The following is a 72,089-nucleotide window of genomic DNA, read 5'->3' on the forward strand; positions in this document are numbered from 1 at the left end:
AGTTAAATGAAGTGAAAAAGAGTTTGTGTGTGAAAAAAGTGTAATGTATCAGTCAGTATCTGAGTTCATTGAAAGAGCATGTAAAGATGAGCTTGAACATGTTAAAGGTAGGTTAAAGGTAGGAAAGGCAATTTTCGATGATTTTCATTTTTGGGTGAACTAACCCTTTAATGCTGATGCAGGTACAGTATATGAAATCATCCGCACCGCTGCCCTCTCCAGACTCAGATAAACTCTGCCTTTGTTTGGAACCAATCCTCAAGCCCAAGCTGGCCTTGCCTGTTGAACCTGAAGACCCGACGAGGCCCAATCAAGCCCCGGAAGTGACAGTGGAAACGTGACTGGCCCTGGCAGGCACTCGCTTTTGGTCTGACAGTGGAAACGCAGCTAATGACTGGTGCCATTTTTCACCTTTTCTTCACTGACATTGATCTTGCTTCCCTTTTAATGGCACATATTTGCTGTAATGCAGAGAGCTTTGAGAAATGTTTTTATTTCCATAGAGATAAAGGTCAGGGACAAAAGACACACAGATTCCAGTTAAAATTGGTTCTAATTCACACTTTTAACACTGCTTTAATGAAACATCGGAACTTTGAGCAAATGGGTTGCTAGAATACAATTTCTTTTCTGAGGCAAAGGTTCTGTTGAAATTAGGATTTTGTAACCCAAAGTTTTGCATTACAGTCATCAAAGGTTTTTCTAAGAAATTGAAAGGCTTTTTGAAATCAGGATATTTGAGCTTATCATTGGCATTAGTTTGAAATTTAGTAGACATTTGGACAGACAGACAGATAGATAGATAGATAGATAGATAGATAGATAGATAGATAGATAGATAGATAGATAGATAGATAGATAGATAGATGGATAGATGGATGGATGGATGGATGGATGGATGGATGGATGGATGGATGGATGGATGGATAGATAGATAGATAGATAGATAGATAGATAGATAGATAGATAGATAGATAGATAGATAGATAGATAGAGTTTCTGAGAGCAGCTGTTGATGTTGGCCATATTTCCAGGTGATAACAGGATCAGCTGACTTCCAGGATCTCTGTGAGCCAGAATAAGTTTGTAAGAGACACCTGTACAGACCCAGCGCTGTCTATTCCTGTAACCTCCTGTTGTATCTGTGAGGAGAGTGAGACTATTGCCATGTCAACAGCTTTGGAGGTCAGTGTGGCCTTGTCTGTTGCTTCTACTTATCTGTCACTGTTCTGGGGTTCATCCACTGACCTTTGCTGCCCACATTCATGGACAGTGACACTGCCAGGTCAGTTTTTACTTTTGAGCTTATCTATGTAGTTACAATAAAACCCCAAAAAAGAACATTTATTCACCATGATGTCAGTCCAAACCTGTATGACTTTCTTTCTTTTGACAGTTAAGTAAAAAAAAAACTGTTTGGTTACCAACTTCTTCAAAATATATATATATTTTTTATTATTTTTTATTTTTTTATTTTATTATTATTTATTTGATCAATGTAAATTTCATTAATCATGTATGTATGATGTATCATGTATTTTAGTATAACATCAGCCTGCCCAGGGACTACGGGTGGAAATTAGCTCTTGAGCTAAAACCTGGTACAATGCATCTCTCCCTTTGAGGTTAATGTTTATTGTGCGCTGTCCCTGTTTTTTTCTAAATAAATAAATACAAATACAAATTATGTTCCATAGAATAAAGTCAAAAGGGTTAGAACATCACGAGGGTGAATAAATGATAACAGAGATTTCATTTTTGTGAACTATCCCTTTAATTGGCTGTTTTATTAAGTAGATGCCATAGGAGTGCTTTAGAGATATTAAATCAGAAATTGTAGTATTGTATCAAAATTAGTTGTAGTATGAAATACGATCTCTTACTATACGCTTAGCCTCATATTACTGTAAGCAGTATTGATTCTCTAGCAATATTCTGATTACAATGAATGTGTACACTTACATATCTCTTGAAATCTCTTGTCTCAGTTGTTTCTCCTACATTGCAGTGATATTAAATTGAGATTTTTGCTTAATGAAAGTCTCCTGCTTCTCAGATTTTTCTCAGAAAATGACTTTAGTAAACTCGCATGTCTTTTCTCCATTATTGAGAATAGACCTCTAACGTTTCTCATTCAATTCAAGTATGAAATTTAAATGTACAGCGCCATAGACTTACTGCTTGTTATCAACTGTCTTATTTGTGTCTCTTTTTACATTTTTCTAATGAATTTTATGAGACAGATCTGAGAGAAAGTAGATACTTGAAGAAAATATTAATGAGAATGAAAGAGAAATAATATGAGTGATAAAGCTATCAAGATAAAGTGATTCTATTATTGTAAAACCACACTAGGCCTACTCAGATTCCTGTTATTCATGTAGTATTTCAAATGTGTCCTTTTTTTCGTTATACACCCCAATTTCCATAAGGCAGCCAATCACAGTCTTGCACACATTATGTGTTCTTTGTGTATAAACAACAGCCTCAAACTCAATCTCCTAGCATTCAACTGAAAACATACCTTGCCACTGATAGACACAGAGGGTGGGGCAAATGAAGAATGTAAGGCTGACCTGAGAGAGAGCAGGCGTCTGGTGCAGAGACGCTGAGGAGGAGGAGGTGGTGGAGGACGACCCCTCCCATCTTGGCATGAGTGGGTGGATTTCTCTGTTTATCTTTAAGATCTGGCAGTGACAAAAAAGGCTGAAAACCGTCTTTTTCCCTCTTCTATTTTATAAGATGATCTCTTATGGCACTCTTATGAAATCGTTCCCCTGTGTAGATATCCAGAGTTTAATGTGTGAATTGCTAGATGGCTTGATATAGCCCAGTGGAGCATTTCTCCCATGGTGCTTTGCTGTTGCTTGTACATGTCTGACTTTGAGGACAGTCAGCTATAAAGATTATGGAACACTAAAAACTAAATATTCCACATTTGATGAAACAAAGCCTACTGTCTATTAAAACCTTGTTCAACTGTGGTTATTGGTTACGTTGTCTGTCTGTATGTCCGTCCGTCCGTCCGTCTGTCTGTCTGTCTATCTGATCTACTGTATCTATCACTCGCAGCATCTTACACAAGATGAGTCTCCAGTCTTAAGTGCAGTCTTTGAGATCATCATAGTAATAAATGGGCATGTTTAGATATTACTTAAATATACAGTAGATAATTGTAAATAGTATATTGTATTATATTACATGTGGAAGGTGATATGACAATGTGATTATTATTATAGATTACAAATGGCACTTTGTGTTAAAAAGGTTGCTGACTTCTGCTCTACAGTAACATTGCCGGTTTACTTACCGCATAGTAAACATTAGTGCATTGTTGGCATTAATATAGAGCTTAATCAAATGGCATACTTTATTACCGCTGGAGATGATTTAGTTACTGATATCATTACCAGCTCTAAATGGCCTGGTCCTAAAGGCTTAATTTGATCTCTGCTTTTACAACACACCATTAAAGATTAAAAGGCAGAAAGAGCATTGAGCACTGGCTGTTAGAAAATGTGTGTGGCTGGATCAGATTTCCCTAAGGTTGCGATACCCTTCCTCAAGAACACAGAAAGGCTCGCTTGTACATCTGCTGCATGTACACACTTTCTCACACTCTAATTAAAAACATTGTCTGACATCACCGGCGCACCGCCAATGCGCAAGCTGTTTGCACACAGAACGTTATTGTGCTTTTGCTACATAAGGGATAATATTATGTGTATTATGTGCTGGAAAACTCTCATGGACAGTGGAATGCACTACTGAATGTTTTTTTTACGTGATGTCAGAGGTCAAATGTGAAGTGACTTAGAGGTCATTTAGAGAGGCCACATTACTGTTTCTGTTGATGTTTGTGGATAATCATTTTAGAGTCAAGATACAATTTATTTACAGCTGCAGATTCCACCTGCCATGGTGCTAATACATCATCATATTCCAGAATTGTCTGATTTGATTGGTCAGGAATCGATTGTTCTTGCTCTTATGAATGGGCGAGGCTTCATTGCCACTCATCCAAACTTTGTGCTGCTCACTTGCTTTTGGACTTTATGTGCACAAGTGGGTTTTGGGTTACACTTTATTTTAAGGTGTCCTTGTTACAGTGTGATTATACATCTAAGTACTGAGTAATATCAATTAACTACATGTACTTACTATAGGGTTAATATTAGGTTACATTTAGGGCTAGTTGGATCCAATTATACATATAGTTATTACTATAGTAACTACATGTGGCATGTGTAACAAGGACACAGACATAATTGTGACAAGTTTTGCCACTGTCTTATTACAAAAGTTGCTTTGAAATTGAACTAGATTTAAGATGTTTATTTAAGATCAATATTTATTGTACATGTGCTCAGATTAAAATCTCCAAGCTCTCAAGTTTTGTAACACTTTTACCTCCATACAAAACTAAATGGCAAATGTTTGTGCTTGGAAGTGTATTCATATTTGTGTGCATTTCTATGTGCATGTGTCAGCGGGCACGTCTAGATGTACCAAACTCTCGTTCTGTCTCAGTGCTTTTGCAGTTTGGCGGCCCGGCGACCCATAAATCTGTCACTCATAGAGATGAGCATGTGATGCTTTGAGTTGAAGTGAAACGAGCTACTGTGAGTTCAGTACTTTAGGTTCATAAGATGACACTGTGATTCTGGAGCAACGTTCTGTGAACATGTACATCTGTGACTAAAACACACTCACAGCTCACAAACTCAGTCAAACTTTCCCTAGCATCGCCAAACAGAACCACGACTGTACTGTACATGATATCAATCTTTTCAAATGTCCTACCAAGAGCACCCTTTCCCTCTCTCCTTCTTGTGTTTCTTCCATCTTTCTCTTCCTTATAGGTTCTCTTGACATTTTCAAAGGTTGAAAGACAAAGTAGCTTTGTGTCCTGATAAGGGCGAGGACTCCTCAGCCTGAATGTAAATGTTCTCTCATGAGATCAGAACGGAGCTGTGTGTATTTGACAGACAGGGTGATGGGTCAAGTTTTGGAGGATCACGGAATGAAACTGAATAGCAGAAAAAGACAGATGTCATAGATGGAGGTTAGTCATCACCTGTAGGGTAATGCGGTGGTGGGGGTGGGGGGGTTGAATACCCCTTAAGGAAAGCCTTTTCTCTTTCTGTTTCCAAAGAAACAGATTTTTTCCATAATGATATTTTTTATTGATTATTGCATTGTTCCATTTATGTTCTTAGCAGAAGCTTTCATACTGAAACAATGGGGCTTTTATGGTGCTCAGCAACATATGGGGAATCCTTGATCCTTGACTATGATCCTTCAGAAATCATTCCAATATGCTGATTTTGTGCTCAAGAAACATTTCTTATTATTATCAATGTTGAAAACAACTGTGATGCTTAATATTTTTGTGGAAACCATGTTAAATTTTTTCATGATTAATAGAAAGTCAAATGAACAGCATTAATTTAGAAGGCATTTATAATAAAATAATTAATCAAAAAATTACTGACCACAAACCTTTGAAGAATGATGTGTGGACTCGGTGTAAGTAGGTTTGTTAAAAAAAAAAAAAATGTTTTGCAAATATTTAATACTTTTTAATTCGCTTCTCAATTAGTATTAACAGGTCCTAAGATTGATAATGTGGGGATCTGTTCTTCTTCTCACTTCTGCGGAACAAGGCACTGCTGCAACATGGTGGCTTTTTCTCCCCCACCTTCAGTTCATCACAGCTTTGAGCAGACTATGCTATAACATCAGCCTGGTGCAGATACTTCTACAAAATAGATACTGTTAATTAAACTATAATTTTAATACAATAAAAAAAAATTGGATCACTTCAGAATTTTTTTTTTAATTTTCATATTCTTTGCATATTAAAAGACATGAGCCAAGAGCATGTTAATTGCTTTTGTTGTACTGTAGAAGCTTTCTTCTAATTTTGGGTGAAAATCTGCTGACACAGGCTGTGATATAATGAACACCTTCTGGTGAGAGGAAGTTTACAACCCTACAAAATCCTTCATAATAAACACCAAAGAAAAAAGAAAGAAAGAAAAGAAAACACTCAAACACCTCTCCATTTGGTTTATTGGGAATTTTCTGTGCTTGTCTTCTTGCCTCTGTTGCCCTGTAATAATATGTTACTGACTCTCAGCATTAAGATGATGAATATTGTTCTTACTCTCGGATTATCATCCAATAAGAAAGTGACTGGTGAGCTAATATTAGTCTGCACCGAGCGTTGGTTTACCCATGAGCAGGTTGCCTAGGAAACATTACATAATTGGAGCATAGAAGATGCCCCCAGCTGATTGGGTGATGGAGACAAGGTGATAGATCTTCCTCAATGTGTTCTCTCCTCCATGTTCCATCTCTCCGCCTGGCGAGGAAATGACCTCATGACACCACATGGCTAGTGGTTTGATAGCTTTCTTATGGCACAAAACAGCTTTTCCTTTCATGTCTTCAACAATGTCACTTAAAAGGAAAAGAAAGTCTGTGCATTGCTGTAATGATGTATCAGTTTACACTTAAAAACTGTTCAATTTCTGATTTATTTTTTATTTTTATATATATATAGGTGCTGATCTGGGCGGACTGTTGGATCTTGAGACTCTGTATCAGGGCGTGGAACGCAGTATTAACCAGAGCCGACGAGCCCGCAGACAGTCCCCCGAACGAGTCTACAACATTGAGGTTTTGCTGGGGGTGGACGACTCCGTAGTGCAGTTTCATGAACAGCAACATGTGGAGAAGTACCTCCTCACTCTTATGAACATTGTAAGTGTGCTCGAGCCACCCACGATGCCTGTTGTGTTTGGGTTACCCTTGAGAAAAATCAAAGAACGATAGAAACTATTCTGTCAACATGCAGCAATTCTAGAGGCGTAAGACAGCATTATAATAAACAGCTGAGATGAAGCCGACTGGTGGTGAAGCATTAGAGACACGGTGTTGACACCTGAGGTACTACTGTTTAAAGCATTTATATTCAATCCTGCAGTGTTTTCAAAACATTTGAAGTTGGGCTTTCAAAGTCTTAGTGCTGTCAATCGATTAAAAAATAATACTTAATTAATTAATCACGATTAATCACACCTAACTAACAGGTAGTATACACTCACCTAAAGGATTATTAGGAACACCATACTAATACTGTGTTTGACTCCCTTTCGCCTTCAGAACTGCCTTAATTCTACGTGGCATTGATTCAACAAGGTGCTGAAAGCATTCTTTAGAAATGTTGGCCCATATTGATAGGATAGCATCTTGCAGTTGATGGATATTTGTGGGATGCACATCCAGGGCACGAAGCTCCCGTTCCACCACATCCCAAAGAGATCTGGTGACTGTGGGGGCCATTTTAGTACAGTGAACTAATTGTCATGTTCAAGAAACCAATTTGAAATGATTTGAGCTTTGTGACATGGTGCATTATCCTGCTGGAAGTAGCCATCAGAGGATGGGTACATGGTGGCCATAAAGGGATGGACATGGTCAGAAACAATGCTCAGGTAGGCCGTGGCATTTAAACGATGCCCAATTGGCACTAAGGGGCCTAAAGTGTGCCAAGAAAACATCCCCCACACCATTACACCACCACCACCAGCCTGCACAGTGGTAACAAGGCATGATGGATCCATGTTCTCATTCTGTTTATGCCAAATTCTGACTCTACCATCTGAATGTCTCAAAAGAAATCGAGACTCATTAGATCAGGCAACATTTTTCCAGTCTTCAACTGTCCAATTTTGGTGAGCTCTTGCAAATTGTAGCCTCTTTTTTTCTATTTGTAGTGGAGATGAGTGGTACCCGGTGGGGTCTTCTGCTGTTGTAGCCCATCTGCCTCAAGGTTGTGCGTGTTGTGGCTTCACAAATGCTTTGCTGCATACCTCGGTTGTAACGAGTGGTTATTTCAGTCAAAGTTGCTCTTCTATCAGCTTGAATCAGTCGGCCCATTCTCCTCTGACCTCTAGCATCAACAAGGCATTTTCGCCCACAGGACTGCCGCATACTGGATGTTTTTCCCTTTTCACACCATTCTTTGTAAACCCTAGAAATGGTTGTGCGTGAAAATCCCAGCAACTGAGCAGATTGTGAAATACTCAGACCGGCCCGTCTGGCACCAACAACCATGCCACGCTCAAAATTGCTTAAATCACCTTTCTTTCCCATTCTGAAATTCAGTTTGGAGTTCAGGAGATTGTCTTGACCAGGACCACACCCATAAATGTATTGAAGCAACTGCCATGTGATTGGTTGAATAGATAATTGCATTAATGAGAAACTGAACTGGTGTTCCTAATAATCCTTTAGGTTAGTGTATATATACAGAATCTGAATAAAGTTATCAGACACTTCACAGTCTTCACTGCGTCACTTATTAATTAAATATTGATAAATCCTTATTAAACCTACAAAAGTTATTTATCTTTTTCCTTTGTTCTTTGGTTATCCTTAAAGTCACCATGAAATCAAAAATGTTGGCTTTTAGTATGTGTATGTTAGCCTACTGTTATCTATACTCTATACTAGTGCTCAAAAACAATGACAAAATTTGCATTTAGAAGATATAAGTGTTCAAAACTTACAGTCTCTCACTTCCGCCAGTTTGGATCAATGGTTTGATTGACATCACTCTGCACTTCAGCTTTTCATCAGATTTTCGGGTTTATTGGGCTACTGTCACTTTAAGACCTGCCGCACATAATGCGGATCTGACGCGCATCCCATTTTCTCACAACTCTCTACATTCATTTAAGACTGTGCTTGCGAGGATACTCAACAAAACTGACATTTTGGCATAATTTTGTGTTTTGTCCGTTCAAGCGCTGTCTGAAGTTGCTTTATGTGCTCACGAGTTGTGTGTGTGCCAGACACACACACAGGAGATTCCCACACAATGCGAGCCAGTACCGCACTGTGTTCTCTTTTGTGTCTTATTGCGCATGATAATATTATCTATCTATCTATCTATCTATCTATCTATCTATCTATCTATCTATCTATCTATCTATCTATCTATCTATCTATCTATCTATCTATCTATCTATCTATCTATCTATCTATCTATCTATCTATCTATCTAGGTTTTCTAGTTAAAAATTAGTTATATGAATTTCAGTTGATTCTAATTGTACTTTCATGCTGATTCGAGAATCAAATTGTAATTTAAAAGGTATTCTCAATTAAACTCAATTTAAATCACATAATATATGGGGCTTTTTAACTTATTTCAGATTTACACTTTTGCATTTGGATGCAGTTTAAAAACTATTGCATCAGTTTTTTTATGTATTTGTGATGAGAAGGATGCCAAGCTCAGGTAATGTTGGATGCAGTAAATCAGTGGTTTTATGTCATGTGTTCTGGGGTGGCGGTAAGCCAGGGGAGAAAATATGCTTCAGGACAAAACAGATCTCATCTGCTCCTTGCTATGTGTCCTTTAATCTCCACAAATTAAACCTACGCAGAGCAAGAGAGGAAGAGAAAGAGAGAGAGAGAGATCAGCTAGCCAACAGTCAAAAAAAAAATCTCAAGCCGGCCAGATATTATATCATCAGTAATAGTCAATGATGTGAGGTAAAATCAGACACATATTATATGAGTTCTGGAATCATTTTTCTACATCATGGATCACTCCATCTAAGATAAAATGTGATGGGATGAAAAAGGCTACAGAAAAATGTATTATAACCTCACCATTTGTCTCTATATTGCATATTTTCTCCAGTTATCATGAGTCCCCAAACAATTTCTGCAGCTGTGCCGCTGCCATCTCCTTTCCTCTCCTCTCCTCTCGTTCTCATCCTAGGGGGTGTTTCAAACGCTGCATTCTGAATAAATGACAGGAAAACAGATAAACAGAAATATATAAATAACATTGAGTCTCCTTTCTCTCCCACGCGTTGAGTTCTTGCTGCTTTCTTCTTGAAAGTTTACTTTGCTCACTTTTGGAAGGCATGTCTCCCTCGCTCTCCGAGAGTCAAGGAGAGAAAAGAGAGAGACATAAAGCAGGTTTTTGCCCTTTTTTCCTCCAACTATTTTCCCTGACTTCCCCACTTTGCTGCTTCTCTTTTAATGTTTGTTGCGCATAAGGGCTGTGTGTGATGATGTTTTATGCGTAGCACCGGAGTTTGTTGTTATGTTGCGTTGGATTTGTGTGTGTGTGTGTGTGTTGAGCGTGTGTGCGTAAATGTCACTTGCTGTGTTTGCTCAGAGAGAAAAAATCCTCTGCAGTCTTTCATTCATGATCCCCTGGTCAGTGGCTGGTCTTTCTGAATGATCCAGCAGGAGGAGAGAGTGGGAGCCGTCTGTCTGTCTGCCTGAAAAGGGATCTGTCTATGGGACTTTATGTAGGCGGCAGGCTTGAGCGCCATTCACAACTGAATTTAGAATGCCTTTATAATTTCAAAGCTTTTTAAATTCCTGAATTTGAATTTGATTTGGATTTGAACTGAAATAACAAAAAATATATTATTTTAATGTAAAATGTTAAATTAATATTAAAATGGAATGAAATTCAAAGACATTCATGTAACTGCTGCAAGTGTAGTTTGGAAGATTTTTAGGTTTCAGTATGAATGAATAATAATCCATGTTTGACAAGCCACCTATAGAAATGCATATTAAATGTAGGTTATATTTACATTTAATAGTTATGTTTCATTATATTTAAGAAATGAGGCCCTATCAGTTCAAATTCCAGCTCATGAATGTAAAAGGAGCCGATGGATGGATAAATGGATGGATGGATGGATACTTGTATAGTTGACACCTTTTAAATATTAGCTTTCTATTTGTTTACTATGTTGCATTTTGTCCTGCTTCATTTCTGATTCTGGCCTAAAGTGTTTGTGAATGTTTGCGTTTTCCTGAATTAATTCGATGGGCCCTATCTTGCACCCAGCGCAATTGACTTTGTACACCGACGCACAGCGGACTTTTCTCTCCACAGACGCATGTCGGTAAATTAGGGAATGAACTTGCGCTCCCGGGGGCGGTTCAGCAAAAAGAGGAGGCGTGTTCCGGCGCAAACGTTCCCTGGTGCTATTTTGCAGTTCCAGAAAACAATTCCGCCACTGACCAGGAAAAACCTAGTCTAAAGTCAGTGGCGCGTTATTCAGATGTTATTTTAAGGGCGCATGCTTGGCCATAATGTAGCGTGTGCACAACGCGCATACACTTGCTTCTCTCATCTACACAGACGCAGCAGTTCCCATTTTTGCAAATCATACATTATTACAAGGAAAAATATTAACACACGAGGGAAATCATTGTGATGTCCATGAAGATGTGAAAAAATAGGCATAAATCTAGCTTATACATTTACCCAAATTATTAAAAGCCCGTTTAACCGAAGCTAATTTCGGTGGGTTTCTCCCATCCCCATACAATGTCACTTCTCTGTCTTTTACAGTCCTGGCGCGAACGTCTCTCTCCTCGGCTTTGAACCGCTCCTGGCGTGCGCTTGGCAAATCCGCCATAATAATAGCAATACGCCATGGAACAAGCGCGCCTGCTCTTAAAGGGAATGTGAGAAGACGCTCTGATTGGTTTATTGCACGTTACGCCCATACCACACCTATGAGTAATGTAGCTACGTACTTCAGACCAACCCATTTTAGATTTGCGTCGGGCGCAAGAGTCGTTTTTGACCGAGATCCGCCCTCAAAGTTACTTGCGTTTCGCGTTTGATACTTGCGTTTCAGATCGTTAAAATAGGGTCCGATACGTTAATCTCTGTGTGGGAGTTGATGTATTTGTTAATGGGATTTTTGTTTGTTCCGAAGAAATGGTCTGCCCTCAATTTATAGAACTGAGTGAAACAATTCTTTAAAATGCACTAAGATTGATTGGCTTCACTTCATAGGTCCATGGGAAATGATGAGGAATCGATGCGTCAGACAGGGATCAAAAGATCCGGAGGCCTTTTGACTTACGCCCACCCTTCCAATCCACCAATCAGCAATTCTTCACCTTTATTCCACCCCTTTAAGTCTGGGACTTTCAGATTTAGTGTTGCAGTCAAGATAATGGACCAGTATTTGATGCAGAAGCTCTTTATGGGAGAGTTTGTTGTTATTGATACTTCTTTCTAGTTTTCGATCTTGGAAAATCTCAGAACATGCTGATCTAAGATTGCCTTTAGCACAGAACTGAAAGTACCACATCAGATCCAGGAACACACCATCACAACCCCTCGACGGTGCCCACTGCGAGGCCAGTCTGTGAAATGGAGCTGAGACCTTTGGGTGGAGCATTAATTGTGTGAATTGAAATTCGACAATATTAATTGCTTCCCTCTATATTAGTCACTCCTCAGGAGTAAACAAGACATGTGGGCAGACGGACCATTATGTAATCAGCTCTTCATGGACATGTTGTTCTGGCCCTCAAATGTCAGACAGGTAATAATGGTCCAAAATGTCAAGTGAAAATGGCAGAGATTCAGTAATGAGTCTGAGCAAATACTGTCCACCTCATATCTCTGAGCATTCCTGTACATCACAGAAGAATGAAAGGGAGATTGGGAGGACCGCCAGCCAAGAGCCTGATGGGATTTCTGTGCTCATTCACTTTCCTCTCCTGGACTAAAACAGGACGATGATGATTCAGCATAATATATATGTGGGATGCAAGGTGAAATCAGTGTTGTATGGGGATTGAAAGATTTTGTATTGGAGTGATTTGTCAAAATTAGTTTGCACTGGCAAGAAGTCTTTTATGTAGTGAATTTTTTTTAGATGCAGCATCTGTATTTACAATAAAACCGTAAGACGCATGTACATTATACAATAGTATTGTACAATTACGATAGAATAAACAATAGACCAATTCAATTTACCACCCGTGCAATTTCTGAGTGAAAAAAGTAAATCCTACACCTATTGTTTATGTAGTTAATTTTGGGGCATTTAAAATATGAGTACAGCTTGACAATTAGACAAAAAGTATATATATTATTATTATTTATTTCTGTACATTATTTTAATTATATTAATTAATTATGTATTATATTTACTTTACTTCTTGTATTTGGCATGAAATGGAAGTTTAAAAAAAAAATGTATTCCCCATTGTGACGTTTTCTGAGTAAAACGGCTTCTCGATCAAGAAAAAATTTAGGACAATCCATCGGGAATTGATTGGATCATTGGATTGTTGTGGTTTGTTATTGTTATGATCTAATGTGAGTGACAGGTTGTCCCGCCTTCACACACAGTAAACACGTCATCAGGGAAGAGATGTTGTTGCAAGTTGTTATTTTGATTAAAGATTAGATTTGGAGGGCAAATGATTTAAATAATAACAATAATGTGCACGAATAAATCATTTATAATTAGTACTGCAATATTCCATAAAAAATTTCATTTTGATTTCATGGTAACTTTAATGAAGTAGTTTAACTAAAAATAAAAACTCATTATATTAATGAAAAATATAAATAAAAGTTATAAGCAAAAAAAATCTTATTAATGAAGGATTTCCTGGTCACTCTTTTTAATGTAATCAAAATGAATGAGGATACTGTGCTGTACTGCTCCCAAAAAGACAAACATTTATCATGAAAGCACAATATAAAAATACTCCATACTGTATGTCTTATTCGATATATTCCATATCTAAGGGAAGCTTTATGATAACTCCATGTGCGAAATACAGAAATTTAGTTGTTCACTGAAAAAGAGATTTCATAAGATAGACATCAGTCATGTTTGGTTCTTGAGATACCAGAAACATTGGTGTTTATTATGATTGATGGTTTTTGAGTGAACTATTCCTTTGACAGTGTATTGTTAAAACCCCACTATACCTGTGATTAAGGAAACACTTTGGCACTTAAATCCCTTCTATCAATGTTCTTTTTTACAATTTGGCAGGGCCAGATGATAAACAGGTCTGATAAGATTCGACTCTTTTAAATGGCTCCTTTTCATGGCTCTTTAACACTTGCTAATCTATTTGATGAGGGAATGTTGGTCATTATGCCCCCCCCCCCCCCCCCCCCCCCCAACACACACACACACACACTATGCACTGACTACTCACTCAGTCACATACTCACACATAGATTTTTTTGCCCCCTCTCTCCTCTAATTCTATCTTCCTATCTGCACCCTCTGCTATTTTCTTCACTATCCCCTCCTTCCTCTAAAGCGGTGAAGCCACAATGCTAGCCCCTGCTGCATTATTAATGGGATATTAATGATTTTCTGACTTGCCGACCTCTAGGTCTCCATTAGTTACCTGTAGGCTGATGAAACCCAGTGCTCCTGAACAAGGCCAGCAACCAGGGCAGTACTAATGAGACCTAGACTCTCACGTTCATTAACATAGAGAGAGATGGGTGGGAGGGGGGAATCTATAGGGTTTTTATTCTGTAGGAGGTTGAGGAAGAACACTATTGGTGTTGATAAAGATTTGTGACTAATTAATATTAAGCTTTACAACAATGTGAGCATTTGTGTAGTAGGGCTGGGCAGTATACAACAGCATTTTAGTAGCATGTTAAAATTGTTGGTAACACTTTACAATAAGGTTAATTATTTAACATTAGTTAATGTATTAACTAACATGAACTAACCACGAGCAATACGTTTGTTACTGTATTTGTTCATCTTTGTTAACGTTAGTTAATAAAAAATGCAGCTGTTCATTGTTTGTTCATGTTAGTTCACAGTGCATTAACTAATGTTAACAAGATTTTAATAAAGTATTAGTAAATGTTGTAATTAACATTAACAAAGATTAATAAATGGGTAACGCTTCCTTTTACAGTCCTGTTACCCATGTACTTACTGTGTACTTATTATAGTAATTATAATTACTGGGTAATAACTAGGTACTAACCCTGAACCTACCCCTAACACATGTACTTACCTTATATTAGTCAGTACTTTCTAGGTAAGTACACTGTAAGTACACGTAAGTACTGTACTGTAAAAGAAAGCGTTACCAACAAATGCTGTATAAGTGCAGTTTATTATTAGTTCATGCTAACTACAGTAATTAAGTTAAGTAATGTTAAATAAAGAACCTTATTGAAAAGTGATACCAAATTTTTTAACATCTAAAATTTTGATAATACAGCTTTTGCTAGAATAGTGTCCTTTATTCTCATAATTTTAAATATGATATCAGTATTTTTTTTTAAATGTTATTACTTGAATCAACACTTTATTCCAGTAGTCCACTTTAGACATTATACTAACTAACTTTCCAACATGTCAACTATCAGTCATTACAGTATTAGTAGACTCTCTGCTTAATATCTACTAACACTTTATTTTGATGCTCCACAACAGACATTCTACTGACTATAAGTAATTTTGCAAGTAAGTACATGTCAATTTACACTAACCCTAACTCAAACCTAACAGTCTAATGATACTATATTGAGAGTTAGTTGACCTGTAGTTGCAAATTAATGAGAGTTAGTTGTTATTAGTCGCAAAGTTACTTATAGTTAGTACAATGTATATATATACAGGGTTTGAAATTAACACTCACCAAATGCGGGTAAAAACCAACAGTGGCGGGTAACGCTGTCAAATAACTAGCCAATTTGGCGTGTTACTATGTTTACTCACTTTGCTGGGGAAGTTCGTGTAAGCCAAATCTGCACGGATTTAGCGCAAATACTCAACTCGTGAGTCATCATGATTATTAAATATAGCATATTGCGCAAAATCTGCACATATCTGGCTTACTTGAACATGCGTCACTACGCAACAAATAACGGCATGCTTGTTCATTTGCATTGAAGCAATAGCGAAGATTAAAAAGCATTTGGTTAACAGAAAAGGCATTGTTATTTTCCAACATCCTACATGTTCTTTGTACCGTATTGATCTGTACACATTTTTGGTGAAAAGGATGAGAATGAATGAGAAAGGGAGGAGACTGCTGGATGACAGGATTTTGTTTGAATAAGAAATGAATGTATGAAATCCAAATTTTATATATATATATATATATATATATATATATATATATATATATATAATCAATTAGAAAACGCCATCGCACACCTGCAGGTGATAGGTGCATGGGAAAAAAGACCAACTAAGTAGGTCAAAAAATCAACAATAAAACAAGGAACTCCCGCACGCTATCAGTACTTGCAAATGAGTATCAAAATTTTATTAGCAACATTTCGGTCTCACGACCTTCATCAGGCATATGCCTGATATATATAGGCCTATATATATTTATATATATATGCAGTATATGACATCAAGCTGTGACGTAGTAAATCTGGTTAATCTTTTTTCTTTTTCTTTTTTTGGCTAGAAGTTCTGAATGGCCGGTAACTTAAAATTTAGTAGCCAAATTGGCCGGCTATATATATATATATATACTGTATGTCCATACACAGTTTGAAAGACAAGCTTTTGGCAGCTACAGACAGATATACTGATTTGAAACTGAAGGGGAAGAGATGAAGAATTCAGAAAAGTTGTGAATACATATGCTCCACACAGAGATATCAAGTCCACTTGAAGAAATCGCTTGAAGTCCACTTCCTACCTGCAAAGCTACAGTACTGTGAAAAGTTTTAGGCACTAAAAATGAATGTTTGGAAATGTAAACTGATATTTCCTACTGACACAAATATATTCAAAAATATATATAAATAACTGGCTTAAAACCATTTGATTGCATCGTAAGTTACTTTTTTTGGATTGCCAAAATGCACAAATGCAAATGACAGCAGAATGCCAATTTATACACTGCTACTCTCACATAATTATACAATACATATAGTATATATCATACTTTTCAGCCCTAGCTTATACTGTAATAATATGAGAGAAATAAACTTTCACTGCCAGCCATGTATTTATTTTTCTTTGAAGTGAAGTCTGGAAACAAGGCAGTAGCCATATCCCATTATGCACTGCTTCTCCTAATGCAGAGTCCTGAGGTGTTGCACAGTTTGTGCCGTATGAAAGTCGTGTTTAACGATCATTAAAGTTCGGAACACTGGAGTCATGGTCACCTGGCATCTGTATTAACATGGTTACTAAGGCAACCAAGCCTAAGAGCTGCGCTCTTTAGAATTTCTGAAGAAATCTTGGCAAACCCTACGGTAAAGGCCTATCCACTAGTTTGAAAGATAAGCTTTTGGCAGCTGTAGACACATATACTATTTGAAACTAAAGGGGATGAGATGATGAATTCAGAAAAGTTGTGAATCGTAAAAACAAAGTCTGCAGAAACATAACGAAACACTGACAAACAGACAGCACAACCAAAACATATTCTGACAGTCAAACGAAGAGGGAATGCCAGGAATACATATAGAGAGAGAGAGAGTTAGAGAGACAGGGCTCCACCCCATTCTGAAGTTTGCAGGTTGCTTGGCAATGTAAAAGAGCAGGTGAGTCGGTGCAGCGACACATCGGGTTCGGAAAGCATGTTGTATAATCCTTTTCCACATTTTCCTTCTTCCTTGCCGCCCTCTTTTAAGCCCCTTTCTTCTTGTCTGTCTTCGTCTCTTATTCTCGCTCCCCCTCCCGCAGTCTGTCCATCAGAAATCTCATTATTGTTGGCTGTGTATACATCTCAGTGTCTCATTAGCAGGCTTCCAGAGCGGCAGAGGACACAATGTCTGAACTTCTGTACCAATTTGTCTGCCTCTGTCTCCCTCTCTGTCTGGGAACCGCGTTTCCCACAGTGCATTAGGCCTATCCTTCAGCAAACTGAATAAGTAAAGATGGCCGAGGCGCGGGGTGAGAAGTCAAACTGCAGACTCATGGGAAATGAAAAAGGCTCTCTTGACCATCATTGGGTCCAGCTCTGCAGTTTGCCTGTGTGTTTCTACATGTGTCTATGGGGACCAAATGACCCCCAAAATTTGGTAAAACCTGAAAAACCATGCTGAAAATTACCTGGCCTCAGATGTTTTTCTGGTCTTAGCTGGCGTGAGATGTTCTAGCTGTTTTTTTTCTTCTCGAAACCCCTCTAAAACCAGCTTATCAGACTAGTCTAGAGTTATGTTTTAAGCTGAAACATTAGCTTCATAGGGACTAAATGTATTTTATGTACACTAGCATTCAAAAGTTTGTGTTTGTACTGCTCTGGAAGCCTGCAATGTTTTTGACAGTCTCTAATGGTCAGCAAGGCGGCACTCATTTGATAAAAAAAAAACTGTAAAATCAGTAATTTTGTGAAAAATTGTAAAATATAATTTATTCATGTGATGATGGCACAGCTGAATTTTCAGCAGCCATTACTCCAGTCTTCAGTGTAACATGATCCTTCAGAAATCTGATTTGATGATAATCACAACTTTTTCTAGAGCAGCAATGTTGATACAGTTGTGCTGCTTAATATTTCTTAAAGATACTGCTAAAAGATTTTTTTCCAGAATTATTTGATTAATAGGAAGTTCAAAAGCAGCACTTATTTAAAATAGAAATCTTTTGTAACACTATTAATGTTTACATTTAATGCATCCTTGCTAGTAAAAACAAATTACTGACCCCAAACCTTTGAACTTTAGTGTACAAATTGAAAAAAGTTTGGGGTTAGGGTTAGTATTTATAATCAGTTTAATTTTAAAACGCTTTAAGTGATGCTAGTCATTTTCCACCACACTTATTTTCTAACATAATGCTGAAATGTGTCTAAAAGGTATGAATCTAAACATGAATCTAAAGGGTATTCAGTATGAAGTTGAACATAATTTGCTTTAATAGGTAAAACACCTATTAAAGCAAATAGTGAGACTTTTTACGCTCACAATATCAATCGGTCTCAATATGAAGCTCTTAATGTTGGACCTAACACTGCTTTTCTCTCTTCACAGGTTAACGAGATCTATCATGACCAATCTCTCGGGGCACGAATAAACGTGGTGCTAGTTCGGATTGTTTTGGTGGATGCCAAAAAAGTAAGAACCATTGTGTGTGAATCATGACTCTAATGACATCATACATCAAATATCAGATGAAAAGTTAAAGTCAGCATGAAATTAAAATGTGCCCTATTTGCTATTTTATTGGTTTTATTATACATTATAATAGTTTTTTTTATCAGTACATCTTTTATCTACATAAAAAAAACTTCAATTGACATATTTTGGTGTAATCTTTCATTTAGTTAATGCTTCAGAGACAAATATTAGCAAACAATTTGTAGGCTAACTTCCCAAAACGTGTAAACTGGTTTTGTGACAGTTTCAACATTGTTTGAGGAGCCCCACACATTAAGCTGTGGATCAACCAATGGCATGATCTTTTTTTTTTTATCAATTGAAGTGATTGGGAAACTTTATTTTTTAATTCAGTTTGGTGTACAGTAGCTAGTAGTAGTGGAGAAATGACACACTTCTCTTTAATAGTTGGTGTTTCATCTGAGACTGATTTCATTTTCAGACTCTAGTTTTCACCTTGATAGAGCATTAATGTTACCTAAAACATTTTTTTTTTTTTTTTTTACAAAAATTCCCAAATTATCAATTTCGCTGTCTGTAGCCATTTAGCACCTTTGCCGTTCTGTATCATGACAGGTTGACATATTGCATCAGCAGCAAACATGTATAGACACATCTATCTCTCTCTCTTCCACCCTCCATCTAACACTCACACCAACACAAACACATAAACACACTCCTAGCTTAGTTTACATGCACATCTTTTCCCACCCCCTTCTGCTGGGTGCTCACCATGGCCTTGGGCCTGTTATTCCACCGGACTGAGCAAACGGGAACTAAAAGCATAGCTTTCCCATGGGAGTCTTTTCAAAGTCACACGCCTTCACAGTTCAACACCAAAGCGCTGATGTTATGCAATTGCCTTCCTAATACCCCCCAATCCCAACACATAAACACGCACACACCAGCACCTCCCCTATGGGACTGAGCAAAGGATTCTGGGAAGAAGAATCAAGAATGTCAGACAAACAATCAATGATGACCCTGCCTCATTCATAAACACAGCTCCATAAAATGCTGCTCTTCCTGTAACTGGAGACAGTCTCAGATGTGATTGACCTGATAGTGACCACAGTTCTAGGCTCAGCTTTCATCTGACACAGTTCCTCAATAAGAAAATCCCATATCTCTTCAATATCTCCCCTAGACAGAAATTAAATGAAATGAATAGCAATAGTGTGCATTACATATGCATTAGTGGTGGAGATTTTTCAGTGACGGTTTCCATATTTTACATCCTTATGCCATTTGGTGGTGATGGGTGACTGTCTTTATGAGTGACATTGAATCTTTAATTCAAGTGATTCGTTCAAAACACTGATTCATCAGGAACAAAACAAGTGACTGCCTATGACTGATTTGTTCATAAATACTGATTAATTCATTCAGGAACAAAACACTTAATTATTTTTATGAGTGAATCATTGATTTGTTCCCATTTCCCCATCATTCTAATCATTCATTCAAGCGATTTGTTCAAAACACTTATTCATTCAGGAACAAACAAGTGACTGCCTTTATGAGAGAGCCATTGAATTATTTACTTAACCAATTAATTCACAAATACTGATACATTCAGGAACAAAATAATTAAATTATTGTTTCATTAACATGAATCAATGAGTAAATTATCTATTCAATCATTTATGAGAGATTCATTGAATCATTTATTCATCTGAGTTGTTCAAAAACACGAATTCTTTCAGGAAAGCCACCATTGTGCATTTCTCAGAGACAAAACGGTTAATTTTGCTGTTGTTTTGTACCTTTTGAACAGTAATTGGCAACATTTTGTCTAAAATGTAAGTTACTCAATATTAACTTTAAGTTCATTGAACTGTTGAATAAAAGCAATATCACACTTGCAATCTTGCTGAAATATAATTATTTTTGCTAATGTGATATTGCTTAACTAGGTCAAGTGTGTATTTTATTGTTGCTGTTGTTAAAATACTTTCTCTCATGCCAATTTAACATTTAATTAAGCTTTTATAGGTTAGATTCCCATTGGTTAAAACCTTTCAACATTCTTTGTTTGACCTACCCGAACCCGACACAGCAACATTGACAACCAATAATGTGAGTTAGGTGCGAATAATATATATTTGTATTTTTTTTGACAATGGCAGATGATCAGAATGTTTGTTATTATTGTTTTTGTGACATTAATTCTGTTTGGTGCCACTATTTTCATACTTCACCTTTATATGAAACAATCCTGAGACAAACACAGCTGAGATTTGAAAGAGCAATTTTCCTCTGGGAAAATCTGAATAATATGATGTCTGGAAAAATGCATCTTAATCAATTGTGAAGTTAACACTGTAGCAATGTTTGTGTTATGGGAAGGAGGCGGGAACCGGCAAACGTTCACAAACTTATATAATAAGGAAATAAACAAATAACAAAACGAAAGTAAAAGTCCCTCAAGGACGACTGCTGCCACATACAATACAGAAATACAACATAAATCCAGGCCTGGTCCTCTCTCGATGTTCACTGTCGTCGCTCATCCTTTTATGCTTCCGCTCCTCCTTGAGAGATACGAGACCGGTGCGTCGCACAGGTGTCGCTCATCAGCAATCACGCCACCGGCCTCGCGCCGTTCTCCCACGGCCCTCTACCTCGTCCTGCTCGCCACAAACACCTACGCCATTTATTCAATCAGTATCAGGTTCAGGAAGAAAGGATCTTTTCTCTAGGAGTTCTATCTGGATGTGTTACCCATGAGGAAGATATTTTTAAGCCACTTAAACATGACAATCCATCACCTCTCTATCTCTGCGACGGAGCTTACCATTACCACAAATGTCAGTTCACCCAGCGGGAGGAATAGCTCACAACGCTATGGTGCCTTTCAAATTTTGCTCTTCTTACTGAGACACTATACCACCAGCCATTATGATAAATGGTGATTTTTTTCCTCAGTGACAGATAGTGTGTGAGGTTACATGCTGATTACGTGCAGTTTCAGGTGAGATGGAGAGACAGAGGTCTGCAGCGGGTCAGGCAGATGGCGTTTCCTACGCTGATTTGTGGTGATTGTCCCTCTGGCCTTGTCTTTCGAGGATTAAGTTCTTAAAATGCAAACTGTCCCACATGAACTCATCAGGCGGTTAGCACACAGGGCTCTCTCTCTCTCTCTCTCTCTCTCTCTCTCTGTTTATCTCTTTGTCAGTTCTCTTTTCATCTCTGTCTCTATGCTCATACATCCTCTGGTTTCCTTTCCATTCTGTCTTTTTCCTTCAGTCTGTTGGTGGTCACGCTTCGTCTGCCTCTCACTGTGACTTAAAATGTTGTTTAACTCCATTCAGGGATGTGGTGGCCACAGGGACATTCCCAGTGGGTTGGTTGACCTGTGGGCTGGCTGTCGAAACCCAATTTAGATACAAAGTAAATATACAATGATTTTAAAGAGAAAAAATGTTCTGACACCAAGGCCAAGTAGCAGATCCTGGCATATATGACATATACACCAATTAAATGCTATTGAATGCATTCCTGATACCTAGTTTATGGAAAATTTGCATGCAGGATTTAAACTTTAAACAAAAATGTTTCCATCGCTGTTATTTTAGTATTATTTACATGCTATTAAAGTTTCTATTATTTCTATTAACATTTTGAATTAGCTCTTACTTTTATTTTCAGTTTTTGTTTTAGTTTATATATATTTGTTTTTAATCGTTTTAATCGTTTTAATTTGTTTTTAATAGTTAACAATTATCACCCTGGTTTCCATCCAAATGTTGTATTTAATTTATACAAACAAATGTAATATTTCAAAAAGATTTCACGAATACACCAGCATTTCCATACCATGTGTTCAAGAGAACGTCTGGGTTACGTATGGTAACCCTCGTTCCCCGAGGAGGGAACGAAGACGTGAGTCAGAATTGATTCTGACGAATGGGGATCGCTTGCGAGAGCCTATCTACTTCGAGTGGAACTAAACGAGCCAATGCATGCGATAATTGCGTCGCATCCTTGTTTTTCCGCTGAGGAGCCGGACTTGTGACTCGGCTGTCCAGCGTAAGCTCAGCAACTGTGGCGAGGGGTCTCACGTCTCCATTCCCTTCTCGGGGAACGAGGGTTACCATACGTAACCGAGACGTTCCCCTTCGTCAGCTCACTATGACTTGAGTCAGAAGTGATTCTGACGAATAGGGATATCTAACAAAACGCCATGGCTGCTGGCCCTTCCAGCGCTCCGCTTCAGCCTCCTGGCTTGACCGCAGTGTTGGGCAGAAAGTAGGAGCGCTAAGCAGAGTAGGTCAGTCACTGCTGTTCCGCAAGACTCACTCAGTGTGACTTATTGGATAACGCTGGGAAAGCGTGCCCTTGGGGAAGGAAACGCTGCGGAAGCCATATCCTACCCCTGAGGGAGGCACTCTGACGGATACACATATGGACTAGCCAAGCAGGGTAGTACAACATATGGCAGTCTCTGGGGTGGTTCCAGTCTAGTTATAGGGGGGAAGAACACCAGCAGAGACGACAGAGCAGGCTCTGTCGAGGGAAAGACACGGGCTCGGCCGCAGGAACAGCATTCACTGTCTGGCTCCGAAGCGAAAGACAGGGATGCGGTGCACCTGCTGCTCATTATATGCTCGCGCCGCGATGCACAGCAGCTGGTGCAATTATCACATGCCAATGTGCATTGGCTCGTTTAGTTTCACTCGAAGTAGATAGGCTCTCGCAAGCAATCCCCATTCGTCAGAATCACTTCTGACTCACGTCATAGTGAGCTAACGAAGGGGAACAAAACCATCATGGGGATTTGAGCAAAAATGTTTTCTTTTTCTTCGCTACAATGCATGTTATTAAGTCACATGACTTTTTTGATGCATATTTGCCGGTATAGTTAATTTGTTATTCACATGTTGTTATCCATCCAGCTTTTTTAATGCAAGATCCCATTTATTTTCTCTAATTAAAAAAAAAAACTAAATAATACAGTAAGCATTCATTTCTATTAGGCAGGCGTAGTCCTTTTTTTAGTTGTGCTCATACGAATACATTTCAAGAATTTATCTTGAAGAATTTATCTTAGTGAATATGCATATTTTTTTTAAATGAACACATTCTTACAGGATTATCATGACATCAATTTGTAAATAAGTGCTTTAAACATAATTGAATAATAGCCTATTAAACTAGTTTGTCCCAACATATTATTTAATTAAAGCAAATACACACACTCAGAACTCAATTCATGGCTATCATAACTCAATGTACGGTTAGTCTCTACGGATGTCTTAGGATGATAAAACTATCATTCACTTTTTTCTTTTTCATCTTTGCATGTTTACAAGATTATCTTTTTACTTCCTGTTTAAAGGGCACCTATTATGCCCCTTTTCACAAGATGTAAAATAAGTCTCTGATGTCCCCAGAGTGTGTATGTGAAGTTTTAGGTCAAAATACCCAACAGAATTTTTTTTAAAGCATATTTAAATTGTCACTTTTTGAGGCTCAGAAAAATGCACAATTTAGTGTGTATCCCTTTAAATGCAAATGAGCAGCTGCTGCCGGCGTAGAGGGCGGAGCCTCACGAGCTTGCGCTCTGTCAGGACAATCTCATCTGATATCAAAACAGAAACTCTCAGTAGCGGTGTTCATTTCGACCCGGAGTCGGACAATAATGCCTACAGAGTCAGAGAATATATGCTGTATGGAAAAAGAACAGGTATAGTTTAGTTTAATTACTGTTATAACTTATTTTTCATCTTGCTTTTATCCACCATTAGTACAAGCCTGTTGTAGCGGACCGTGTCCGAATGGTGGCCAAAAATATACTGATGAGTTCAATGAAGTTTGTTGTACATCACACAAAAGATGAAGCGTTAGTTTTACTCCAGGGAATCACTGTAAGAGCTGAATAAACACAGTATAAGAAGTGCGCATTAAAGTCTTATCCATAAACTCTCTCTCTCCCTTTCATTATCATCAACATAACTTACTTACACAGCGAATTACACAAAACACAGTAAACAAATACGTATATACACACCTTTTTAGGGGTGCTTAATAAACTAGTAAACTTTATATCTGTAATAAAGTGCGCACTCTCACTTTCATTTCTGCCGTGATCACTGATCATCAGTAACATTAGGCATATCGTTTCGGAGACCTTAAGCTGGATCACGAACAGTTGGTAACTGTTACAGATCCATCCTCGAGTAACAACGAGAGTAAATGAAGACTGCTATGTTCATTCTTACATTCAACAACAAAACACCTCAATCGCTTTGGATACATTCTTGTCTACAGCTGCTCCGGTGTCAAAACAATGGCGGACTGTGTTTAGATCACTCAGGGCGGGTCTACGCTAAAAGCAGCAGTGTCAGTCAACAGTGGGCGGGCCTTGTGCAAAAGTACGTCACATTGCCCCGAATCTGAGAACTGCTTGTTCTGAGACAGTGCTTATGATTTATGGGGATTTTATCATTATAGGGTGGTTGTGTACACACACTGCCAAAACACATTTATGTTCAAACGCCATGTAAAAGTGAATTTAGCATAATAGGTACCTTTTAATAGAGGCACATTAATGCAGTTGTTCCATTTTAGTAATTTCATTGCAGATTTGTTAACCTGACTTCACTTACTTCACTCATCTTTCAGTGTGGAAACCTTCCCACTGTCTTTTCTTATTCACACTCACTCGCATTCTCAAATCTCCCAGGATCACCCACTTATTTCAGTAGCATGCTACAGATATACATCTTTCTCCATCTGCATCTTTTTCTTTCCACCTCTCCCTCCCTCTTATTCTCGCTCATACACAAACGCCTGGTTCTTCCACACCCACTCCTCTCCCCTGCCGCCTCAGCCCCAATCAGCATGCAGCCTCGCCCGTCTTGCCAGCAGGTTGTCCATCATTCCCAATTACTGTGGCAACCGTTGCTGCCGGCAGCGGCACGCACGATCAACCGAGTGACCCCTCGCACCTCCAACAAGGTTTCAACATCACAGTCTCTTCCGCACATCTGTTCCGCTCTTCCCCTCACCTAGCGCCGAAAAAGATAAAGAGACCCTGACACGACACACCCAGCATCAATCCACAGAGCGCGCTAGAGTGTGTGTGTGTGTGTGTGTGTTCAGCGGATCACAGAGACTATAAAGATGCCGAGACGTTCTTTTAATGAGCATGCTTGCACGTCTGTCATGTATTCCGTTAACAAGAACAAGATAAAGTCTCCTGTGTACAGAATCCCGAGAAACACCCTTTGTGACATTATCAACAAACATATCAGTGATAAGTGAAGATAAATCATGTGTTTAGTAACTAGTTTACGTTAGTTTGCTGCCTGCGCACAAACCTACCGCTTAAAAATCATCAGTCACAAATAAATGAAGTGTAATGCGAGAATAAAGCTGTGGATGCACTTGTGCTGAGAGCGATGCTGAGTGGAGTTATTTCCCACCACCCTTTTTCTTTCCCATGGTGCACAGCAAGGCATTGGAATGGTGAAGCTTCCCTCTACTGGTTGATGAAGACATTGCAGCGTAGTTCTCAGAGTGCATGACCTTGTTACAATGCAAGAAGCATGAGAGCAAGGCACAGGGAGAGAAAGGCAGTTTCAGGACACACATCTGGAAAGGATCTACTTCCAATGGCTCTCGTGGCCATGTCATCAAAACACAGCCGCGCATTCCTGTCTGGATGTTTCTCTGCACACATTTATCTTCCTGCACAGAATGCGGCGAAAAACCAGAGCAATGTTTACGTCTGTGTTCACACAAGTGTGAAATGAAGCAATAATAACTGTCATGGCTGCCGGGGTTTCAACTTTTTTCTTTTGTTATTGTATAAACATTTCATGTCAACGTGTTCAGTTTCACTAAATTATATCGATTGGATCGTTCAGTACTTAAAGGGCGTTAATGATACTAAATGATTGATGAAAAATTGTGTCGTGCTTTTGAAGTTTGTGTTGATGTAATTGTTTAAGAGTCTGTCCTCTGATTAAAGGAACAGCTTAGGTTCAGCATCTGTGATTTGACCGCAAAAAAAAATTTTTTTGATTCATCCCTCAGTGTAATAACAAACAACAATTGTTCAGTGTTCAGTAATTGATGGATGTCTTAGGGGCAAGTGTGAGGTGCAATTTATATGAAATTTAATAGGTTTACTAGGATTAAATGGTCATTTAAAGTTATTTAATATTAATTTAAATGGGCAATGCTATTATACAATTATATCACACTACTCTCTTGTGGTTATTTGCTACTATTTCAAAGTTTGGGGTCAGTACGTTCTTTTTTAATTAATTATAATAATATAATAATAAAAAAATGTAAGCAAGGATTCATTCAATTGATCAAACGTGACAGTAATGACCTTTATAATATTACAAATAAATATTTTTATTTTGAACTTTCTATTCATCCAAGAATTGTGAAAACATTACTGTTTTCAACATTGAAAATAATAAGAAATATTTCTTGAGCAACAAATCAGCATATTAGAATGATTTCTGAAGGATCATGTGACACTGAACACTGGAGTAATTATGCTGAAAATTTAGCTTTGCATCACAGGAATAAATTACATTTTAAAATATATTAAAGTAGAAAATAGTTTGGATTTTTTTTTTTATCTAAGAAATGCAGCCTTGGTGAGCATAAGATACTTTTTTCAGAAACATTTAAAAATCTTACCGACATCAAACTTTTGAAAATTTTTGAACTTTTGTACATACTTATATTGGTGCAATACTAGTTGATTTTTTCCAATTTTCCATATGACCCATGTGCTGTATTCCAGGTCTTCTGAAGTCATAGGTTTATGCGAGCAACACACCAACATTTTACAACAGATTCTGTCAGAAATTGTGATAGAATGTACATTTTTAATTAACTGTTCCTTTAATAGTTTGTATTGAAACCCACAACTTAATTTAGATGTTTGGAATTGATTCACACCACCACCAGATCCCAATAGCGAAATCAAAATTAAGCTTTGAGCGTAACTTCCTTCTCATGTATGCTTTCAGTCCGCGAGTCTCATTGAGCTGGGCAACCCTTCTCAGAGTCTGGAGAATGTGTGTAGATGGGCTTTCGAACAGCAGAGGAAGGACACAAATGATAAAGATTACCACGATCACGCCATCTTTCTCACTCGTCAAGAGTTTGGACCCACGGGGATGCAGGGTAAATTGCACAAACACACTCACCAGCATAGCATCATCTACCTCCAGAGATTGAAACATGTTGGTAATAAAAGCAGATGATTATTCAAACATGAACTCACACACTCACTTTGAAAAATTGATGTCTACAAGAACATGCCACAATGATCTTGAAATGATCGTGACCTCAGGCCTCAGATCAGTGGAAAATAAGCACAAAACATACGTGTTTGGTGATGAAGATGTGAGGAGGACAAACTCAATAAGGTGTTCTTATGTGTTGCTAGGTTACGCTCCTGTCACAGGCATGTGTCATCCCGTACGGAGCTGCACTCTCAACCATGAAGATGGTTTCTCGTCTGCTTTTGTGGTGGCACATGAAACCGGCCATGTGTGAGTACCTGCTGCACCCCTACTTAACCTAATATCAGTGTGTCAAAAGCTATATCATATATTTTAATTTATTCAAAATGTAGTTCTGGGGCCAGTTGCATAAACATAGCCATTATGTTAAGACAGTGTCTTAAGATCTAGTTAGTATGAGGGGTAATCAGTCTTACTTTTTGGTATAAGATTTGGCCAATCTACATTTTTATGTAACTGATTTTAAAAAGTTAAGAACGGTCTTAAAGAAACAAAAATGTATGTCTAACTTGGAAGACTAGTCTTAGCGGTTCATGCAACCGGCCCCAGGCCTTTGAATCTTATTAGTAGAGCAGCAATCGGACAAATGACTTTCCACTTTTTGTATTGCTAATTAGTGTATTAGTAGTGGGGATTTTATAGTGACTCTTTCTGCAAGTTACACTGAAATGCCTTTAGGTGGCAAAAAGTGACTGTCTGTTAGTGAAACAGCAAATCATTGGATTGTTCACACCACAACCGATTAGTTTAAAACACTGATTAATTTAGAAATTAAACAAGTGACTGGCTTCATCCGAAACTGCATACTTCCCAACTATATTGTAGGTGAAAAGATTAGTATATGCAAATTTACAGTTTTCATAAAACAGTTGGCGAAAAAGTATCCGGATTACTTACTACTTCCACCGTGATTCTGAAATGTGCATCCGATGTTCATTTTACTGTCCCACGAGGCCATGGGAGAGTATTTGTGAATGACAGTGAAGTGATGCAACTGACGCTGGTTGGTCACATGACAATGACAACATGACGGAGGCAGGACGTCCAAATTACATTCATACTATACAGAACATACTTTTTTAACACTTGTGAAGTAATTACTTATTCAAAGAAAGTACCTACTCAGAAAGTGTACAATTTCAGATGCAGCCACTGTCTTATGAGTGAGTCATTGAGTTATTTGCTCAAACGATTTGTTCAAAAAAACAAATTCATTCAGGAACAAAGCAAAGCCTATAAAACTGACTCGTTGATTCCTTCACTCAACCAATTCATTTAAGAAAATGATTAGTCCAGGAACAAATTTATGCAATTCCATATGGTATCTTCCCTGACTAAAGTCTTTTCATAAATGTATTAAAATCTAAAAATGGCAAAATAAATTGTCCTCAAAAAATGTAAATTGTTTGTATATACAATAATATATGTACTATATGTGTGTGTTATAGGTTGGGAATGGAGCATGATGGGCAGGGGAACCGTTGTGGAGATGAGGTGCAAATGGGAAGCATAATGGCCCCACTGGTGCAGGCCGCTTTCCACCGGTTCCTCTGGTCCCGCTGCAGTCAACAGGAACTGAGCCGCTACCTGCAGTGAGTACTACATGTACATACACACCCAATCAACCAAAACTCTACTAATACAACTGTGGATTATATACTACCTCATTCTGCCTGTGTAGTTCATATGATTGTCTCCGTGATGACCCGTACGAGCACACGTGGGAGGAGCTTCCACAGCTGCCCGGGCTGCATTACTCTATGGACGAACAGTGTCGCTTTGACTTTGGGGCCGGATATATGATGTGCACAGCGGTGAGTCTTGAATTAACTGCCTCACAGGCCTTTTCATTCAAATAATGCATTATTTTTTATGAGATTGTAAAATCACTACGAGCATGTATAATTGACCATCAGCTTGCCATAACAATCACCATTTGTGGTCATTGGGTTCACCATAGATCGCCATGACCCAGTATTATGTGTTATACATGCTAATAATGCATTATGAATATACCACAGTATGTTGTGTTAAGTGACTGAGTTTTGATATCTGTACATGCTGAAGGGAAAAAGCTTAAAAGAACAGAATAGTGCACCAGAAAATGTTTTTGTCACTATTTCTCTCGCTCATGCTATTTCAAACTCATATGGCTTTCTTTCTTCCGTGGAACATAAAAGGAGGATTTTGAACAAAAAAAATCCATTCAGGCTTTACAAAGGACACAAAAACACCCTTAATATATCATAAAAGTGGTCCATATGACTTGATGTTATATGGATTTACACGAGGGTGAGAAAATGGTTATTTTAAACTTATTTTATTTTTGGGTGAACAAATCTTTTAGTGAACAAGAAGGACCAGGTTTTAAAATCCTTCATAGCAGATCAGCTGGTTTTATTTTATAGAGAAAAAATTCCAGGTTCCCAACAAAACACATTTTATAAACACCACATTTTAAAATGATGTCAACATCTATCTGAGAGAAAATGTGAGGCTAATTATATTGTTTGCGATTCTTTTTTGAGGAAATAAATATTTTTGAATAGAAAATGATCAGATAATCAAAACCAGATGGCATGAGTTTGAAATCACTTGATGTTGCTTTCACAAAACTGGATAAAAATGATTTCAAGAATCATTTCTGCTCAGAAAAAAAGAAATTCCAGCTGAACAGCACTGCTTGGACTGTACTTCACTGTCTTGTTAAACCATTCCCTTAGCTGCAAAAGGTGGGGCCATCAGGAGCCCAGGTAAGGTGTTCTCCTCAGTCGCAATGTGGCCTCTTTCGTTTGAACTTGGTTCAATTCAGATGGTCTTATTGTTAATCATTACATGTTATTGGTTGGTGTTGAACTCATTGTCATTTTGCAGTCATGTACACAGCGGGATACTAAACCCACAGTCGTCTTTTCCTTATTTTGGAATTTATTGGCACAGTTTTTTTAACAGCCTGTGTGACGTGAGGTTAAAGGAATGCTTGAGTTTAATACAAATGTAATCATTTAAATAATTAGGGCCCGAGCACCGATGGTGCGAGGACCCTCTTGGAATTGCTCTGTTTATTATTATTATTCTTCTCCGAAATTAATTGCATTTTTGAGGGCCTAAACATGCACTCACGAAAATTTGCACACGCGTCAGAAATGGCGAAAATTTACATCTGATATGGGTTTCAAAATTGGGCGGGGCAAAATGGCTCGATAGCGCCACCTATAAAGGTTCAACGGAGTGCGCCTCCTGCTACGTTTTACATAAGTGTACGAAATTCGGTACATGCATGTAATGACCCAATACCTACAAAAAAGTCTCTTGGAGCGTATCCCTAATTTTGACTTGTCCTTCAGTTTCTTAAAAAAAAAAAAAAATGTGTGTATTGAAATTGATGTCTATATACTACATGTGTACAATGAGCAAACTCAACAAACAGGAATTACATTAGTATAATGCATAACTGGAGGTCATCCACCCAGAACAGTTGTCTCACTGCTAAAAGGGTGATTTTGACAACTTTACATGTTTGCGTGTTTTTTACATAGTTTAGTGCTTCAGCGAAAACACGAGTGACACATTTCTGCTTGTAAACTCTCTGGAATGCCTTGCCCTAGACTTCAGTTGTAAAAACACTAATGTGAACACAATTTCTGAGGGACAAAATGATTTGCTGTGGTAATTGAAAGCATGCTACAGATTCTCTCAACAGAGCTCAAACTTTTTTTGAACATCCCTTTAATAAGTTAACCATGTCATTGCAACCTGGTGACTTTTCAGTGAGTTTTCTACAGTACATTCATCAGAAAAGATTTATTTGCTATTTAGCTTGGCACACTTTAAACAATCTTCAAACTGAGATAACACGAGCAGCCAGCTGGCTACTGCTGAAAACTGTGAGCCATTATTTTGCACTTAGTGTCTTGATGTGTTTGAAACGCTTGTTGGGTTTAGGATCCTGCTAAATGGAGTGTCATCATTAGTACCACAGCCAGAGATTCTGGTCCTGACGACTACGCCTCTCCAAGGGAGGGAAAAAAAGAGAGATTTTGCTTAGCATTTGAGGCCATATCACATCACTGCCTAGCATTCTGTTGTCTAACTGTGCTCTTGGTCAGAAGCTGTATCATAACTAAAACAGTTGTTCTTCATTGTTTTGTTTTGCCTGCATGAGATTGCTTTGTTACATAAATGTAACCTGCCCATTATTGAAAATGGTTCATACTGTTTCATCTTGCCTAAATAATTGTGACACGTGACATCGCTATTATATTATATTCAATTGCTGTCCATCGTGTCCGATGATGACTTCCTTCGAATTAGATTTCTCCACAGAGTCCTGTTATAATATTATATTATATTAAATTATTGAATAAAATACAATGTATATATTGTAAAAAACAAAGTGTAACACATTTTTGTAACACCTTTTAAAGGAAAACAATTCACAATTCATAAAAACAAACACATTTATTTATTATAGAGACACACTTTAATGGATGTTTTTTTCGATTATTGGAGATTTACAAGGCTATTTAAATAATATTTACACATCATCTTGTCTTTGGAAAGAACAGTTAACGACTCGGTTACTAACGTAACCTCGGTTCCCTGAGAGGAGGGAACGAGTATTGCGTAAGTAGCTTACGCTATGGGAAAACTCCTTTTCTCGAGAAATATTGAAGTCTTTATGTAAAACGCATTGCAGCTGCACAGCATACAGCAATGAGCGAGGCAGCTCGGTCATTGGCTGTGCTGCGGCAACTGCACGAACCTATGACGGGGGGACTCTGAACCCGCTTCCAATGAGCGTGCTTCGCGCCCGCGCGCGTCAGAGCCCGCCAAGATGGGCGTGGCCAAGGGCTATATATTGGGCGCCCCGTCGTCTGAGTTCTTTAGGTTCAATCGACTGAAGCGAACTGACCAAGCACAAGCACGGCAGCTTACGCAATACTCGTTCCCTCCTCTCAGGGAACCGAGGTTACGTTAGTAACGGAGTCATTCCCTTTCGAGAGGTTCCTCCTATTGCGTAAGTAGCTTACGCTATGGGAACTCCATGTAAAAAGCCGTGCGTGCTGACTTCGCTTTATTAAGCCGGAGGCAGATGCCTGAGCCTTTTAGCAAAGTAATTATCCAACGAGCCGGCCGAAGGCGGGCTTTATAAGGGACAATGTGGAACGGCCCAATGGGCGTCCAGAGAAAACACACAAGCACATTTTTATGTACTGATATGCATGAAAAACCCTCTAAGTCAGTCAGAGACGGACCCTATAAGGGAGGGGATAATGCTCAGCATGTACACACTCCAGCCTATGCATAGTTAGACCGACAGTATGTTGGAGTGCAATGAGGGGACCTGTAGGTTATAAAACCTGATAAATGTTGACGGTGAGGCCCAGCCTGCTGCCGCACAAATATCTTGAATGGGTATCCCACTCGACCACGCCCACGAGGAGGCCATGCCTCTCGTAGAGTGAGCTCTGATGCCCAAGGGGCACTGAAGGCCCTTGGCCTCATAAGCCAGCGCTATAGCATCAACTATCCAGCGCGATATTCTCTGCTTTGAAACAGCGAGACCTTTGGTGCGGCTGCCAAAGCATACGAACAATTGCTCTGTCTGTCTGAACAGGGCAGAACGTTCCAAATACACTCTGAGCGCCCTGACCGGGCAGAGTAAATTAGCGTCGCTTTCGTCTGCTGGAGACGATAGCGCGGCCAGAGATATCACCTGTGCTCTGAAGGGTGTAGAGAGCACCTTAGGAATATACCCGTGTTTTGGCCTGAGGACAACTCTGCTGTCGTTAGGTCCAAACTCCAGGCAGGTAGCGCTTGATGACAGCGCGTGCAGGTCGCCCACTCTCTTGACCGAGGCGAGAGCAAGCAAGAGAGCAGTTTTGAGCGAGAGCTGTTTAAGGTGCACAGTTCGGAGGGGTTCGAACGGGGCACTTTTGAGTGCGTCCAGGACCGTGGCCAGGTCCCAGATCGGCACTGAGGGGGGGCGTGGGGGATTTATCCTCCTGGCGCCCCTCAGGAAACGAACAACTAGGTAGTTTTTCCCTAGTGTGCGTCCTTCTACAGGGTCGTGTGAAGCCGCTATGGCAGCCACATATACTTTGAGCGTGGAGGGGGTGCGGCCTGCCTCCAACAGCTCTTGTAAGAAAACGAGCACACTCAGTACCTCGCATGTCTCAGGATTCTGGTTCCTGGATTCACACCAGTCACTGAACACCTTCCATTTCTGGGCATATAAGCGCCTCGTAGAGGGCGCTCTCACCTCAGTGATGGTTCTCAACACTCCACTGGGGAGGTTCCCGGGAACCCGTTGAGGGGCCATGCATAAAGGGCCCACAGATCGGGGCGGGGATGGAGGATCATCCCGTTGGCCTGCCTGAGGAGGTCTAGCCTCAGCGGAATCGGCCATGGGGCAGATTGCATCATCTGCATCAGTTCTGGAAACCACGTCTGGTTCTTCCAGAGTGGGGCTACCAGGAGCACTGCACATTTCTCCTCCCTGATCCGACTGATGACCTGAGGTAGCATCGCGACCGGAGGGAAGGCATACAGCGGGCGGCTCGGCCAGATTTGGGCGAGCGCGTCTGTGCTCTTTGAAAAGAAGAGAGGGCAGTGTGCATTTTCCTTGGAGGCAAAGAGGTCGACCTCTGCTCTGCCAAAGGTTTGCCATAACCACTGAACCGTCAGGGGGTGGAGAGACCATTCTCCTGGGAGAACTTTGTCTCTGGACAGCATGTCCGCTCCCTGGTTCAGAACACCTGGCACATGCGCTGCTCTCAGCGAGCGCAGGTTGCGCTGGGACCATAGGATGACTTCCCTGGCCATCGAGTGCAGGGAGCTCGACCTGAGTCCACCCTGGCGATTTATATACGAGACTACCGTCATGTTGTCCGTTCGGACCAGGACGTGCTCGTCCTTCAGGTACGGAAGCAGGGCTCTGAGAGCCAAAGCGACCGCTTTCAATTCCAGACAGTTTATATGTAGGCGCTTCTCCGGGTTTGATCACAAGCCGGAGACAGGCCTGCCCTCGTAAAGGGCCCCCCAACCTATTTTGGAGGCATCTGTCGTGATCATTTTTCTCCTTGTGTTCACGCCCAGACTCACACCGGACTGATACCAGTCGACAGCTTTCCAGGGCGTCAGGGCTTTTATGCAGCCGTGATTCGCTCTGATTAAAAAGTGGCCCGAGCGCCACGCGAGAGTGGGGACACGGCTTTTGAGCCAGCGTTGGAGAGGACGCATGTGCAACAATCCCAGCTGGAGTACAGCTGATGCCGAGGCCATGAGACCGAGGATCCTTTGAAATCGCTTGACGGGGGCGTGCGCCCCCGCTCTGAACGATGTTGCGCGGATAGTGAGCGCGCGCTCTGATGAGAGTCGCGCCGTCATCTGCAATGAGTCTAGCACTATTCCCAGAAAAGAAATATTCTGGCTGGGGGATAGCATGCTCTTTGCAAAATTGATTCTTAGACCCAGGCATTCTAGATGACTGATAATCCAAGACCTGTGTGTCACTAACTGGCACTCTGATTGTGCTAGGACTAGCCAATCGTCGAGATAATTCAGTATTCGCATTCCCCGCTGTCTCAGGGGGGAAAGTGCTGCATCCATGCATTTCGTAAATGTACGGGGTGCCAGTGACAGGCCGAATGGTAGTACTGTGTACTGGTATGACTGTCCCTCGAAAGCGAATCTCAGAAATGGCCTGTGATGAGGCGCTATCGGAATGTGAAAGTAAGCGTCTTTCAGATCCACAGATAGAAACCAATCCCCCGGGCGAACTTGCGCGAGGATATGCTTGGTTGTTAACATTCTGAACGAGCGAATCATTAAAGCTTTGTTCAGATGTCTGAGATCTAGAATGGGGCGGAGACGAGACGGGACGAGAAAATAGCGACTGTAAAAACCTGACTCGCTCATAGAGGGAGGGACTGTTTCTATAGCGCCCTTCTCTATACGTTTGAGCACCTCGGTGCGTAGAACATGTGAAACATCTTTTCTCACTTTCGTCTCGACCACCGCTGTGAAGCGGGGCGGTCTGCGAGCGAATTGAAGCGAGTAACCCTGTTTTATTATGTTCAGAACCCATTTCGGCATGCCGGGGATATTTTCCCAAGCTTTCGCTCGCACAGATATGGGCTGAATGCTGGCTGAGGGCGTGTCGTAGTGACGTATGGCTCCCGCCGGCAAATCCCCCTGTGCTAATACTGAGCTTACAGCTCTCAGAGGCGCGGGTGCGCGCTGAGCAGCTTTGTTGAATGCCGAGTGCAGGGGTGCGTGTGAGATTACAGGCAGGCTCGCCACATCCGTAATGCTCAGTGTGAGTTGGGGAAATGTTTAAGACTGTATGGACAGTGCTTATGGGTGGGGGTGCATAGACTGTGGTAGGCACGCGCACCACTTTCATAAAACTTCCCGCTCATGGCGGGAGGTTTTTGGCCATATAAACAGTGTTTGTGAGTTGGGGTGCGTGCATAACAGCGGGCACACGCGCTACTCTTATAGAATTTCCCGCTTTTACTGGGGAAGTGTTTATAACTGTGGGAACAGTGCTTATGTGTAGTGGTGCATACATGACAGTGGGCACACAATCTACATTTATGGGGCGTCCAGCCTGAGCTGGGAAAGCATTTGGCACTGCTTTGACAGTTTTGATATGTGGGAATGCGCACTTTAGTGTGGACACGTGACCCCTTAATGACACAGGCAGAAAATGGCTCTTTATGTGATTTCTGTGTGTCGCCGTAAAAGCGGCGTTTGTTTGCAGGTGAGCGAGCTGTGCGGCTGGCCCTTTGGGTGCTGTACAGACATTTTCAGCCGCCTGTAAGGGGACTGGGTAATGCTTTAAACGCTTTGGAGAGAGCGGTCCGGCTTTTGCGAGACACGCGCTCTCTCTCTTTCTCCCTGTAGCTAGGAAGACTTACGAGGCTCTGGGTTCAGCACAATCTTGGGCCGAGGTCCCCGTCGCTCGGGCGGTTGCTTCCTGTTGGCAGAGCGCGAGCGGCGTCGGAAGTCAGTTTCAGGTCTGGGCTGAGAGACGGGAGGTGCCGTCTTGACTCGCTGCTGCTGAGGCGGCTTTTGGCGGCTCTGCGATGAGCTAGATCGCTTGGACAGGAAGTGACGCATAGCCTGCGAATCCTTACGGGCTTCGGTGAAGCGCTCAGCGAACTCCTTCACCGCTGGTCCGAACAGGCCGCTTTGGGAGATAGGCGCGTCGAGGAACGACGCCTTATCTGCATCCTTCATCTCTGTTAGCGTCAGCCACAGATGGCGCTTAAGGACAGTCAGGTTAGCCATGGCACGGCCGATGGATTGGGCGGTGGCTTTTGTGGCTCGCAGTGCTATGTCGGTGGCGCTGCGCAGATCCTTGAATGCCTCAGGATCAGGTCCAGACTCGTCCATGGTGCGGAGAAGTTTGGCTTGAAACACTTGGAGGACAGCCATTGAGTGAAGCGCTGACGCAGCGTATGCGCGACCGGCGAGAGCTGAAGTAGTTTGGCAAGGCTTCGAGGGATGAGAAGCTCTGGCTTTCCATCCAGCGGTGGAGGGTGGGCACAGGTGATTGGCCACAGCCTCCTCGAGGGGCGGAGTCCCCTCGTAGCCTCTTTCTTTCGCGCCGTCCACAGAGGAGAGCGATGAAGAGAAAGAAGGCTTCAGGCGAGCGGAGTGCGGGGCTTTCCACGACTTCGTGAGTTCGTCGTGAACTTCCGGGAAGTAAGGGGAGGGCCTTTGCCGAGGAGCCTGCCGGCGCCCCTGCAGGAACCACTCGTCCAGTCGGCTGCGGGCGGGTTCTTCCGGGGAAGACCAATCGAGCCCGAGGTCTTCCACGGCCTTAGACAGGATGCGGACGATCTCCGAGTCCATGCTGGAGCCCACGCTCGTGCCCGCTAACGTCGATGGTGCGGGGTCGAAGGACGAGCCCGGCCAGTCGTCGGATGCAGCATCAAAGGAAAGGCTGTCATCCTTTTCATCGTCATCCCCTGACGTGCCAAACGAGACGAGACCCATCGCTCTGCTGGAGGGGTGCTGGTCCGCCTGTGTGAACTGGACTGGCGGCGGGGAGTCTTCGGGTGGTGGTGAAGCACGTGGGGATTGGCCCGGCGTGACGTCACTGCAAACCACGTGCTCTGGCGGCCTCTGTGAGCGGCGCTTCTTCTTGCGCGGCTCGACCAGAGGGGATGGAAGCACGGTGGTGGTGGGCTCTTTCGCGGCAAAAGCGGCGAAGCGAGCGCGCAGCTCGGTGAGGCCCAGGGCGTCACACTCGGGGCATCCGCCTCGAGTAAGGGCAGCCTCTGCGTGGTCCGGTCCCAGGCAGTGGGCGCAAATGATGTGACGATCCCCGTCCTGAAGAGGGCCTCGACACGAGGCGCAGGAAGGCATTTGAAACAACGCCCAGTTAATTTGCTCTTTTAGAAAAGTGTCGCGGGGGCGAACACTGGTAGCTTTGAAAGGATATAGGTGATGCACGCCGGATGGCTTAGCAGAAGGCGATCGAAGGCGGCTGAAGGCGCCGGTGTCCTCGTAGCAGTCCTGCTGTAGGCTTGTCGACGGCGGCGGCGAAAAGACTCCAAAAATCCCGAGGATCCAGCGAAGAGAAGGTCTTTGCTGAAGGAGATTAAATCTGAAGAACTCAGACGACGGGGCGCCCAATATATAGCCCTTGGCCACACCCATATTGGCGGGCTCTGACGCGCGCGGGCGCGAAGCACGCTCATTGGAAGCGGGTTCAGAGTCGCCCCGTCATAGGTTCGTGCAGTTGCCGCAGCACAGCCAATGACCGAGCTGCCTCGCTCATTGCTGTATGCTGTGCAGCTGCAATGCGTTTTACATAAAGACTTCAATATTTCTCGAGAAGAGGAGTTTTCCCATAGCGTAAGCTACTTACGCAATAGGAGGAACCTCTCGAAAGGGAACTATATTTACCCAATCTGACATCCTTCCGATTGATCCTAGCCTTGTGACCATCTGACCAGCTGCGTCTTGTTGTAAGATTTCTCTCATTCAGAGTGTGTGTGAGGTTGAGAATTAATTTTCTTCTTTTTGTTCCTCTATTTCTCAGTATCGCACCTTTGACCCCTGTAAGCAGCTTTGGTGCGCTCACCCAGACAACCCCTTCTTTTGCAAGACCAAAAAAGGGCCGCCCATTGATGGTACCACATGCGGAGAAGGGAAGGTACCGCCACTCAGCCTTTAATGCAAATATGTCCTGATGCGTTAGACTCACTCGCTTCCTCTGTGTTTATGTGTTTTGCTTTGTTCTCTTCCTCTCTCAGCACTGTTTTAAAGGCCACTGTATGTGGCTGACTCCAGACATCATAAAACAGGATGGAGGCTGGGGTATATGGAGTGAGTTTGGTGCCTGCTCTCGCCCCTGTGGAAGAGGACTACAGTTTCGCACCCGAGCTTGTGACAATCCATAGTGTGTATCTATCTATCTATCTATCTATCTATCTATCTATCTATCTATCTATCTATCTATCTATCTATCTATCTATCTATCTATCTATCTATCTATCTATCTATCTATCTATCTATCTATCTCACATATAACTAATAATTTTTTCCAATTCCTTTAACCTCCTCCAGTCCAGCTAATGGTGGACGTTCTTGCGCCGGTCCAAGCTTTCAGTTCCAGATGTGTAATACACATGAGTGTAAAGACCTGTACCATGACTACAGAGCCGAGCAATGTAGCATGATGGACAACAAGTTTGAGTACCAGAACACCTGGCACCAATGGCTGCCTTATGAACACCCTGACCGTAAGTAACACGGCAGATTTCACAGACTGAGTTGACAACAGATACTGAGCTACAAAACAACTAGACAGCATTGGCCACAAATACTACATCAAACAGCCACAGAAAATTTTAAAATAACAGGTTTAAATAAAAAAGTACCCTAAAACAGTACAATACAATACACCCACCTTGAAATCTTAAGGTACTAAATATATACTTTTAATGTACTAATACTAACCCTTTATGGATGGGTGAGGTAAAGTACAAATATGTACTTTTGAGGCCTAGTGTCAAGCTGTTTTTTTTCTGAAAGTGTATTTCTGAACAATAAGCAAAGGCCAAATAGAAAAAAAAAATAACACTATGTAATCTATTGCTGGAATTTAAAAAAAAAATTTTTTTTTATATTTTATATAATTTCATTTTAATATCTTAAATCATTTAAATTGTACATTTTATTCAAATAGTTCCTAACTCCTGTCCTACACAATCAAGATTAGTTTGTCAACAAGGCTGATGTAATCCATCTCTCCACACAGCTGCTCTCACTTACACGGTGGGCACTTTTTTCCACGTGTACTTCTACACCGTTCATGACATCACTGAAAACATGAAATCCCTCCTGAGTCATTAGCTCTATGGAGATCCCCCTTAGTTTTATGATCAACACAAGTACATTCAAAGTAATGCTCATGTAAAGAGGAACTTTTTGAGCCTTTTCTTACTGTCCGGTCAATTATGACTGAACGCAGAATAATTCACACAAGAATGTTTGTGGTTTATGTCTCATATCGTAAAATGGGCTTGGATACCTTTAAAAAGATGAGATAATTCTTTTTACATTATGTTTTTTAAATCTTGCACTCAAGAGAATTGTACTCTTTTGGCCTTGATTTGTTGAGTTGTCTTGCTTTTTGATCAGGAAGATATACTTTTGTTTTTTCCGCACAGAGTGCAAGTAAATTGTTTTAAATTGCTAGGATATCCCATCAGTCATCACATTGTTCATGTATAACTTTTGGTCTTTATGGGAAATTGAGCTGGACTTAGAATGTACTTCTGGAACAGAAGTGTCAAGTTTTGGGATTGTACACGCTGATGCTGGGAATCCGTCTGAGATGATATAATGTACAATGCATTTATAGACCACGTAAAGACTACCTGGAGACCATTCACACTTAGTCAAGGTTTTTTTCTTTTTCTTTTTGTATAAACCATCGAATAACATGATCTAAGTCTATCCTCTGTTGAACCAAGATGTACTAGTTGTGGAAAAGATTTTCTAAGGATTTTGTAAATTTTGTAACTATTAAATGTGATTAAATTTATTGCAATTTTTCTTTTAAGAATTCAAGCTCTTCTCAATCCTTGTTACTGTAATATGCACTTGATCTTTTTGTCGTATCTCAATCCATCTCTCAAGGATCTCTCTTGTCTTGTTTTCCTTAGCTAAGCAACGCTGCAAATTGTACTGTCAATCCAAAGAGACGCGAGCTGGAGTCAACATGCAGACTCAGGTGGAAGATGGAACACGCTGCTCTTACAAAGATCCCTACAGTGTGTGTGTGTACGGAGACTGTGAGGTGAATAACTGCGTGTACCTCTTTTAAATGTGTGTGCTTAGTTTCCTTTTGCTTATGGTGTCTCTCTCCCTTCAGAAAGTGGGCTGTGATAATGTGGTTGGATCAGCTCTGCAGGAAGATAAGTGCGGCGTCTGCGGGGGAGATGGAACCAAGTGCAAGACTCACAAATTTAACTTTACCTTTGTAGAGAAGAAAGGTACGTCTCCTCAGCACACATGTAAGCTCGGTCCCAAAACCTTGCGGAGGCCACCGTTTAAGGCATCATAGGCTTATAGTCCAGATACAATGGCTCTTCAAAACTAGACATAACTATGCTGCCTCCTAAGATACTTTTTGGCCAAATCCTTTCCCAAAGGCAATACCATAATGCAGTGTTTCCCAAACGCTGGGTACTTGAACCCCTGGGGGTTTGCGAGCCTTTTATTACTATCATGTCAATTATGACTGAACACAGATTCATTCTCTGAGTTTATACCATAAAATGGGCTTGGATACCTTTGATTAGATGAGGTAAGCATTTTTACATAGTTTTTCATCTTACATTCAAGAGAAATTTACAAAATGCAATACTATATCTCAGGGTTTCCCAAATGCAGGTTTCTCCAACCCCTGGGGGTTTGTGAGTGAAATGCAGGGGGTTTATGAGTTGATGAAAAGTTAATAATGAATTAAATGTAACATTAAAATAGGCAAATGGGGCTGCACAATTAATTTAAAAAATATTAAAACGTAAAGTGCGATTATCAAATCCAAAGCTGCTCCAACCACAAAGGAGGAGTTGACAAGTTAAAAGGGGTCTTATCATGCTTTTTTACATTTTCAACTTTCTTTAGTGTTTAATGTTGCTGTTTGAGTATAAAAATGTCTGGAAAGTTACAAAGCATATAATAACTATAAGTAACTCTATATATACTTACTCTATATAAGTAAACACTGTTTCTTATCTCCCTGAAACGCCTCGATTGTAGTCTTTAGTTTTCTTCCGGGAATGAACATGTCACAATACTCTTCATTTAAATAATTCCCCACCAAAACATATTACGTAAAAAAAGGATGGGCCTGGTTGAGTTAGTAATGTTGAAACTCGTGGTCATGATAAGGGACGTGACATTTCTGAAACACACCCGAATCGGTTGACCAATTACAACACAGTGGTCCAGCCGACCAATCAGAGCACATTGAGCTTTTCGGAAGGAGGGGCTTCATAGAAAACTGAACTAAACAGTGCGTTACTGACAGACTGGTAAGAGAGGTGCTGCAACAAATTAAAAAAATTTTTTTTTTTTTTTTTTTTTACATTCAAGCATGAAAACCTATTCTAGTTGACCCCAAAAACAAAATCAAGACTTTAAAAAGAATATAATAGGTCCCCTTTAAGACATAAATATTTGTATTGTAACTTTGTTAGTTGGTTCTGGTAAAGAGTAAACCCAAGTTTGAACAACCTTAAAAGTAACTATTTCCATTAGCAGTAGATTATTTTTTCCTGGATGCCTCAGCAGTAGCAATATAAGACATTTCCATAAGAAATTAAATCTCATATCAGTTGAAAATATATAAATAATCACAATATAATTCCTTAGCCTGACTACTCCAGACTTCGTATTTCCGCTCAATTTCAGTTCGCTTCTGTACTCAGTCTGAGATAGCGACCTGTCTCTCAGTTTTCCTCTGAAAAGTATTAAATAAAAATAGTTTAGTCTACCAATTTGCAATTTGGGGTCACTTTCATTCCATCCCTTTTTTATGTTTATTGGAGTATTGTTGGAGAGTAATAGTGGTAGTAATATTGATTTGAAAATGTTTTGCATTTGGTTTAGGTGTCATTAAGGTGCTTGAAGTTCCCAGAGGGGCGAGACATCTCTTTATCCAGGAACTTAATGGGACTAATCACATTTTAGGTAAAGCCTGATCTCTCCCTGTAGTTTCTCAAACAGTAAGCACTCAAGTGGTCACTATTTTTGCTTAATTGGTGCTCTCTCTCTTGATTTTTTTCGCTGAATAGCTGTCAGGAATAAAGCGTCAGGTGATTTCTTTCTCAACGCACATGGAGACTACCCAGAGACGCGCTCAGTTATTGAAAAAGGTCTGGAATGGGAGTATGAGAATAAAAACAACAAGGACACCATTCAAACTAATGGCCCCCTAAAAAACGATGTGGTTGTCATGGTAATCTCTCATGGGAATTCACACACACATGAATGGACACACACTCTTTTAACTTGTTTTAACTGATTGTCTTTATTTGTGCTCTAGATCCGAATGCATGGATCGACCAAAGTGAAGGTGTCGATCAAATACATCACTGACAATGACAGACCGAGTGACAGTGCCAATGAGAATAACATGGTCCCTGATTATGCAGTGCCATATTCCTGGGTGGTGAAGAGATGGGCACCTTGTTCCAAGACCTGTGGAGAAGGTAGTTCACTTTTATGTAGATACAGGCAGATGAGTTTCCCCCACATCTCTAATAAGTTTCTACTATAACTGACCCTTTGCTAAGTCCCTCCTTAAAACATAACTGACCGATCCTACCTTACCAACTGTTGCTGTCCACCATATTATCAAGCTTGCAACCGTAACTAAAAGGGGGCAGAGCTGAAAGAGTACTGCTGTGATGATGTATTTTTTTGTATTTGTATTTGATGATGAATGTATTGACCAACCCGGAAGTTAGCATCACCCTGGATCCCTCGACAAAACCCCAATACAATAAGGGTTTTTCCATTGGCTTTTAGATTACTGCATAAAATAAGTTCTGTGACCAATAAAAGTTCTTACATGTTTTGCTCATTATGAAAATCTTCACAAATTAACATTGTTATGATTTTTAAAGCCTAAATACAATCACAAAAAAGTAAATAGCTTAACGAAGGCTATAAACAAACTACACCAAGAACTTCAACTTCACAATCACTAAGTAACTCCTTCATTCTTTATTTAAAAAAATATTGTCTCTAATAGTTTGAGTTGCAAGAGCGCGATTATAAACATAATGAGTGAAAGCGGACTAGTGAGTAGATGAGTTTACCTGTTCAGCATGATGACGTTTAATTCCCCTGACAACCTCTGTAGTCTCATTTAGCCTCTAGTTAGCAACTGCGTTTTTCAAGACAAGTAAAAATAAAAGCTTTAAAAAAGTCACAAGGGGGTATTACTGATGCATTTTATGTCATAGAAAAAAAGTGAAACTGTCTTGAGCTTGTGTTATCTGCAGACCTTTTTTTAAAATCCAGTAGATCCAGGTCCAGTAAAGTGTTAGCTTACATAATTATTATTTTTTTTATTTTCATGTTTTTATGATTCACTACCTTTAGTATTTGTTTGTATTTTTACATAATTTTGTAATTGTTTTTCCAAAAAATGTAACCTGACTCCCCATTTAAAATAATATTTAGTCCAATAGAATGTTAGCATACATTATTTTAATTATATTATTGTGAATTTCTCTTTTCATGTTCATGAATGTTTCATTGACTTTCTTATGGACAGGCACTCAGGTGACGCGTTATGGCTGCCGCAAAAACACAGAGATGAGGATGGTTCATCGCAAATTCTGTGAGAAAATCAAGTCGCCTCCGTCCCTAATTAGAAACTGTTGCCTGAGAGAGTGTGCTATGTGAGTTTGTGCACCAAAATAACTTTTATTTCCAAATCAGAGATGTGTATTGTTATAAGAGTTCAAAAGGGAATCCAGCAACATGTGTGGTAAGGAAAACTTTAATAGTAACTAATAGACACATTTAGTCATCAAACAACAAGGCCATTTTAAAAGTCATACAATAAACATTTGTTACAGTATATGAGTTACAAGGATAATTCTAGTTATTATTTTCTATTCACATTTTCATTTTTGGGAGTGACACAAGTGGCTTAATCAGAACATGTTTTTGAAGTAAAAAGGTATTTTTTTTATCTTTACTTGTTACTGCTATTGTTCTAACTGCTGTTATCATCACAATTGACACCTTTTAGGGCTTTTCACACTTGAAATAGTTAACCCTGGCTCATTCTATAAGTCCTTATTTGCATATTTGCGTTGTGTCAGTGCTAACGTTACTTACTGGACAAACGTAGTACATGACCTGTTTACATAAAGGCTAGCATTCCACGTCCTCATATTAAACATTGCTGACTGTAATATAAATTTTTTTCTGAGTGAACTTTTCGAACCATAAAGGTAAGAATGAAACGGTCTCTTCTTCACTCCAATTGTCGCGTTTTCCTTTGCCGTTTGACATTTTTCCTATCATATGCAGAAACGACTGTTTATATACATAGCCCGGTGTTTCCATGACTCTGCCCAAAGCACGTGAATATAAGGCACGCGGTTGTCGGTTGCTAAGCATCTAGTTGTAACGTTCTAACATCACATCGTTTCACACTGTAAAAAGCACATTCGGTCAATTATCATTTTCTGTTAAAGCGATACAAAACTGCAATTCACTGCCCACTACAATAAAAAATATACATACGTATTCCACTTTTACTATACATCTTAAAAACTGGCTGTCTGAGAATTACAGCTGCACACACTAACTTGACAGATGTGTTGTGTATTTGATGTGACATGACTCATGCTGTTGCCACTTGGTCTCTGCTGCCTGCCTCAATGTTATGTCCAGTATGTGCCTTAATGTGGCCTCTGTGTGAATATTGTGTCGTGTTGTATTGTTTTACTGCATGAATTGTTGCTGTGCCTTTGTAATCTGTGTCTGCTTGTTTATTTGTTTGAATTGTGTGTCACACGTTTAGTATGTCTGTCCCATTTTGATAAGTCCTGCTGTAAATATAATTGTAATGTATTTTATTGATGTATGCCTATTGACAACTGGCCGGGGACTACAGCTGGAAATTAGCCATAGAGGCTAAAGCTGCTCTTTTTCTTTCAAAAAGGGACTGTCCACGTTATTAAAAACTAATAAACTAAACTAAACTAAACCCCTTTTTCTAAATTACAAGTGTAAAATACTCCTTTACCCAGTATTAAAAGCGGTGTTTGGAACAACTATAACCCTGTGTAAAGCTCAGTGTGAAAAGCCTATTTGTTTTTTAATCATCACTACACGGGACGCTACACAGAAATCAACATTTATCAAAAATTTAGCATTTGATTATGTGATACATTGTTTTCTTGTGATTTAATGTACTGTAGAATCCAGAACGGCTTCTAAAGAAATAACCAATACAATTTGTAATGCAAAAAGTAAAACCACAAAGAAGTAACACATTACTTGTATAGCCAGCATTCCCTTGCACTACACATATTGTACATGTTGTGGTCTAATTTTCTGCAACTATAGTCTATGTCCAGTAGATGTCAGTGTAATACTGTTGTATCTTGCATCACACATGAATAAACCGTAACTGTGTGCTTGATTTGATGTATTTAGCTGGGTGGCTGGAGAGTGGGGTGAATGCAGTAAGTCTTGTGGGAAGACTGGCACTCAGACACGCTCTGTACGCTGCCTCCAACCTCTGGGCGACGACAAGTACAAACCCATCCGCAGTCGTTACTGCAGCGACGAGCGCCCAGAATCCCGCAGAGACTGCAATCGCAACCTGTGCCCTGCTGAGTGGAGGCTTGGCCCCTGGTCACAGGTACGGTCATGAAAATGCTTTGTTTTTCTTATCAGTATAGATCTGAGCGCTGGATTAGTTTGACATTTTGTTTGTGTGTGTGCTGTTATAGTGCTCAGTGACGTGTGGTAATGGCACGCAGGAGAGGCAGGTGCTTTGCCACACCCGTGACAACACCATTGGGCTCTGTCTGGACTCCAAGCCAGCTGCATTAAGACCCTGCAGAATGGATCCCTGCCCAAGTGCGTATTCAATTTTGTGATCACACTTTCTGAATTAACAACCCAAACAGATCAGTACATTCATAATTTAAAAGTAACTGTAAATTGATGTACTCAAACAAGATATTAGAGTTGAAAAACATGTAGGACTGGACCTAATATACTTTGGGAATTGACTGAATTGTTTAAAGTGGGCGTAGCCACATAACACACCAGATTGGATCCAGATGGTTGGTGGGAGGGGTTAAAAGTAATCCTTACAACTTGAACATCCATGCCACATATTCAAGATGTGGGTGTATATAACTGGTTACATTTTACAATAAAGTTCGTATTATTATATACTGCTGTTCAAAAGTTTGGAATCAGTAAGATTTTTTTTAATTTATGTTTTTGACTTTAGGAAGGTTCTTACTGTATGCTCACCAAGGCTGCATTAATAAAAACATACAGTAAAAACAGTAATATTGTGAAATTTTCTTACCATTTAAAATATTTTCTTTTTGAACATATGTTAAAATGTAATTTATCCCTGTGAGGGCAAAGCTGAATTTTCAGCATCATTACTCCAGTCTTCAGTGTCACATGATCCTTCACAAATCATTCTAATATGCTGATTTGATGCTTAAGAAGCATTTCTTATCAATTATCATTGTTGTGCTACTTAATGTTTTGGTGGAAACCATGATACAATTTTTGTAGGATTTTTTGGTGAATATAAAGTTCAAATAAACAGAATTAATTTGAAATAGAAATCTTTTGTAACATTCTAATTGTTTTTATCGTCACTTGCTTACAAAAATCTTACTGACCCTGACAATGAACAATAGTGTATTTCTAAATTGCTAACATGAACCTAGATTATTAAATCCTGTAAAAATGGTTCATTTTTAGTTAATTATACCTAATGCATTAACTAATGTTAACAAATGTAAACCTTATTGTAATGTGTTATCACATGTTTTAGGCTAAAAAAAATGCATAATTGAGTTACATAACCCGTTTGTAGAGAAAACCTTGTAAAATATTACACTTTCAAAATAATAGCATTGCATATTTCACAGTTTGGTTGTGACGAAACATTTATCAGTACAGTTTTTATCCTTATAAGTCATCTTCCGAGTGCTAGCCTATTAATATTGCCTATTAATGTTATTAATAAAAGTGAATGCTTGCTTATTAATGTTATTAATAAAAGTTGTTTTTTCTGTACTGGTTTTGTGCAGAAATAACAGACTAATTCATGACATTAACAAATGCTCTAATATAGCTGATGAGTTTTTTCTTGCTTTCTCTCTCTCCGTCTCCCGGGCTTTCTCCTTCCCGATCCCACTCCCTCCTCTTCCCACATGCAACAGCGAGCACTTCCGACTTCAACAAGCACGGCAACTTCCTGATACAGTGGTTGTCGCGTCACGACCCCAAATACCCCTTGCAGAGGATGTCAAGTAAATCGTCTCTCACCAGCCACGTTGTCGCTCTGCGCTGTCTCACCTCTCTGAGCTGGACCTTCCCTCTGTCACTCTGCCTGGCTTTACAAGGCAAACTCCCCTGACTGCCTCCCTCTTCCGAGGCTTGCACGCTTCTCTTTTTCCTGGGTGGTGGTCCTCTTTTACGGGGCGTTTCCGATAGGGGGAGGTTTCTCTGTTTCTCTCTCTCTCTGTCTCTCGCTCTATCTCTCTCTCCTTTGTGGAGCTCTGTGTTGTGAACGCTGGCCAGTAAGAAATTGTTGACAAAACAAAACATGTAAAAGATTTGGGGGATGTTTGATAAAGAAGGGGCTTTGTGGTTGGACGGGCAGCTTGCGGAGCTAATGATTGCGCTGAGGTTTCCGCAGGGGCGACGCGTTTGTTTGAATCACTGCCCTCTGCAAGCTGTTTCTATATGGCTCACGCTCTCGAGGCGGACGCTGATTTACAGAGGCCCCGCCTGAGCTGCAGGTGTGAAGGGGAAAAAAATAAACATGAAAAGTGGCTAAAAGATTTAAAAAAAGGAAAACTAAAGAAAAAAAAATCACAAAAAAAATTAAAGCTTTATTGTGAATGTGAACTTGTCACAATGAGGAAATCTTTGCTAAGTGCTCATTCCACATCCTAGTTCATTCTCGAAAACCGATGGGACAAAAACAAACACTCAAACAAGTTACGATGTTAACATGGGATGTACTGTTGAACCGCCATCATACGTGTTGGTGGCTGATGGTGAACATGAGGTGGAACTTGCTAAACAGGGTCGCTTTACTACACACGTTTGAATGCCATAACCACCTCATCCTCCATCCTCTCTTTGACTGTTAACAAATTCAATAAATGCAGCTTATTTGTGCTTGCAGACTTTAAACAAACATATAAATATATTTGTATTTATATATAAATCTATATGGGTACCAATAATATGAAATATTAATAATTTGTTTTACCATGAATAAGCTGTAGCTTATTAGCCTAACATTTTGACTGCTATTGATCGCTTTAATTCTTGACTGTTACGTGTATTTTTTTATTGATTTTACATAAATACAGAACTATTGCTATTTAATAACAGAAGTTAAGTGTTTCGGGGAAATGGGAAGACCTATATTATGCAGGACTCGCTCAGCCAGTTGCCTCTTTGTTTTTTGTTGTTGTTGTTGTTTTTTCAGAGAGAAGTGGTTTCATTTAAACGGATTCATCCTGAACTATTAAATATCTCCACGTGGTGATGAGAGTGGCGTGTGTTTTCGTCATGCCTTCGTGTGTGCGAGTGTTTCCGACACGAGTGTGTGTGCGTGTACGTCTGCCAGCATGTGTTTTAACCAGTGGCCATACGAAAGACAAACGACACATAAATATACCTCATGAACTTTCATCCACATCTGAGCTCATTCTTTTCGGGGGCGGGAAAGGGGAGACATAGAGCGTAAGAACAATGCCTTACACTACAATTGAATGTATCGGCATTTATCTGTGAAAGTGATGGCTTAGCGCACAGAAACCAGAGGCAGCTTCAAACAAAACCTGAAATAGAACCAACTGATCAACCAATCGTCACACGAATCCGAAAACAGTGGCTAACCCATTGGATATGGAGAGCGTTTTAATGGAAACCTCCACTCAGCATCTCTTTATCACTTCAGACGTGTCATTGTATTGTGAAACACATTTCTGTTGTGACTATGTAGCGAGCTATCCGAATTTTCATGCTCAAAGCCGTGAAGAAAACACTAGGAAAAGCCAGACCTTGCAGTGAGATACTGTAAATAAACATAGGTGTTTACTGTATTTATAACAACATTTATGACTGTTATCTCCTTACTTATAAGAAAAAAAATGCTAATATTATATATACTATGAGTAACTGTCATGTTACTTCACTGGCCTAACTGCGTCTTGGCTGGCTGTTGTGGGGGATATGTCTGGGGAACATTCAGATGGACTTACGTGCACTGCGTCTATATGCACTTTGATTTATCAGGGAAACTTTATTAATGTTTTGTAAATGTTGAATATATGACACTTGTATGTGCCATGCCAGTTTTTACATCATCATGGAAATCCTGTATTTTATTTAACTAATGACCTATTTATTTATTTACCTGTTCATCTGAATTACCAATGGATTAATTGTTCTCAAAGTAATCAAGTGTTTAACCAAAGTTACTGTGACATTGTACCTTTCAATACAGTTTATTTATTTTTCTGAAGAAGATAACTCTATCTGTATGTTTAAAGGGGGGTGGGAGTGCATTTCATTGTTTCAGTTTCTGTCATGATCAACTGCAAAAGTAGGAATAATAAAAATAAAAAAACGTGTTATAGAAACAGAAATCTTCTCTTCTGGCTTTTCCCGGTCTGTGTTGGTGCTCTGCTTTCTGTCTATTTCTCTGAAAGTGGCATTTTTCCATTTACTGTAAGGTACACTACAGAACATTGCACTCTATCACTATTTGTGGTTGGATGTAAATTTGTGGAGTTAATTTACTTGTTCTTTTTTTTTGTAAATGTCAGTTGTGCTGCAAATATAAATCACAATTGTAGGCTTGTCATAGTAAATTGGGTAAGGCAATAATTCTTATTTTTGTGATGTATTTGCACAATACACAATTTTGCTCAATTGAAAACCTTTTGTTGTGCACCTTTGATGTCATTAAGTTGAATTATGTATATATCTGCATCATATTGACTACTACCACACTCAGTAGATATCAATTGAAAATCACTGACGACCACCAATTTTTGGAGGATATTGCAAAATATTTTATCCAATGGATAAATAAACAAATCTAATCAGTTTTCAGAAGGATAAACAACCACATTTATAGTCCATAAATAATCACATTCACAAGGGAAGAAAAACTGCTTGTTAACTAATCATTCATCCTAACATGTTTAGTCCTCTAGTTTGCATCTACATCCCTATCTTCACAGATTTGCTTAATGGTCAGTCCATAACTTCTTTTCTGCATTTGCTTTAACTTGTGATTCTCTCAAGATTTCCCCACTTCTGCTTTTTTTTTGCTCAAACACATTTGTCAAAAGCACGGAACAAGCTTAGAATGCATGTTTTATCTATTAGCTTCACATATAGTCATTAAAGGGTTAGTTCACCCAAAAATGTCAAATGCTGTCAGTAATTACTCACCCGTATGTTGTTCCAACCTCGTAAGACTTTCGTTCATCTTCGGAACACAAATTAAGATATTTTTGATTAAATCTGAGAGCTGGATCACTCCTCCATAGGCTTCTCTGTAATTGAAACTTGCTGGTCCAGAAAGTTAATAAAGACAATGTTTAAAATAGTCCAAGTGACTACAGTGGCTCAACCATAAGTTTATCAAGCGACGAGAATACCTTTTGTGCGCAAAAAAAACAAACAAAATAACGACTTTATTAAACTATTATTTTTCTTCTGTGTTGGCCTCTGACGCGAGTTCACGTAGTGTAACAGCGCAGCGCTTCTGGGTTGTACGTCAGAACGTAGGCTCACTATTGGCCAGCATCACATGCATTTTTGTGTGAACTAACCCTTAAAGATCTTCTATATGTAACCTATTTGTATTTTAGTTTGTTGATACAGTATGATTTCAGTGTACATGCATATGTCTCATGTCCCTCTCCTGTTTTGCAGGACTGCGTTGTCACAGTGACCGTTCTGCGTTCTGTCGCATGGAGGCGCTGCAGCAATATTGTTCCCTTCCAGGCTTCCAGCGCATGTGCTGCAAGTCCTGCAAGGTTGACAATTCCACAAAGATCACTGTGATCAAAAGTAGGCCACCATCCAAATCAGAAACAACCTCTAAAGGACGATCCACCATAAGTCCCACACGCACAGAGTCCACCACAGCAGCCTTTCTGCCATCTACAGATGGGAAAAGTGCCACTTCTGTGAGCACTTCTTGGTTATATACGGCCTTAGCAACATCATCTGATACTCACGGATACACGACAATGCCCGTTTATCCGTACACTACAACTCCTATCTTTAAGCATGCTACTCCAGATTTCCTTCCAGAACAGAGCACATATTTTGTCATTACTACACCAACTAGGAACACATCTGCACCTAGAAAAGACATGGTAAACAGCACAGAATTACCTGCTAGTACTGTTATCCCCATCATTTTCAGTGATGTGAATGACGCCACCCTCATTCCCAGCACCACCGTCAAGTTTGAAGAGTTTAATGGGAGCAGTGGTGCACCAAATGTGGACAACGGTGTGGTATTGCAGTCAACAACAGAATATGGTGTGAATAAAAACGAATTAACAATCTCAGGCACCAAATTACCTCTTAGTACTGTTATCCCCATCATTTTCAGTGATACGAATGACGCCACCCTCATTCCCAGCACCACCATCCAGTTTGAAGAGTTTGATGGGAGCAGTGGTGCACCAAATGTGGACAACGGTGCGCTACTGCAGTCAACAACAGAATATGGTGTGAATGAAAATGAATTAACAACCTCGGGCACCAAATTACCTGTTAGCACTGTTTTCCCCATCATTTTCAGTGATGTGAGTGAAGCCACCCTCATTTCCAGCACCACCGTCCAGTTTGAAGAGTTTGATGGGAGTAGTGGTGCTCCAAATGTGGACGACGGTGCGGTACTGCAGTCAACAACAGAGTTTGGTGTGAATGAAAATGAATTAACAACCTCAGGGCCAGGCAAGATGGTCCTTGGCATCCCAGTGACATCTATAGCAGAGGTGCCAACAACCACTGAAGAACCTGCTCCAATGGCAACAACCTCTATATCTACAACTTCCAGTACACCACAGTCAAGTACAACAGCATCCAGCACAGAGAAGATGAGCAGACGGCCGAATAACGTGGAAGAGACGAGCGAGAGCAACGCTATTGATATGCCGCATCCAGTAATCCCGTTGGACAGTGAGTTTCCTCCAAATAACATCATCCCCAGGAGAGGACGCGTGTTTCTGCGTGAGAAAACACGGAATAAGCGCATCCAGGAACTGCTTGAGGAGAAGCGAAACTTCTTGAGACGGATGAAAAGAGCACAGGGGATTTGAACCCTGTCCAGTTTCTCTTATAGAGATACAGCTGCCAAATGCTACTTCTGAATCCAGACTTTATGTTGGTGTTAGGTTCAAGAACTGGAAAATGGCCTAAATATTTAATTAACTGATGCTTTTCCCTCTTTTAATGACATGGCAAACTGATTTTTGTAGAACAAAACCACTAGCATGTGTTTGCACAGTGTCTTTGAACCTCAACAATGTCCCTTTAGTAGGTTTCACTGAAGGATATTCTCATTCAAAGTGATTTATCATTTTAAAGAATTAGTTCAGCCAAAAATGTTAATTCTGTCATCATTTATTCAACCTTATGTAATTCCAAACCTGTATGACTTTCTTCTTCCTGATGTAGAACATTTTCCATACCATATAACTGAATGGTAACGAGGAGCTATCAATCCCCAAAATGACAATAAAGCATCATACGAGTAATTTTCCGAAGTCTTCTGAAGCCATTTGGTAGCTTTGTGCAAAAAAAAAAAAAAAAAAAAAATTCACCAACAATATCATAATACATCATAAACATAAATCTTGAAATATTCACATTTCAGGATATACAAATACGGGTCAAGATTTTTGTATGGTACTTTTATTATTCTGTTTTGAAGCTTGACTGCTTCTGGTCCCCATCCACTTTCAATGAATAAAAAAAAAAGCAGCATGAAAAAATAAAGGGAAGTCAACAAGAAGGTGAGTGAATGATGAGAGAAATTTCATGTTTGGGTGAACTAAAAGCCATTGACAAAGAGTTAAATTAATTATCATTTGCACAAATGCCTTTGCCCAAATATGCTGAATGACAGATACAGACAATTATAGGCACACACTGTATTATCTGTAAATTACAATAGCATATAAATAGTGCACTATTTTATTGAGTTGGCACCAGTCTGAAATGTACTGTACATGTTGGCTATATATGTTTCAGCTGCAGATTTTATCATAATTTTTTTTTTTTACACAGGGTCGAAAATTTGGAACACATGGTGATAATATGGCAGTTCAGTACATTGTTATACTGAAGAAATGAGGTTCAACAAGTGAATCAGCAGCCACTTAATGCACAGTAAATGCTCTTTCACTATGTAAAATGAATAGCACTAATTTACCCTAGAGAAGTGAATCAGAGTCACGTGCGTATTTATCCAGACATGGCATGCAGTCAAGACATTTCCATTACTCAATATATCACTGTCTCATATGTTTTGGCTTACATGTATCTGTAATGAGAAAAATTACGCAGTTGTTTTCACTTGCAAGTGATTTGACAAGAACAATTCAGGGATGCTCCATAGAGAATACTTACAGATTTTTATTTTATGCTTGTGAATTATATTTCCTTTCACCAGTATGCAAGCTTATGCTGAAACTTTATCAAATCAGATCAAGAAGATAAATATTTTTTGTGAGATATTGATGATTATGAGTGTGCAAAGACTCCATTATTATGTAAAAAGCAGAAGAAAATGTCAAAAACAGAAATAAATGTTCTATATTGCAAGAGTTTCAGAGTTTCACATTCCTCTAGTACATTTTCTTGTGCTTTTACAGACCTTTTTAGACGTTTATAGTTACTTCAATTTAAAGTGTATATCTTTTTCATTAGAATTCTAAAACAAGCATATACGTACATACAGTATCACCTTCATTTTTAATCTTATCTATCAATTTATCATTCTTCTCTGCACATTTTGCTCTTAAAGTTTTGTACAACTCACATGTTAAATAATTAGAACAAACCTTTACAACTGTAATTAAGTAAGTTAACTACAAATTCTTTAAAATCACTTAAAAAAAAAAAAAGCTCACGTATTCTTCTCATTATTTTACATCTTTGCATGAAGGTTCTCTTGAGAAAGAACTGGGATAATTAGAACAGAAGAAATTAGAGATGTATCTCTGCAAGGGCGCCTCGCCTCACTTCATTAGCTTTCATCCTCACCACAGGTGAAAGTCTGGATGGATGGACCAATCACCACATCCATTCCATACAGACTCAGGAATTAAGAACAGTGAGAAACAGGACCCATATGAAAGAATCACAAATGAAAAGAGATGGAGGTCAAATCTTTGCTAAAGTCTCCTGTTGAGAAAAAGACACTAGTGTTTCGTTTCCCCTAGAGTTTCATAAGATATTTTACATAAGAGAACAATTAAAAACTTGCCATGGTAGGCCTACCAACATATGCAAAATTCATATATTCATATATTTTAATATGAATATTTCACTTAATTCTAGATCTATATTCTTAGTATACAGTATGTTGACAATTGTCTCATTTGTATCTCTTCTAAATTTTATAAGGAATTGTAGGAGAAACACCGAAGTCAAGGTTGACATACAACTAAAACTCCTGAACTATGAAAGTTCAACCTCTGAACAATTTCCTCTCTCCTCTCTGCAGAAGATCTTGAGTTCTGAGGTAGGTTGTTGAGTTTAAAGCTGATGTAATTTCTCCGTCACTATCAGAGCAGAAATGCATTGGTTAAAGGAACACGCCACCGTTTTTTTTAAATAGGGGTTATTCAACGTCTCCCCTACCTTTAGATAGGTGGGCAAACGCATTTTTGTGTCAGTGCATGCATTGTCTTAGGGACCGGTTGGCATTTATGGAAAGGGCCACCGGAGGAAAATAGGGGAGGGTCTTGTCTTTTTATTCTTTGTTGAGGGGAGGGTCATCCAACTTTTGTATTCATGAAAACAGCAAAATTTCAAAGTGGCTTGTTAGGTGCATATTTTTTCCATGTAGCTTTATGTAGCTCTCTCGTTCTCGGTCCCCCATCGCTATTAGATGGGTCTGACCCAACAAAAATCCAGTTTGGCGCTGTTTGACAGTGCATGCTCACTTCAGTACACGCTCAGAAAAAGTGCATTAGAACAGAACGCCAATGAAATGTTTACCCGGCAAAGCTTTAAAGCACGAGCAAATAATGAACTTTTGTGATTGTGAATAAGTGCAGTGTCCTTCGAGTGTAACTCTACCGCTGCATTAACATGTGATGTGAATGTACGTAGAGTTTTACAGTATTGGGACTGAGGCGCCAGAACTGCAGCTGATATAATGTGCGCTGTAGCACAATACTACCATATTTTAGTTTCCATTCTTATTGTGTTTCCACAACAATGTTAGTGAGTAAATCTACTGAAATTGCCACCATAACAGTGGAGTGTGATGTTTTAGATGTAGGGCTACCACATTTTTAAATCACTATTAGTATTATTGGGAGTTAACGTAATAAAATACGTAGCCCTACACCAAAAAAACTAGTTGAGGATAAATTCTTTAAAATTGGGCAATTCCAGCGTTATGGACATGACATTTGCAGTCAAAACTTGAAATATAAATTATCAGAAAATGCATTTAATACTGAAACGTCTGTTTATATATTCATGCTCACTTAAAAAAGGAGTCCAGACATTAGAAAAATGTCAGTCTACACATTTATGCACGTTTTATATTTAATATGAGGGAAATACACATGTGATGTGACACAAAAAATCTTTAACTTTTAGGTGGCAAAATATTTTTTTGTAATTCTATGAACTACGCTGCGCAAAACAAAAGTAATAGCCTACTACCCACCGGATGAAGAAGGGTCGGCCTCCACATAACAAAATATTCTTTTTATTTTATTTTTCGTGTTCGCATTTATGAGGGGAAAAAAAATGTTACGGACGTCACTTCTCCGTTACGGACATGACCGCTCTGAAAGTGACTTTAAAACTTTCACAGAGACCTCAAACAGAAAGCACAAAGCCTTTCTTTAAAGTGAATTTCGTTTTTTATTAATCTTAATTTTAATCAATGTTTCATCATCCAATTGCCTGGATTTAATAAATAAGAAGTAAATATAGTAGAAAATAGATCATGCCACTGAGGCGCCGGCGTGTGAACTGGACTCCCGTCTAATAAATGAACCGAAACACAGCGTATAAGGTACTTGCCTCACAGACCTGATAAATATATAGAAAGCTTGAAATGTCTGTATGAATCCGTATGAAATGTGCATTTCTCTCTGGCGTGTTCACTACTGAGAAGATCGCGAGTCAGCATCGTCACCTTTATATTTGCAGCCGACACTGACAAAGACTTGTTTACAGAGGTGGGTAGTAACGAAGTACATTTACTTCGTTACATTTACTTGAGTATTTTTTTGGAAAATTTGTACTTTTAAGAGTAGATTTAATTGTGGGTACTTTTACTTTAACTCGAGTAGATTTCTAATGAAAAAACTGTACTTTTACTTCGTTACGTTTGGCGACGTTCCTCTCGTTACTTTATTTTAATGCAATATGTTGTTAAAAGCGTAGTTTATTCTAAGCGCGCGCTCTCTCTTTTTTCTGGGCATGAGCGATGCTCAATTCACAAATGAATCACTCTTTTGAGTCGATTCTGTTCAAAGACTTCATCAAACAAGTTGGGCAGATCTGTCTAAATCGGTTCGCGAATCAGTTTGAATGATCTGTTCAGTTTCCTGCACGCACTGAATCGTCTCGGAGTCGTAACAGGAAGATTTAAGAACATCAAGAACATTGTGTGGCGGTCCATAGTCTACAGTACAGTCTAGAAAGTTAATCTGCAAATGCATCATATTTTTTGCCAGCGATGAAGATCTTTATTAGTTGAACTTGAACATCTTCGTAAACTTCGTAAGCTGTCTGTGAATGAATTATTCCACACGACGATACATTCGTCAACCAATTATACATTTACATTTAATACATTTTACAACCAAACACATTATTACGCCATATATAGCACTACTACAAAGTATGGCATTACCCTTTTTTTTGGACATATACATTACTTTATACATTAAATAAGCTATCATCGTCCAGTTTATGAATGTGTGTACACACACAATGTATTCTCGGTGTTGTAGTGTCGGTATTGCGCAGTGGCGTGCGAACTCGACTTGAAAACGAATGCCTTTGCCTGCCTTATTAGACTCAGTTAACCAGTTTAAAGATGCTTTCATAAATATAGCCTACATTTAAATACATTTTGGAGAACAGACAGAAGAAGATCCGTGCATTTGATCGTTGTTTATGTTGGGCATGACATGACTGCGAGCACATGTGCAGAGTTTTAACACTTTCTAATCTGTCAATGGTTCCCATCCCTTGAATGCAAAACTCCATAGAGTCACTTTATTCCGACATTGTCTAATAATCCAAATGTAGTTGTATAAGTTACTATACTATTATACAAACCAAAGGACAGCCAATGGTTTTCAGGCTATAGATATACAGAAATAATGTTTGTCTCTTCTGTTTTTGTTGCAAAGATAGCTTATCTAATTATGATAATAATAGTCATTTAAATGAAAAAAAAAAATCTAAATAATATCATGTTACATATACAGTATATATATATATATATATATATATATGCCTATGTGTAAAGTAACTAGTAACTAACTACTTGAGTAGTTTTTTCATTGGATACTTTTTTACTCTTACTCAAGTAACTTTTAAGATTATTACTTTTACTTTTACTTTGAGTAAATATTTCTATAAGTACTTGTACTTTTACTTGAGTACAGTTTTTGGATACTCTACCCACCTCTGCTTGTTTATTATAAACAATTAAAATGTCTCCTTGCTATATTTGACATATTCATAATCATTACTTTTGCCGGTTCTTTGTGGCAGCGCCACCCTTACATTTTACATGAACGCGTCACCACTGCATCAGCACCGTTTTTTTTTTTTTCAAATCAAAAATCGTGATACGAACCGAATTGTAGGTTTGGTCTATCGTTACAGCCCTAGTAAGATGAGAAACCAGGAGTTTAGTCGTTTGTCATGGTTGTAAAAAAAACAATGGCTATCTGAACATCTTTGCCAAGCGCAAACCAGTACAGAAGTAATCAATAAATTATCGGGGATGGTCATGCCTTTTTTCACAATCATTTTGGAGGGTCATAGAAAAAATTATTGCTGGCGAAGGGAGGGTCAAGTCTTTTTTGACTACAGATCTCAAATCTCCTCCGGTGGCCCCTTAAATAAAAAACGAACAATCCCTTAGTTAGGCAGCGCCGCCGCTAGCTTAGCATAATGAATGGAATCCTTTGTTGTCGGATGGCATGTCGTGAGTAAAAGTAATAAAAAATAAAATAAAAACGAATTACTTCTTGTGGCCTGCGTATTCACAATGAGAACAAATAGCAATGCAGATTAAGACTAGGTGATTTCCTAGGCAGATTGACTTGGGACTATATTGGGGTGAAGCACAGGCGAAGCACTGCTACTTGGGCTCAGAGATATTGAAGGTCACGCCGGTATATTGATGGAAGTTGGGGGATTTCAGGTGTTGCGTGATATCTGTGTTCCTTTAACAGGTCAGTCCCTACTGGTAGAGCTCCTTGAGGGTGATTATGCCACCCGTCAGAACAATCAGCTAGTTAGCCCCACCCCCAACTCACGCCATTGGTCAAGTTGTTATGTAGGACTAGACTGGTCGCTGTACTTGGTCTTTGAATATCTTAGTTGTCTGCATAGCCTATTAAGCGAAGAGAAAGTTTTTAAACATCAAAAAGGTACACTTAAACTGTAACTGTTTTATTTTTTTATTTTTTAAGATTTAAAGTGTCAGTTCAAGCAAAAATGAAAATTCTGTGATCATTTTACTCCCCCTTAAGTTGTTCCAAACCTGTATGAGTTTCTTTTCCTCTGTTGAACACAAAAAAAAAGATATTTTGAAGAATGTTGGTTACCAGACAGTTGACGGTAGCCAATGACTTTCAAAGTATTTATTTTTCTCCTATGGAAGTCAATGGCTACCATCAACTGTTACCCAACATTCATCAAAATAATTTATTTTGTGTTCAACAGAAGAAAGAATCACATAAGTTTTGGAACAACTTAAGGTGGAATAAAGTATGACAGAATTTTAATTTTTGGGTGATCTATCCCTTTAAGGGTCGAGATTTTTAAAGTTGACTATAAAGATAACTATTTTAGGGTCCATACTAACTTACGATATCGATCTGTAAGTGTGCGCTGCAGTTATATCATCTGTCGCTTTAAACGATTGTCCTATAGCCTAGTGGATTCTGATTGGCTGTCAATGTGTGCGACTCAATCAGCTCCCGTTCAGTCAGGGCACAGATCAAGAACCAGATCAAGTCAGCCATTTTAAGTGATGTCCCAATCGCAATTCGCAAAATTGTTCAGCCAAATGCAATGAAATGTACTTCCAATGCAATGAAACTCACTAAAAAGACCCACAATGCACCGTGAAAACCAGGGATCATTGATTTTCTATGGCCACATCCGAAATCGCATACTTCCCTCCCCAACGATCGTCATTAGAATAACACGCCCCTATATATTCAAGTCTCCGCTTCCCCCACGCCCTCATTTTACGCCATGGACACACGGAAGACGGCAAAGAAGAGAAACTTTTCTGACGTGGAGCCGAAATGACCTATCACAATGCATTATTTTACAGCACGTCTTTTGAATTAGCATCTTACAGTCTATGATTAGCATTCAATTTCGAATCACGTTACATGTATTGGGGTGTACAATAGTGATGATGATGATGTGATGTGGAGTACCATTCATTCACATTAATAATTGCATGACAATTTGTAATATTCTTCTTATTATTAGTATGATTTGTATTATTAATGACGCTTTTTGTTATTTAGAAGAAGAATGTCATTATTATTATTTGTATTATTATTATTATTTAAAAGAAGAAGAATGTATTTTTTATTATTTTGTCAGTCTGAATTATTTTTTGGTCATTGAAAGCCTTTCGTTACCGAACTCAGTCCGTGCGCACCTGCCGGGCCTAACCATGAAACGTCAGGGTAAAGCGCACAGGCTCGCAACTGAAGGAATACATATGGCTACAAATCAAATGCTTTGGTAAAGTCACACAAATTAAACATTGAAGTCCATGTTGCACAAAAATAAACACTGAAGTTTATAATTACTATGTTGTTGTTTTTTTTTTTTTTACTGTGGGTCATAATATATAATATCTTTTAGTTTGTCAGTGCGTTTTGTGGTGTTGGGAATTGTTTTTCTGCACATTTCCGCACTAACTCAAAACGTGCGTACACCACCTCCTGAGCTGGCGTAGGATTTGAGCGTGCCGTACGCCAACGTCCATATTGATAAATCTCAAAGTCACCGTGGTTTTGGGTGTACGCCAGGTGTACGCTGGAAATTTGGTGTACGCACTTTTGATAAATGAGGGCCAATGTATCGTCCTTAGTGTGATCGGGACCTTTAAGTGATTCCAACGACATCATTCCTCGTTGGCCTTGTTAGCCACCTATGACATCAACGGTCCAGCAGATGGCTCTATTTTACAAAATAGCAAACATCAACATTAACATTAAAACATGAGACCAGAATGGGAGGGGAAAGGAACATTTTTAATTTAATTAACAAAACATACAAAAAGGGAAGGAATGGAAAGAATCTAAACAAAATGGAACAAAAGATACTAAACAAAAAGAAAAAGAAAGGATTGGAAAGGTACACAAAAGGAACAAGTTTAGTACAGAAGATTAAGATGTTTTGGGAGTTTTTATTAAAAGTATGTTCGAGAAATGACACATCATTTTACAGGCTATAAATGAAAACGAGGAGTAATTGGATCTCACAACCGGAAGCATCAATCCGTGACTGTTTTCAGAGATTGAATTTATAATTGACCAGATTAGACCTGGCTGATGAATATACTGTAGGATTACAGACGCTCTCTCTCACTGTCCAGAGGCACCCAGGAGCGCAACTGTTTGTGACTAATTGTGTTTGTTCATAAATTAGGACTGCCATCTGTATAACAAACCTGCCTTGGGTGTGTGTGTGGTGGACAAAGGTGGGCTGTTCCTGTGGCAGATTCTATTGCAATGTCTGGATGTGCGAAGAAAAGCTCCACGCACATGTTTGTATCTTCATTCAGACCTGATGTTATGGTTCCTTCATGGGTGCAAGGCATGAAATTGGGAGAGATATTCCATTAAAAGCACCATATTCAGTTCTCCCGCCCACAACATTCCTATTTAAGGAGGCTTGCTGTCAAATTCAATACGCCACGGTGATGGAAACATGCTGAAAAAGCATTTTGGTTATTATTTGTAATACATCATAAACTGACATTTCATCCATGAGCCACAAAGGCAGCACTGTCTGATTTGTTCACAAGAAATGTATAAATCCCTCTCAGAAACTATTACTACATTTTGGATGCATGCACACAAATTAATGTATTTAACACGGTGATAATTGCTTAAAGATATTCTTTAGAGTCTTCTTTAATATTTAGGTGGTCAAAAAGAACTCATTCAGTTACTCCTTTAAACAATGAGAGTCTTCATGTGAAACGCTGTGCTGAGAATGGCCAAGGGCGTTCTGTCCTTTGCTTTAGTGGCCTTAGAATGAGAAAAGAGAAAGGTTTGAGTAAATTGGATCTGACTGTTAGCGACACTGACAGTGACCACAGTTCTGGATGCTTCATCTATCTAAATGTAACATGTCTATATGCACTGGCCATCTGGAAAGTATTGATGATTCTTTTTCAGGTTTATTATTTTTCAGTAATTATCAGTGTGTGTTTTGACATTTAAAATAATACTAGTTTATTCCATGTTATATTACAATTTAGTTATAGTTATAGACTTTGTATTATATTCATACCTTTTTATATTTTAGTTTTAAAGTGTCAACATCAAAATAGACCTTAAAAGACACCTGGAAAGAAGACAACAACATCCATTTCCTGCAGTGATGAGTGGAGCCAATCAGCTGCCAGCTTGATAAATAAGAGATGCTACAGCTGCCAGAATTCATATTTAGATACTGATTAAATCTAATAAAAGGAATCTGAAGATGAAGACAGATTTCCTGCTGAAACACAGACTAAAAATATTTTTGGCCCTGCAGCTGTGCACATCATAAGCGTAACATATTTATAAATGTCGGAATGTACAGATGTACAGAAACAACAAATATCATAATATCCCATTATTCCAGCTTATTGAGATTTTGCAAGCCACTCAGCTATGACAAATATTGCTACACTATAAGTAAATCCTATAAAGTGAAACCTAAAAGCTCTCTATACCAACATATATAAAGCCGACAATCTGTTTGACTTGCAATAAATCTAAATCTAGCTAGATCTCGCACATTTTTTATTTTATTTTAAGTTCTCTGAAATCACTTTATGACAAATAAAACTGTTTATATATACAGTATATATCCCTTTGTTTTGATACCAAATGCATTCCATGACCTTACAAAATTCATGAATTCTTTGCTCACTTGCCACAAGACATATTTTGTACACATTTACATGTTTTCCAAACTGTTAAATGTATATGTAAAGTAAACTGAATAAAAAAATGTGGCTTAGAGATAATTCCATATTCAATTGTTTTGTTGATTTGGTGCATTTTGGCAGAAAGATGTCAAATTGCAAGATGGAAATGACAACTGTGAAGAGTCTGGAAACAGTGCATTCAGTATTGTGCAATGCACATAACCAATTGTTAAAAAAGAAGAAAAAGATACCTCCTTTTGAAGAATCTTTTGAAAGTTGTGAAGAAAGAGGATGCTGCTGCTGTGGTTCTGATGTTGAGGCGAACACCTTATCTACTATAAACAGACAGTGTTGAAAGAATTGGTCCTAAAGGCTGGCCATCGTCTGTTCCTGAAAGGACTGACAGTTTCTCACTCTCCTCTCCTCAAACACACACACTGCACTGCTCGAAGAACCTCCAGGTCAACCGATGCCTGAGACAATGATTATGGGAATGCTGTCTTTTTCGGCTCTGATGGAAGTCATGTTTTTCAACAGTGGCACATTGGTTTTTCAGAAGCCAATCGAGCTGTTTTGCATAGTGTAATGATTTGAGACTTTACAGTTAGAAAAATAATGAATAAACAAACAAACCACTACAGATGTTCGCCGCTGATAAGAGTGTGGGTTTCTTTGATGCACCAGTAATAATGTAGCGGAGGTCTTTGATATCAGGGCTGCTCGCTCATGCTGATTAATAGTGGTGGCTACTTCCTCACAGCCTATTTCAGGGTCCTGCGAGGTTTTTTGTTTGTTTGTTTTTTGTCAGCAAATAGCATGTCATTCCTGACAGGTGAATCATACCAAATTATCATTCATTGGCTTTAAGTGTGTTCTGCTAACAAGGTCTACACTAGAATTTTTTAAGTTTTTGTTACTTTGCAAATTCCTCCATTTCCGCTTCCATAAAATCAAGATGACCTTTCCAGGGACATCTCGGTCTTTCTGAGAAATCAGGTTAATAGCAAGATGAAACATTTGGTAGCACACTTATAGACTGTGTGTTGATGGCATTTTTTCTTTGGATATGTCATCAAATATTTTCAAATAGCTTCCTGAAAATGTTTCTGTCTAAAGGTTCTAAGAAATGGTTTGAAGATTTGTTTGTAATTTCAAAAGGATTCAAGAAACTTGAGTTAAAGGTTTTTGAATGTTTTTAAAAGGTTAAAAAAGGGCTTCCGCCTCAGCCTGGCGCATAGGCCCTATATATAATAAGATAACTGTGGCGTTATTTCTTACAATTTTGGTTTTATATCTCAGAATTGCAGTGTTTGGTATAATGCATTACTAAGTAATTAATTACTGTATTTAAATACTTTTCACTTAAAAAGTAAAGTAAGGGATTACTCCCTTACTTTTTAACAATTTTATATGAAAAAATTTAACAATTTTATATTAAAAAAATTGTGAATTTAACATTCAAATTTAAAGCTACAATATGTAATTCTTTTCGCCCACTAGGGGTCACTAACCTCTTACAATAACAAAGGCGCAGATTGATGATGCAGTGATAAGCGGAATCATGGAACTTGCCGTCATGCTGATGGATCTAATAATGTTTATGGATGAGTGAAGACATTCATGTTTTTAACATGACTGTGGTATGAATCAGGGCGCGATTGCTAATGAGAGACAGATATCAGCGCCACACGCGAGTCCCGCGGTTATAAAGGAAAGTGCTGAATTACTACTCACACAGGTCAGTTTATTGAAGCTCTCGGCATCTCGAAAACGCCACGTCGATATTGATCCTTGTTTTAGTTCTCCTTTTGTCCCAAAGTCTGCTTGTCATGATCTATAATGTTTGAATGAAACAACAGCGTGCGGCTAAAAATTACACAGTTGTCCACATCTGTCGCCATGGTTAATATGGCAGAAACCAGGAATAACGCTGATATTACGTCATTGGCTGGCGTCAAGTGATAAGAAACGGGCACTATTTAAAATTGTGAATTTCTCTGAATTGACAAATTCTTGGAGACACTTGGGATAATGTAAGAACACAATTGAAAGAAATATATAACACTGTGCAAGTGTTTTTTTGATATTTTGATACACAATTCTTACATATTGTACCTTTAACATCTAATGTTAAAAAAAACTTTAAATACCTTGGTATTTATTATATGTATTTGGGGGGAAAAATAAAAGAGCAGTTTCATGTCTTGTATTGTTCAACTGATCGAGATTGATGGGATTTATAAAGTAATTAGTAATGCATTACTTTTTAGACAGATTAGTACAGTAATCTAATAACACTGTTGAAGATGTAATAAGTAGCTAGAGTGACTTACACAACTTTTTAGACATTTTTGGCATTTTCTGCATTACATGTCAATGGCATTCAAAGTGCAAGTTTTTGAAAACGATACCGTGTAAACTACAGAAAAATGCGCATGCGTATTACGTGTTCAGTCTATAAGTGCTAAGTGTTTCTTTTTCAAAGTGACATCACCAACTACTGATCTGGCATGCATACAGCGCTTTTTGTCTTTTTTACGGATACATGTGAATGGGGATCATTTAGACAAAAAAACCCGCCCTTTTTAGTACATCGTTGACGTTTAAACACCCTAAATTTGAGGAAAAATCTTTTTTTGGTGGCCTCATCTCTTAAGCCAAACCACTTTTGCATCATTCTAAATCTTGTATAATATTTCATAAAAGTTGGCTATATTTTAATGCCTAACAGTCAGAGAATGATCTTGCTGACAGCTAAAGCACTAAGATGCTGAAAGTGGCTGATTTTAAAAAGGAAGGGATTTAAAAATAAATAAATGTAACTTCACAATTATATGTGACTCAAGGTCAGTAAGTAGCTAACTGTATATGAACATATTTTTCTATGTCTGATATACTCCTTATGCTTTAAAATCACCAGTCTTAATGTTAAAATGTTGTGAGTTCAGGCAATGGGGATAAATGAGAACCTGGTTCGATGTAAACACATGTATGCTGATATAGGGTGAGATCACCACATTATGATTTATAGCATCCTTAGATATTTTATGTCAGTTTAATTAATTAATTTCATTTATTTATTCATGAACTGGTGGGAAGCCAGGTGGAGGCTGATGGAAATACTTCCAGAAGCATATCAAAAGGCATAGTTAGACGAGGGGAGAGGGTGGATTAAAGAGAGATGTTATCTTCCACAGAGACCATCTTTTCGCATGCCAAACATTTTGTAGTGCAGGAGTGTGTTGTATACTTTAGAGAGGCTTTTGTGCCCACTGCAGTAGATGTCTTAAATGTCTGCCTGGAATATATGCTGCCTATATCTAAATGGGTCATTTGAAGCCCACCGTTGGCGAAGAAATATCACTTATGCATGATGCATCTGTAAAAAGAATTGCAATCAGAATGATTTAGATCCAATCACAAGACCCTGATGTCATGATTCTTTAAAAGGCACAGTTCACCTAAAAATGCAATGTCAATGTTCAGTCAATGTTTTCATATTATCATGTCATTCCAAACCTGTGTGAACATTTTTTAAAATAATCATCACACAGCTTTTTTACATACTGCAGTTCAGATTGATCATGTCTCCAAATAAATCACCAAACAATAAACACTTAAAGCGCCATAAAAGTTTTCTATTTGATTAATTGCGCTTTGTTCATTATATTTATTCATTACATGGCACAGACTTGATGTTGGTAACATAAAATGTCATTGCGTGTTTTATGACAAGACATCATTGACAGCGTTATTTTTACGACCCTTTAAGAGTGCAATGAAATTAACAGTTTTTAATAGTTTTCATTGATTCTCAGACACTTTTCAGAATACAACACAACACATCTGTACAGAAGGGACATTTATACCCTGATCATTTTTTATTATTATTAATCAAAATAAAAAACTTTTTGCAGGAAAAATTACACTCTCGACTGTAAACATGTTTCTCCCAAAATTATTACTGCCCCTTTTCCAAATAAGTTAAATATCTGGACCATTTCTTATAATATAAATTTAGTTTGTCAGTCTTTATTTTCATATTTTAAGATAAAATTTCAAATGCGAGTCCATTAGCTGTTCTAACCCTTTTTCATGCTGAAACACATCAGCGACACTAACTCTGGATGTTATTAAAGTCATCCCAGCAGTCATGTGGCTCCTGCACGTACCCCTTGCTGGCCTGCAGGAGTGTGACTTGCTGACTTAGTTTGTTCCAGCAGTATGACACTGTAACTGCATCTCCCGTCCTTGGCTGTGTGACCAATTAATTCATCAATCATTAAAGAACTACTGTGAAATTCCCCGCTGCGTTCAAGGTCGGCATGACTGTCTGCACTGATGAAAATGGAGAATGCAAAAAGCAGGAGAACTGGGTGTCTGGTGAACACTCACATCCCCAAACAGGCTCCTGAGGAGGAAGCAGGCGCTGATGAGGGAGAGAACGTTTTTTAAACTCTTTTAAACTCCTCCCACTCATAGACCTTAGAAGGCCCTGTGTGTGCTGTCAGATGATTCCACCCATATGCTCCTTGTCGCCTGCTCAAGAGGAATAAAGGATTGAGGATCTGTCATCTCTGCACTGCAGTGCTGAGGCAAGACTTCATCTTCTGCAGCGTATAAGCACTGATGTCTTGTCAGTGGCCTTGTTTTCTCAGGACAAGCACCCTGGAGTGCATTAATATCTCGGATGATTTCAAACAGATCTTAATATTGCCTAGTCTGAACCCAGCTGGGGGACACAACCATATCTAGGCCTAAATAGGTCATGCCCGGTAATAATTGGAGTAGCAATTACACCAGGTGGAGTGGTTGGTTCTGATGTACAGTAATAGAGTGGAACATCTCACACAGCTGTGGCGGTACTGATAAGAGTAAATGCAAGACCATACCAGATATTTTAGCTTATAGCTGATATTACAGAAAGTAAACTCTTTCCACTTACAACTTTTTTCTTTCTTTCTTTTTTTTAACAAAATGAAATAACTAATTTTGGGTATAATCTGTCTTCTCCTTATTTTGTACTTTATACTTTTACTAAAAGCCATGATAGCTATTTACTACACAAAATTATTATGGATTGGAAAAACAAGTCAAGTCAATATAGCGCTTTATACAATACTGATTGTTTCAAAGCAGCTTTACAGTGATAACAGGAAAATGATGCATTTCGGCTGTTGTTCAGCTAAAGTCTGTTCAGCGTTGATTCAGTTCCATTGTAAAGATCATCAATTATTAACTTAGTTCATTTCATCTATGAAGCAGTTCTGCAAAAAATGATGTCATCATCCAACTCAGTTCAGTTCTCATACAGCAGCGTCAGTCAGATCAATAATATTGTTAAATATTAAGTGTCCCCAACTAAGCAAGCCAGAGGCGATCCAAACTCCATCAGGTGACAGAATGGAAAAACTTTGGGAGAAACCAGCCTCAGTCGGGGGGCCAGTTCTCCTCTGGCCTACGAACAAACATGGTGTCATTATGATTCAGGCTGCATCACAAGTCAGAGGTCAGATCGGGATCGGTAGCATTCAAATATTCATCCAGTTCCTTTTGCTTGAAGATCAATTCATCATGCCGGCATGGAGCCGAAGCTGGCTGTGGGGTCTGTGCGGGGGACCTGTCTGGTTCTTGTTAGTGCTGAGGATCTGTGCCAATGGCTGTCATATCCACGAGGTCTTCACAGGGGATTGTCTAGTAGACACGGTCTCTGCTGACATTTAGGGCTGTGTTGTGTCTAGGTGCAGATCCACCATCTGATCTGGATACGGAGCTGAAAATATGTAAATTAATTTAATATATTTATAAAGGTATTGGGAAAGAATCGAAGTAAACATCCAGCCACTTGACAATAGACCCTTTTCACATGACGTCACATAACTTCTGTTCTGACTTGAAGCGGTGTATGTTTTTTTCCGCGAGCATGGTGGAATACTAGTGCCACCAGCCTGAAGTTCACCCAGTCTCTTGTACATCCGCCACAAACACTGCTAAAGGATTACTGCAGCTGCCTACTCTCATCTACTAAGGGGAGGTGTTTAGCCTCTCAAACCAACTTTCCGATCGGCGAGATTTCCAGCTTGAAGTCAGGAGAGGAGTTCAAAATGGAGCTGTAATGAGGTTTGTGTTCAAGGTAGAAGGAGACGGGAACCGCCTGGTAATACCAGACTCTGCTACTTCCCTTTGCTTCGTAGACAGAGTCTGGAATGGCATAATAGAGAAGTGTTTTCTCTCTCGCTAGGGGGCGCTTGTCTGAAGTTTAAAATCATTGGTTACCCGTAAGCCAATCAGATAAGTTTATATATGACGTATGTTATGCGCCGACACAGCCGCATCGAACCACAGACATCATGCATCAAACTCAAATCTATGATCGAACTTCCACTGTAAACCTGCTGTAAACACTTGATGATGCGAGCGAAATACCGGAGTGAACATGGCTGTAAACGACTTTTGCAGATTATGCAAAGTTAATCTACGCATCCACGGTACAATCAGGGCCTCTAAACTGATATTTAACAGTAGAGAGAAACAAAAAAGTATTTGCAGCCAACTGTCAAAGTTAGGATCAGTTCTGTTAAACACAGCTCTTTGTTCATCTCGAGTCTGTCGGAAATGCTGCAACTTAATTGCAAGATTACAGCATGTCATGGCAATATTTAAGACCTGGAAAAGAAAGGAGACACTGACCTGTCAAAAGGCTCCCCCGTTTCTCGCTGACGATTAATTAACCAGGAGTGGGTTACATTTACAAAACAATAGAAAGAACAGGTCATAAACAAATCATGAGTGTCTGACTTAGCAATTATTAAACCAGCAGCAGAAGGGCTGTTTTTTTTTTTTTAGATGTACAAATTTTTTTTGGATTATGATGGATGCAGTGTTAACAGCTCATTCTACCCATGTTTAAATGTTCTGCTAAACAGACATGTATATCTTTGGGCAATGATGTAGCCTGCCAGACACAAGGACTAAAAAAACATACATCTTCAGAGCTATAAAGGATCTTGTGATATTCATTCTGTGGTGTCCACTAAAACAGGTTCATTAAAGTCACAAGAGGCAATCACTCTTTGGCATGCCAGAATCTACCAGAGTCAGCACAGACAGTCACACTGCTGTTACTGATGAGACAGTACTGAAACCCTTGAGTTTAAATTTTTTACACTTTGAGCATAATTGCAGGTGTAGGTGTGCTTTGAAGACCTGATTCTGATTGTCACAGCATAATACATATTCTTTCTTCTCAGCTGCTATGAGAAGAAAGACCATGCCGATAACATAGATGTGTTTGGAAATCTCATTTACAATTACCAAGCAAATTGTTAAGAGAAAGCAAAGAAAAGGGCAGAGAGAGAATATAGGATGGAAAACAAAAGGCTCTAATTGCAGAAAGCTTAAAAGGTGACAAGTCATTTATCATAAAAATGCATTGTAATGAGCAGATTATCATAAAAATGGGCAGATTATTGAACTGAAATGAACTGCAATTCCAAAAAGCAATTTCAGAAATAAGAACCCCCTAGTGAGTTTCATTATATCACACACAAATTATTTTCCAAGATTAATTAATATCAATATGCGTCTTGGGAACATACCCAATATTTCATTAATCTTGCAAAAGGACAGTGATAACTAATTATACACAGTATGAAGCAGACCAGCAAACAATGTTGATGTATGTTTGACATTGACAGCACATTTAATTGTTCACTGCAAATACAAGATATAGAAAAACATTGGTCATGGTGGCTAGAAATGTAGTAAAGGTTAATAGAATGATCTGCTAGCAGGTGAAAGGAATCTGATAAGTCAATGATGTTAGAAATCTCTACAGCTGCCCCAGGGCAAGAACTGCTGATGGGATTGCCAACCAACAACAGACTTGAGCAGAAAAACACACTGCTGTTCTAAAGTTTCGTGAAGTTGTATTACAAAATTG

The 72,089-nt window shown here is 39.2% G+C and overlaps 1 protein-coding gene across 1 annotated transcript; it reads left to right on the forward strand.

Annotated features, from left to right (window-relative positions):
• Window positions 1-6,555: 6,555 nt before the first annotated feature.
• On the forward strand, window positions 6,556-54,295 carry LOC130089729 (A disintegrin and metalloproteinase with thrombospondin motifs 2; the record flags this gene model as incomplete). Its single annotated transcript, XM_056257225.1, has 20 exons — window positions 6,556-6,768; window positions 18,806-18,889; window positions 27,934-28,090; window positions 28,356-28,461; window positions 29,661-29,804; window positions 29,894-30,026; window positions 39,275-39,388; window positions 39,489-39,634; window positions 39,802-39,977; window positions 41,406-41,539; window positions 41,615-41,735; window positions 43,360-43,440; window positions 43,545-43,708; window positions 43,796-43,961; window positions 45,035-45,161; window positions 45,824-45,829; window positions 46,936-47,143; window positions 47,235-47,364; window positions 48,702-48,791; window positions 52,450-54,295. Coding segments are annotated over 20 exons (3,903 nt in total), but the record flags the coding sequence as incomplete, so codon positions are not given.
• Between the last annotated feature and the right edge of the window lie 17,794 nt (window positions 54,296-72,089).

Source organism: Rhinichthys klamathensis, unplaced genomic scaffold (genome assembly GCF_029890125.1).
Source record: "Rhinichthys klamathensis goyatoka isolate OS25496 unplaced genomic scaffold, OSU_Roscu_1.1 h1tg000136l_1, whole genome shotgun sequence".
Classification (NCBI taxonomy): Eukaryota; Metazoa; Chordata; class Actinopteri; order Cypriniformes; family Leuciscidae; genus Rhinichthys; species Rhinichthys klamathensis.